The sequence below is a fragment of the Glycine soja genome, chromosome 5, assembly GCF_004193775.1.
Source record: "Glycine soja cultivar W05 chromosome 5, ASM419377v2, whole genome shotgun sequence".
In the NCBI taxonomy this organism is placed as follows: domain Eukaryota; kingdom Viridiplantae; phylum Streptophyta; class Magnoliopsida; order Fabales; family Fabaceae; genus Glycine; species Glycine soja.
Window position 1 is genome coordinate 44,094,835 of NC_041006.1, and position 70,968 is coordinate 44,165,802.

Here is a 70,968-nt window from a genome sequence, read left to right on the forward strand (position 1 = left end):
TGAAATCTCATATCGAATAGAAGTAAAGAAGTTGAACACCATATAAGTGAGGAGAAAATCCATAAATCAAATCCTTAAGATTTTGGATTAGAATGTGATCACAGACTTCCTTTCTTATGTGGTGACCAAAATGACTACTCATATAAGTGTGAGATCCACTAAATTTGTCTTTTTTAATAAATTTTAATTAATAAAAAGAAATGTGTTTAAAAAAATATGTTAGAGAGCCTCTTTTTAATCTTTCTCTTTCTCGTATTCATAATTAAAATGAATGGGTAGAAAAATATGGGTGGGGTGGGGTTCTTGAGTGGGGATGAGATCTTTTTCAAGGCATTATGTTTTTAAATTGTCTGTCTCAAAGAGGGGTCCTCCAACAGTTTTTTTTTTATTAATTATTATAACTCATGTTATGTTATTGTTTCTTCCTGGAAGAATGTCCTAATCTGAAGCCACATGCCTCCCATGTTGCTAGGTTTATGATATTCAATAGTTATCACTTCCATCCTCCCTCCTTTTTCTTGTTTCAATTTCCATGTTTGGAATACATGGACAGTATAAGATAGAATCCACTTAATGATCTAGGATTTTTCAATCAATTTACACATGCACGACAAATATTGTTCATTATTGTATCATGAATCCCATGACAAAGGAGGCGTGAGATGTTGGGTACATGGCCAGCCATTTAATTGGTTATCATCTACTATTTCGATCTCTTATATAAGAAGAAGAACAAATATTCACGCTAATTAAAAAAAAACTAATTGATTATATTTAATTGTATGGGTCTGTTTGTTAATTAAAAGAACCAAAATAATGCCAGAGATAAACCAAACATTTGTTTTCCCTTTCTTCTCTGACCATGCTATACACTATTTGTATGGGTCTAATTAACATATGGATTTCACTAGAATTTAATTGTGGCCTTGGGTGCCTTTGAAGCTAGAGAGAATTTCGAAATGTTTTCTTTCTAGCAGGAGCAGTTACAATTTGTATGCGCTGTAACTGTAACAACGTTTCGTGTTGAGTATCGCTTATACTTTGATAATAGGTCAGATTGTTGGTTGCCTGATATGGAAGGGTAGGAGGCAGCTGTGAGCGCATGATTCAGTTTTAATTTTATCTTGAAGCTAGAACCTAATTAGTTAATTAATTATAAATTATATGCACCTTAATGCCAGTGATCGAGGGCGCCACAACAAGTAATTGGAAGATAAGCTCAGGAAAGATTGTACGTGTGTCAATGATGAAATTTCAGCGAATTCCTTGAACATTCAAATGTAGCTGACTTCTATATGTGTGTCACTGTAACCACACGTACGTCTTGATAAGATAAATTAAAACACAAGCCGATCGATCGGGGCTTAATTCCTTTATAACGATCGAGCGCGAGTTGTTTTAATTACCTTTTTTGTTCATTTGGTTGTAATGTGAACTCTTTTATGATCGAGAAGAGAAGATGACCTTTTGATCGATTCCATCACCTTCAACCAGGATCGATCATCTCACATGAAAGACAAACAACCGAAAAGTATGGGCTTATGCTCACACACAGCACGAAACCAACATCACATCGCTGCTGACACGTAATGAGGGCACCTGGCTCGTGTTACATGGATCATGACACGACGGCAAATCAATGGAGCTTCTATGCTTTCTTGAATCTCTCTCAAAGCATTTTCAGAGAGTAAAACAAACAAAAAGTGTTATAAGTGGTAGCATGCATGCATGCATGTCACACACAACAGAAAGAATAAAGATAACCAAGTTGTATATTTACAACACAAAAGCTTTCATGAATTGACTTTCACATGTGCTTCGCAAGCTAGCTAGGAAGGATATCTAAATTAAGGTTCCGTGAATTTGTCGCGCTGTGTTTCAAAATTTTATGTTTAGTTTTAGGAATTTTGACACGGTAAAGTTATCTAATAATTCGTTGCAAGGAAAACTTTGGCCAACAAACCCTAATCATCAATTTGGGTGTTGCGTCACTCTCCAACTTTTGTGCATCTTTTTTTATCCACAACCCACTCGATCCCTCAGAATTTTCTCTAGTAAGTTGAATAGTTATAACTTATGGCTCAAGGAACAAACCATGCGAGTGGGCCGGGGAAGACCTATCTTTAAATTCAAAAAGAACAGTTTGGTTAAGCGAGTCCCAAAAGTCAAAGACCCAAAGCAACCAATCCAAAAGTTAAAAAAGTCTCTCTTTCTTAAAGAGACTTGTGCTCAAATTAGACATTGTTTACACCTTTCTTTGGGTATACAGTTTTAAAAAGGAAAACCCCTCAATTTTATCATGAAGTATTACTCTTTTTTTCTAAAGGGTCTTGAACATAATAGTAGTACGGTGACCCGTGGGACGTATGAATTTGTTATTATGTTTTAAAATTTTGAAACTATTATTTCAATTTATGTTTATTTCATATTATTTAAGAGTTACTATAAAGTATAAAATTTAGATTAATAATTACAAATAACTAATCTAATAAAAAACACTTAAAAAAATTAAAACATAACTTAAGTTGTTTAACATCTTTCTATTTATTTATTTTTCCATTTATTTTATATTTGAATATGAATTTAATATTTATTATGACCTATCTTTTTCATTATTCTTTAATTAAAATTCTTATATTATTGCAGTATAACACATAATCTGTCATACCTTTTCATATAATGTTAAAAATTAAATTCAAATACACAATAATAAATAGAAAGATGTGACAAGATATGTGACAAAATACATATTGTAGAAGATAAATGGGCTATTTTAGCCAAATTTATAGCAATTATAAAATTGGTAAGAAAAATATCCTTGTTGTCTAAATGATTTCATGCCAAATTATTTTTATTTTGAATGAAAATAAAAGTAAATCGAATAGAATAATTGGTGTGAAATAATTTGTACTCAATTTTCCCTCCAAGACTTCTTTATTTTTATTTTTATCTATATATATATATATATATATATATATATATATATATATATATATATATACATATATATTACATCAAACAGTCACTAAAAATATTGATTTTTTAAATTAGTTCCTGAACTTTAATTAATAAAATACTTATAAACCTTTTTTAATTATATAAACTAATTTCTACTGAGATTTTGTTTTATTTCCACCAATAATAACAATATATATATCATACTATTCATTTTTTTTTCTTCCAGCGAAGGAGCTTTTCTTCCCTTTCACTTTTCCTTCGCGTCCATTAAAATTAGCCCCCTTTTTCCCTCCTTTGAACCCAAGTACCTTCAAGAAACTCCCGAAATTTATATTTTTAGAAATAAATGCATTTCAAACATAATTTACAGTTTGTGTATTAAATTTTTTGGTAAGATTATATGTACGTTTAATTATGTTTGTATTTTTATATAAATGATTAATATTTAGTTGAATTACGAACAGAAATTATCAAACCGCTCATGTGCATCATTTTTTTTTCAGTCATTTAGAAGTACCAGAACAAGATGCCAACAGCAGTGCAGAGTTAAGAAGACGAAACAGTTTGGTTTCAAGTCTTGGAAACTTCATTTTTTTTTACACTTTATGCTTATATAAGCTGAGGTTCTGATTCAAGCAGAAATGGAAACTATAGCACCACATGCACAACAAAATCGATTAGTCCATCTTCAATTATCTACCAACAATCAATAGGTCCTCGAATGAAGAATGTAGCTCAGCAGTAAAAAAAAAGTTAGACTTAATTGTAAATTTCGTTTCTCTATTTTGTCTATTTCACTAAATCGGTCATCTTATTTTTTAATTTATTATCCGAGTACCCCCATATTTCAAAATTTATTATCTTAGTCCAATTAAGAGCTAATTTTAACCGTTGACTAACCATTGACGGTTAAATTTTAAAAGTTGACTAGAGTAGAAAGTTGACTAATATTTTCTTAAAAAATAAGAACTTAAAAAATTACTTGAGGAATGACTAGAACCATGATCCTGTGAGTGAATGACACATTCCTTTACCAGTCAACGGTTAAAATCAACATTTAAAATTTAATATTCAATGGTTAAAATTAGCTTTGAGGACTAAGATAATAAATTTGAAAATATAGGGCAACTCAGATAATGAATTAAAAAATAGGAAAACCGATTTGATAAAATAGACAAAACAGCGAGATAAATTTTGCAATTAAGCCAAAAAGTTATGCACAAATACTAATCCTAGATATTTACAATTTTTCAAACGTGTAGGTTGTCTTGCTCTAAAAGTGTTTACCTAAACATGACGTTCCTCCAAACGCTTCAACTTCAACGAGGCCCAAAATCCAACAGAATCCTTTACTACTAAATCCATGAAATGAAATTCCTGAACTATTCACCAGTGATGTCCGAAGGCAGCCGACATGTGCGGATGACTCGAATCTGAAGGAAAAAAACAAAGTTCCATCAGAAAACTAGCAAGTATGCTTCATGACAACAATAGTCTCACTTATATATTTCTACATGAAAATTGAAATTCAAAAGGTGCATATTTTCTCCAAAAAACTAAAACATGACAGAACATCCGTGGATGACAGGCACTGGTTCTATCAGAACATCCACATAAAATCACCCACGTTATTCTACACATGGGAACAGATAGTTATGCCAATATCGTCCTTTGCCCCCAAAACCAACAATAGCCTCATTTTTTAGTAAGTAATTTAAAAGAAAATGTAAATCGAAGACCCCGAGTCAAGAGGGTCTACCTTAGTTGGTTGAACAAGGTGCGTGAGTTATTGTAAATCTCCTGACACCATTTTTAATTCCTACGGATAAAAAAAAATTGAAGACCACAAGTGCTCTTAATAAATAAAATAACCAAATAAGCACAATATGAAGTATCATATCAAGCTGGGTAGGCAGGTAAACCCAGGATCTAGTAAGGTCGCAAGATTAACATGGAACAATAGAACATCTTGCCTGAGCCAAAGCATAAATTGTTCGCAAGATTCTAGCATAATCTGTTCCGAGCATTTGAATGACAAGATCAGCCAAAAACGTTCCCCAAAGCCTGTTCAACAAAGCAAATAAAATGTTCAGAAATACTCAATAAGTGTGCCACAGATAGTACCAAAATCTAAAAGTAAAGAGATAGTAGAAAAGCCACTGCCAAGTTAAACCCCGACAAATTTCTTCCATTGATTTAGACTTTACTGCACACTCCAAATGTTTGAGAAAATTCTCAAACTAAAATCTCTTTCCTTAATTCTTCTCTTAATTTCTTTCCTTAATTTCTTTTATTTCTTCCTTAATTTCTTTATCTTTATGCAAATTGTTATTTAGATTTAGTTAGTGCACTGAAGTTCAGATTTTTATCAATAAGTAAATATTTCTCTGTTTAGACAGAAGGTAAGGAAAAAGTGAATAAGGACAGAAAGAACAGTTGGAGTGGCTAGTTAGTTACAGGAGATGATTAGATTCATTGTGGGGTGCGGGGGTGGAAGGATTCATTCAGAGAATTAGAATTTAGGCTAAATGACAATTTTGATCCGCTTTAATCCATAATCTATGATTTTTGTCCCCTTATTTTTTTCATGATTTTAGTTTCTGCATTTAGAATGCAGAAAATCCGTAATTTTGGTCCAATCTCAAATTTGCATAGTTTATTTCTTTTATTTTTTATATTTTAATTAATTAAGTTATTTCTTGATAGTACCTTAAATGAATATGTTAGGTTTAAGGTTCAATTGGACCAAAATAAAAGAAATAAAATGCATTCAAAATCAAGGAATAGACCAAAATTGTAGATTTTCTAAAATGTAAAATTGCAGGAAAAAAAATTAGGGGGACCAAAATCACCGATCAAGAATTAAAGGGAGACCAAAACTTCAATTTAGCCTAGAATTTATTAAGTTTACAAGAAAGAGAAACCCTTGCAGGAGAACTCTTTTTTCTATTCTAATTCATTCAATAAAAAATTTCCTATGTTTCTATCAATTTCTTGTTTCTGTTTTGTTGGTTTGTAAAAATTGCTTGGACCTGCCAGTTCTCTTATTGGGAAAGAAATAACCAATGAATAAAGTGATCAGTTATTGGGGATCATAGCCTTCTTCATTGGATTCCGGCAGATGTTGCGTAAGTTGCTGAAGAAGCAGGGAACCAATCACGGGAGGAAATGGCAAAAGCACAAGAGTCATTCACTGCAATTGAACAGGCTGCAATAAAATGTGGATGGAAGGGGTTCATTGCTTGGCAATTATGAGTCTCATTCTTGTGCAAAGATATTGGAATTGCCTAGTTACAATGGAAGTGGCCAATTAGATTGGTAGCTAGAAGAACAAGAAAAAAAATATAAAACAAATTGGCCACTCGAAAAAAAAGAAACAAAACCCGAACAAGATAAAGTGATAGAAACATAGATGACCCAGTGGTGGAGGAAATAGAGGCAGAAGTTAAAATGGAGATGGAGCAATGGCTTACTGTTTCCAGAACTCACATTTGGTTAAGATGACAGTGGAAGAACTGCCAAAGAAGCTTGTTACAATGAAACAGAAATCAATGCAAGCATGGCCATGTCTTGGTGCCAACTTAAGGGTCAAGATGGATAAATATCAGTACACAATGTCAAGCAGCAGGCATCGGTGGAAGTACCCCTCTAGGTCATGTCTTGGTACCAACATAAGGGTACCCCTCAAAGGCAAGGAAACTTTGCATTTTGAACAGTCCAGTCAGCCTACCGCTGTATTAGATTTGAGTCATCACATAGAAGCCAATGGAACAAACAGCACCTTGAATGCTGCAATATTTGTAGGTCTGGATTACTCCCCATGTGTGCTTTGGAACAAGACACGGAACAGGACAACAGCACCAATCATGGGGATCATGGAACAAGGGCAATAATGGAAATTCAAAAAAGGGGCAATGCCTTTTTACCAAATGGATCATGCCCAACCTTGTCCCAATATTTGGGTTCATATGAGACATTGCAAATCTACCAACTGAGGTCGTTTAAACCAATAAGGCAAGCCAAAGTCTATGGCCAAACAAATAGCCATTTCCACGTGGTCTCTGTTTGACTATGAAGCAGATTGGTGCATTTGGTGTCCACATTCACCATTTTGTCACAATTCCCTGCTGAAGGCAGTGGAAAAAACTATATAGGAGAATGTATCTTTTACTCATTTCCAGCTTCCACAATTCAACCTTGAGAACAAGGTTGAATTTTAGGGGGGGGTGGTATTGTTAGGATAGAAAGGAAGGGAATTAGGGACAGTGAGCACAGTTAGTTAGTTAGAGGGGAATTGCTAGATTAAGATAAATGTTAGGAGCACAATATGTAACACACTCTTTACTATTACTATAATGTGAAATTCATGTAGGTCCCACTAAATGATGTGGGTATCACTCCCTATTTATTGGATCCCACATGAAAATCACCCAATAGTAAGTACTAAAGAGTGTATTGTTAGCATTGTTCGTTAGAAGGGACTTAGGGACAGTTAGAACAGTTAGTTAGAGGGGAATTGTTAGATTAAGAGAAATGCTAGGAACACAATATGTAGCACACTCTTTACTATTATGTGAAATCATGTAGAACCCACTAAATGATGTGGGCAATACTCCCTATTTATTGGGTCCCACATGAAAATCGCCAAAAAGTAAGTACTAAAGATTGTATTGTTAGCATTGTTCGTTAGAAGGGACTTAGGGACAGTTAGAACAGTTAGTTAGAGGGGAATTGTTAGATTAAGAGAAATGCTAGGAGCACAATATGTAGCACACTCTTTACTATTATGTGAAATCATGTAGAACCCACTAAATGATGTGGGCAATACTCCCTATTTATTGGGTCCCACATGAAAATCACCAAAAAGTAAGTACTAAAGATTGTATTGTTAGCATTGTTCATTAGATAGGGGAATAAGGACGGAGGCCAGAGGGATTTATAGACATAGAATTAGCAAATTTGTATGAAAAGGAAAACCCTATGTGAAGGCCCAAAGGGGAAACCCCAGAAGGAGAATGCTCCCTGTTACTCTCTCAGTTGTTCAATAAAATTATCTGTTTCCTTCGTTTGTTTCTGTCAATTTCTTATTTCTCTTTCCTAGTTTCATAACAATCTCTCATTTTTATATCAATGAGCACAGGACTTGTTTAAATATTATTTTGTAATTCATATAAACATTAAACAAAAGCAAAAGAAAAGCTAGTCTTATTAAAATACAAAGCAGATAGAAATAGAAATCATAAAACAAGACCAGGTGTATGACATACACAGGTCCAAGTAATGTGACAAAGCTTCTAAAGCCCAGATATCTTGATGCAGCACCAAGAAAACCCAAGAATAAATCAAACATCAGATGAGAAACATGCTATAAAATCAACATAAATTGAAATAATAGTTTGTTTTAGTAGAAAAAGAAAAACAATATAAAAGACAGAAAATAACTAATTCTGCTGATATATCTACCAAGAAATCATTAATGTTATCTTGATATCTACATTTTTGTTGAACTGGAACTAAATCATCACTATTAGTACTAGGCTTATGTTGATTCAGAAATGTCTACATAAACTGGTTGAATTGCATATGAAATTTAATTTTGATCCACTGTCCATGACTCCACATAAAGAAATTAACACTAAGAGTGAATCAGTGTTCCAACATATTAGAAAATAGAGTCAAACTGTTACTACAAAATGCTTTGGTTCCTCGAATGGTGTGACAGCATTTTATTAACTGATAGTGCATAAGGTTATACAATGATGAAGAATCAAAATTTAAACTCATTCATATTTAGTTATTTAACTGATGCATACGAAGTTGAGATTCCAAATTCTTGGTTATGACATAATACATTAAGGCTTCAAAAAGTCAACCTATCTATCAATATGAAAATCAACTTAAAAACTTTATACCAATAAAATACATTCCTACAAAAAAATTAATAACAATAGAAACATATCAAATTGTCTGTCAGGCACCTGTTTTGCTGCAAGCAAGGCTGCTGTGGATTCTAGATTAATCATAGCTAACTGTCCACCCTGTAAATCATAAAGCACAAAATGAATGCTGAAGTTGTTCTTAGGAAATACTAAGGCTACCAGAACTCTGACCAGCACCAATATATACCTTCTTCACTAACTCTTTCTTAAACCTGGCAATTGGCAGCTTCTACAAGAGCTTTCCCAGATAATTTCCTTGCTAACTACAAGTCAGCATAGAGTCATGAATAGGGGAAGATAGAGAAAAAATAAAACACAGATATCATTATCTTACCAATTGATATATCTTGGACAAAGTAAATACACCACCTCCCTTTAAAACAATTGATGGAATGTCTTGGGCCCCAACTTTTGACTGCACTTTCCATTGACTAAGTTCATGTTGTAGAGTGGCTTGACCTTGAGACGAAGTTCTTACAACGTCGAACAAGGCAGGGTAGTTGCCGGATTCTTGTTCCCTACAAGACTATTGAAGATTTAGATGATTAGAGAAAATAAGATAAAAGAGAAATAAATATTGTTTTGAGTTGAGTTAGTTGAGTTGAAGTGCAAAAGGTTGAGGAAAATTTCAAGTTCAAGGTCGTGAGTAAACAATTGGGTTGAGCAAGGAATATTTAATTTTGTCCTTATTTGAAGCAAGATATTTCTATAAGAAGGCCTCCAACCCCTTAAGGTAGAGCGGGCATCAGCAGCAAGGAAGAAAAATCGGGACTCGAGAGCTGCTATAAATTGCTGACGTAGTCGAAGGTCGACTCCAATCATGGAACGGTCGAGGCCACCATTTTCATTTGTGTTTCTGAATAATGCCAATGGAATGGATTTGAGCAAAGGACTCGAGTAGCTGAAATTAGGAACATTAGTATTAGTATTAGATTAGAAAAGGGAATGAATGCAAGTAAAGGTGAAAGTGTGACCTTGGCCCGAAAAGGATTGCTTCAATCTCGTACAACTCAGAATCAGTGGCAAGTTCAATCACAGATCGCAGATCTGGATCAAATTCATAATTTGCATTTGCAGCTTCAACGCAAAACGTTTTCTGACCAATACCAAAGAGCTTCTTCCTACTCCGATTGTGAATGCGCGTTCTAGTTGTAGAAAAAAGAAGCAATTCCTTTACTGGCACTGGGTAACAGTTAGAGAGTGTCCCCAACCCCAACGACACGGCCACTCCAGTTGCAATAATCTTCAATCAATCAATCCATTCATACTACTAGCCTAGCCCTAGGGTAACACAATGCGCTTGTTGCTCATCAACCACACATTGACACATACAAATACAATCCTTCCTCCTTTCTCAACACTTTTCCTTTTTGTTCCCCGCCATATATTATCTTTGCTTCTCATCGTATTTTCTTATTTGACTAAATTATTTTAAAATGTAAAACAAGTACTATAGTATATGAAAACTTTATTAATTATAATTATATGTTATTGTTAATTATATTTTTCAGTTTACTTATGTTGTTTTTATCATGTATTGGGTTGACAATAAATTCAATTGCCATTAATTCACTTGTGTTAATAATGAGTTCAAATTTATTCAATCCATCATGAGTGTTGGATAGATACTCCCTCCATTCCTTTTCATGTGTGGTTTTAATTTGTTACGTAAAAATAAATAATAATAATAATAATTTTTTATTCTAATAAAATAATTATGAGATTTTTTTTACTCATTTATTCTAATAAAATAAGTAAGGATATAATTGATAAAAAAAATAATTAATATAATCTTAAATTTTACAAACCACAGATAAATAAAAACAAAATTTTTCAAAAATCCAACATTTAAAAAGAAATGGAGTGGGTAGTTAATTAATTAATCATAATGAGTGTTTTAGTCTGCTGTAATAAATAGGATAAACACTGATTTCATTTATCTAAAACTTATAATATACAAATTGTATTATAATTAAAATTTGTAGTAAATATGTATTTATTTTAATTAAAATGAAACTTTGAGTTATACAATCATATATCACTCTTCATCTAAAAAGTGCTAATGTGTGTTTATATATATTTAACCCAACATATAACCGAGGGATCAATCAACTCAAATGCAATAATTTAAAAAAGATCAATTTGTATATAAAGAACTAAAAAAAGACAAAATTAAAAAATTGGAAACTAAAATCATCAGTCGCCGCCCTAACTACAAATTATTGCCATCTCATATATGTGTATTACGTATAAACTCAATTAAAATTGATGTTAGTATCTAAATAGTTTAGTCTTGGAATGATTTGTAGATGAATATGAAGTCTAAAATAAGGGTAAGAAAAGAAATGAAAGAAAGAGAATATATTAGCTGGCGAAGGAAGGAGTCGCCCAGAGCAACGGAACCCTTCCCCCTTGAGGTCAGCTAGTATTAGCAACCCTCTTATTCACTTTCACCACACAACAGCTCCCTTCCTCTATCTATCTATTATTTCAATTTCTTCCAGATCTTGATTCATTGCATTGGGATTGGGTGGGCTTTAAGTGCAGCGCTTCCACCCCCAACGATCGTGATTTGATTTCCGACCCTAGGTTAGGTTTCAAGAGGGAAAAACCACACTGGCGCCACTTGTTTGTGCTAGCTCCAGCTAACATAACCTCTTTTTTTTAATATACTCTCTTTCTCATCTCTGTTCTCGTTTCGGCTGAGGCTTTGCTTCACTATGGCGGACTCAGTTGATGTGATTTTGGACTTTCTTAGGAGGAATCGTTTCACCAGAGCTGAGGCTGCTTTGCTCACTGAGATCAATAATCTTCCCGACTTGAATGCCAATCCTCAAGGTCTAGAACTCATTGTCAAGGAAATAGAGTGTGGGAATGGTAATGCCCATTTGCAAGCAACTTCTGCTCCCTCTATTCTTTTCTCCAACACTTCCGAGGAGGATTTTTTATACTCGCGGAACTTCAACCCCTCCACTGTTCCTGTTAAGCCCTCTGTATCTCAAACTAATGAAGCTGTTGATGTAATTGCCGCCAATACCAATTCAAAGTCCTGGTCTGTGGAGGAAAATGCTGTATCCATGTGGCCTGCTAGTAGTAGTAAAACCTCTGTTGTGCAAAGCAAACAACCTATGGAACTTGATCGCCAACTTAAATTCAATACTCCATCTCTTAAAGTGAACTTTACAGATTATCCCTGGTCAAGAACGGATGACAATATGAATTCGTCTTCAGACTCCGCCAAAGATTGTTCTGTCAAGACTATCTTCCCCTTCTCTAAAGGGGATATGTCTTCAAGCTTTGGTGCTGTCACTTATTCTGACAAAAAAGAGGAGAAAAAAAAGGTAGAAATTAGTGATACTAGGACATCATCTATTAAAGAGCAGGTGGGTGAACTGGGGAGGCCTATTTACTTGGTCAAGACACCAGGCAGTTCTGAACAGAAGATCATAGGCAGCTTAAGTTTTCCTCTCCTCCCTGAAAATCAGAAGGAAGAGTTTCCTAGCCTTCCTCCGGTTAAACTCAAGTCAGATGACAAGCCCTTGGTTGTTAATTGGGAGGAGAAGTTTGAGCGAGATGGACCAACCTCAAAACTCCCTGGTGCTGATAGCACTTTGCTTATTGGTTCGTATCTGGATGTACCTATCGGACAGGAAATTAACCCTTCAGGTTAGCTTATATTTACAGGGATTAAATTTTTTCATATGATCACAATTGTTTAGTGGTTTCCCTTTTGGGCTTAATAGCAGCTGCATATGTTGTTTGGTCATGACAACAGCTTATTTTGTATGCTTAATGGGAACCTTTCCTCAATCTTTACATGTCAAATGTCAAATTAAGAGTTTCAGTAGTTGAATCTTAAATCTATGTTGTTTGAGGGTAACAGATATTTTAGGCCTTTGGCTAGTCATGAATCGACTGTTCTATAAGTTAATTAAGCTTAGAAAAATCCAATCCTGTAATTAGGGGTCCAAGTAATTACAGGTTGTTGAAAAGTCAGTCAAAAGTCATCAATTAAAGCCACTTAAGGGGTCATTTAGTGAGGTTTCTACAGAATTCAGAATAGTATTCCATGAAGTACATCTAGGAAATATATTTTTGTGCTTTGTAAGTTTGTTCTTTTTTCTATCCTAGTAAATATACTCTTCCCCCATGTACCCTTTTTTATCCCATATGCTTACCCACCCTATTCACATATTGGGTCTTGCTAACGATATCAAATTGCAATTCAAATTGTGAAATGTTAAAGCTATTTTTTGAATTGTGAATCATAAATCTTATCAAATTGTAAGATTAAGAAACCCATTGAAATATAGCCTGAAATATATCATATAAATCATATCAAATTGTAAGATCAAGAAATCCATTGAAATATACCCTGAAATATATCATATAAATGATAAATTATGTTTATTGCTGGATGTAATAATTTTAAATTTAAACTAGAAAATGACTGTAAGTCTCATGAAACAAAATCATAAGTCATAATTATGTGTGAAGTCTCTATTACAGAAGTCTAAAAATAGACCAATTGAATAACAAAATATAGTGGATAGAATGAGTAACAGTCAGAAGAATGAAAATAGAGCATTAGAGTATCTGAAATCTGAATAATAATAATCATCCATCTATTGCAATATTCAGTCATGTGATTTATGACCTGATATGAATCACCACTGACTAGCCAAATTGTATCAAATTGTGGTTTGGATTATGAATGATAAAATTCTAATAACTATGGGTCTTACTAATGAGTTACCAGTAGTACTGGTTAAGGAAGCATTTAACGTCTTCTATTAATTTTCAAAAATTACTTGAAAAGAAAGCAAGAAATATGTTTTTTAGTTCTGAAGTATTAAAACTTTTTACTTTCCATTTAATTCCTTCTACTGTTGTTTTCTTATTCAAATGCCCTAGTGGCACTTGTTTCCTTAATTAAATTTCTGGCCTGCATCTTTCTGGGGATTTAGTTTTAATTACTCTTTTTTTTTGTTCCATACCACTACATCAGATTTTCATGCGTTGATCCATGCATTTGGCTTCTCTTTTTCTTGGTTGTATATTTCTAGTTTTGACAATTTGACATTTTGAATTCATTCTAAATTTCCAGTTGAACCACCACAGAGAACTGATCTGTACACAGCTGATAGGATGTAGGAATTTAATTTTGGAATTTTGGATTTTTCTGTTTGGAACTTTGGAGCATATCTAATCTTTGTCATGGCTGTACTTCCCCCTTTTTTCCGTTGAAAAAAATATCTGTAGGAGATTGGAATTAATTGATAAATTTCTTTTAAGAAGGTTTGCTAAAAGTTCTAAAGTTAAAAAGAAATGTTTGAATATTTACATTGTGGTGATTCTAAAGAAAAATAAGGTATTAATTGAAATAAAGAAACAAATCTTTCTTCTGGACTTGATGCAGGATTTCACTTTCTTTTTGGTTTCTATAGATATCTTTTTATTTTCTTATAGCTTCTCAATAGCGATGCAGGAAACATGCAAAGATATTGGTTCTTTGTTCTTTTCCTCTGTCAATTTTCAACTCAGAGAAAAAAAGTTATACAAAAAGAATTGTGCATAATTTGAAAAAGTAAAGTTAGCCCTAGCTCTGACATGAAAAGAAAATAAATAGGGAAATGGTACCATAACCATTGTACTATGAGTTGAATACTCCATCTAGAATCTCAAATTGATCCTAAATCTGGTCTACTTTGTGGGTACATGTACACCTAACTACAATTTATTGATGATTTACTTGTCAGTAACTGATCTTATTGTTGCAATGTATTTATTTCTGATTTTGGAATCTGATTGCCCATACTTATTTTTTGCTGGAGACACTTGTTTGGATGTGCTGAAGACTGTATTTGACTTTTTCATATATGCTTCAGGTATGAGGAGGGCTACAGGGGGCAGTTGGTTATCTGTAAGTCAAGGGATAGCAGAGGATACATCTGATCTTGTATCAGGATTTGCTACAGTTGGTGATGGGTTGAGTGAATCTATTGATTATCCGAATGAATTTTGGGACTCCGATGAATATGATGATGATGAGGATGTTGGGTACATGAGACAACCTATTGAGGATGAGGCCTGGTTTTTGGCGCATGAAATTGATTACCCTAGTGACAATGAAAAGGGGACTGGACATGGAAGTGTTCCAGATCCTCAGGAAAGAGGTCCAGCCAAAGATGAGGATGATGATCAATCTTTTGCTGAGGAGGATTCTTACTTTTCCGGGGAACGATATCTTCAGGAAAATAATGTTGTACCTGTCACTACTACTGATGATCCTATTGGTGTAACACTTACTGAGTATGGAAGGACTAATGATAATGATTTAATGGCTCAATATGATGGACAATTGATGGATGAAGAAGAATTGAACTTGATGTGTGCAGAACCGGTCTGGCGGGGCTTTGTCCCTCAGACAAATGAACTCATCATGCTAGGAGATGGGAGGGTTTTGAATGATAATCTAAGATCACGGCTAGAGGACATCAATATGGATGATGATCAACATGGTTCAGTTAGGTCAATTGGGGTAGGGATCAACAGTGATGCTGCAGATATTGGTAGTGAAGTGCGTGAAAGTTTGGTTGGTGGTAGTAGTGAAGGAGATTTAGAATATTTCCATGATCGTGATGCAGGACTTGGTGGCTCCAGACACTCTCATCATGATTTGGATAAGAAATCTACTAACAAATCAAACAAAAATAAGAACAATGAAAAGAGTGAGTCAAATAAATATGTCATAGGATGTGACAAAGATGCACCATTGCAGATGAAAACTCATGGTGATGGAAACTTTTCATTTCCCCTATCTTTGAAGGATGGTCAGATGATTCAGGCTTCCACCAATAAGTCCCTGTGGTCAAATAACGGCAACGCAGATGATGCTGATGACTGTCTTAGTGCAATTGTGGAAACTGATGACATGCTTGCTTTGTGGAGGCGAAAGAGCAGCGATTCGTCACCTGTTAAAAGTTCTAGGGATGAGAATAATGCCAACTTTGTAAGATCCACAAACTCTTCTCCAACAACAGTCTCAAATTATGGGTATTCTGAAAGAGAGCATGTGAAAGTAGAAGAAGATGAAAAGACTGGAATTGCAAGGGAAGATGATCTAGGAGCATCGCTAGAGGATGAAGAGGTAGCTGCTGTGCAAGAGCAAGTAAGGCAGATAAAGGCACAGGAGGAGGAATTTGAAACCTTCAATCTAAAGATTGTTCACAGAAAAAACAGGCATGTTTTTAATGTGTTTGTGTGTGTATGCTGATCTAAGCTATATTCACTAGTCATGGTATTTATTGGTTAAGTATACTTCTCCAATAAACATGCTTACTATTTACCTCAATTTTCAAATGACTTTGAAATTATATTTTAGAATTTTTTTTGAAACTATGATATGAACTTTGTGCATCCTTGAATTTTGTTGAGTTTTTATATGGGGAACAATATCTTTTTGTTTAACTTCTTGTTCTCTTTACTTACAAATTTATAATATGTTAATTATAAATCTATTGTTTGCATATGATAAGTAATCCGTGTTTGGTATAACCATGAGTTTTATGTTGATTGCCGAGGGCATAGCACAACTCTCCTCCTTAACATGGGCTTGGGGCCAACTATGATGGGGTAACTACTAGTGTGAGAACTCCAAGAGGTGAGACTATGGACTTTGCTATAGGGATAGGGTTACATCAACATTCAGATTTAAGTCCATACTTGTTTAATCTTGTCTTGGATTTGCTTATCAGGGACATACAAAAGATTATCCCTATTTGCATGCTTTTTCTGATAATATAGTCTTGATTGTGGAATCAAAGGGAAGCAATCAACATCGGAGACAAACTTTGAAAACAAAGGATTTTCCCTTAAGTAGGAGAGTATGACAGAGTAGATGCATAGCAATTTTAGCAAGAGACAAGATGAATATATTGGAAGTAAAAGTGGGAGATGATCTCATACCACAACTTTCTAAGTTTAAATATATAGGATTTATAATACAAAATGATGGAGAAATGAGTGATGATGTTACATATAGGATACAAGTAGGATGAGTAAAATGGAGAAAGGTATCTGGGGTTATGTTTTTTTTTTTTTGGAAGGCTGAAAATATATATATTATTAATAAAACAACCAGTAACAGTGGTACCAGAAAATATAAATACAAAGCACCAAGGTGCTACCCTCCAAAAAAACCATCAACAAAAGCCAAAAAACAGCCAGATCCAACCCCAACTAGGCAACGGAATTGGGAATATTAGAGGACCAGTAGTGGAAGCTAGTACTAAACTTTTTATCCTTAGCCTTTAACCATGACCAAGCTAAGAAAATAGCATGATCCATGACTTTACAGGGATCAAAAGGTTTTCCTTGGAAAATCAAATGATTCCTATGCTACCATATAGAACTAGTTAAAGCAACCCACCACCCACATCTTGTACTGTGGTTCACATTTGCCCCAAACCCCTCACAAAACTGATAAAAATGGTGAACCGGGTTAATGGAAAGGGGACCTACTACCCGAAACCAGCGCATAGATTCCCACCACAAGCCATTTGTCAGCTTACAATTGAAAAACAAATGATAAACATCTTCCTGCACACAGCCACATAAGGAACAGGTGTCTTCCTGAGTAATAGCATTTCTTCTTAGAAGGTTGACCTTGGTAGGTAGTCTATTTTTAAGTAGTCTCCAACAGAAGATCACAGCCCTAGGGGGAATATTCAGCTTCCCAATAGTCTTAAAAATATTGCCATCAGAATATACTGAAGTGGTGTTCATGCATAAGCTATAAGCTGATCTAGTAGTATCTGGGGTTATGTGATTGCAAAGTACCACCAAACTCAGGCAAGTTTTATTACACAGCTAGGCTTTAAAAGGACAATATGAGTGAAATGTGGGGTAGTAGAAATGAGAATGTTAAGATGGATGTGTGACCGTACATGAATGGACAAAGTACAAAATGATTATTTACGAGAAAAATTGTTGTAGCACCGATTGAAAAAAAACATAATAAAAAATTAGTTAAGGTGGTTTGGACATATACAAAGAAGGCCACGAGAAACATGATGTAGCTCCATGTGGAGCTTGTAGGCCTTGGATCTTCTTCATCAATGGAGTCCTTTGTTTCTTGAAGATCAATGACAGCGGAATGGAGAAGGAAGAAAGATGATTGGAGACGTCACTTCAAGGAGAAGATGAGTCAAGAACAAGCTCACCACCATAGGAAGCCATGGATAAGAGCTTAAAGGTAGGAGAAGATGAGTGGAGGGAGAAGGAGAGAAGGAGCACGAAATTTTGTGCCTTAAATGAGGTCTGAACTTTGAAGTGTAATTCTCAAATGATCGAAGTTGAAAAAATGCACGCACAAGACCTTTATTTATAGCCTAAGTGTCACACAAAATTGGAGGGAAATTTGAATTTCTATTCAAATTTTACTTAAATTTGAATTTGAATTGGTGGAGCCAAAATTTCACTAATTATGATTAGTGAATTTTAGTTATGGTTCAGCCCCCTAATCCAAGATCAAGTCCAAGATTCTCCACTAAGTGTGTTTAGGTGTCATGAGGCATGTAAATTACGAAGGATATGCATAAAGTGTGAATATATGATGTGACAATGGGGTGTAGCAAGCAAATGCTCACCTCCCCCTTAAGATGGTCCAAAATTTAATTGGATTGAGCTTCTCTCAATTCAATTAAATTTATTTTCCAACATACACACATCAAATAGTGCACTTAATGCATGTAAAATTACAAAACTACCCCTAATACAAAAACTAGTCTAGGTGCCCTAAAATACAATGGCAAAAAAATCCTACATTACTAGGGTATCCTCCCTACACAATGGAATCCTAAATACAAAGCCCAAAAATAATGAAACATTAATCTAATATGTACAAAGATAAGTGGGCTCATACTTAGCCCATGGACCCAAAATCTATCCTAAGGCTCATGAGAACCCTAGGGCCTTTTCTTGCATCTTTGGCTCAATCTTCTTGGAGTCTTTTATCCAATGCCCTTGGGAGGTAGGATTGCATCAAAACACCAGTCAAAAGAGTAGATGACATGATTTTTAGTGTTATGAGAAAGAGGAGAGGGAAACCAAAAATACTTTGTAGGAAGTCGTCAAGGAAGATCTCATGCTAAATAATATACTTGAAGATTTGGTTTTTAATCATGCTGAACGATGTCGTGTAAACTATGTAGCCAACTTCACCTAATAGGATAATTATTGTTTTTGCTGTTGTAATGGAAAGTAGGATTAAACTTAGGATGGCAGCTGATCTACTGCACTCAGAACTGAGTAGTACATTTACAGTTCATAATGAATAAAATGCATTGTTTATCATAGCAATGTTGTAAACATAGTGTGTCTTCATTTAGTTGCCATGGAATTAGCAATGTCAATATGTTTATGGCTACCACAATCCTGATTTAGTCCTTTTTTATTTGATTTAAATTGATGATATTATGCTCAGTTGTGATATAGAGTAATCCTGTGCTGCAGACTAGTTGGTGATTGTTGTGAATTCCTAAAGCTGCTTTAATTCTTAATTTTATTCTTATATTTGAAGAAATAAGTACATGAGACAATATAACATGCATTTCCCTATAATGCAACCTCTTTCAAAGATACTGTTGAAACAGTGAGGTTCTTTTTCCTTCATGGTAAATGTATGTGCTAATGAATGCAGAACTTTTTAAGCATTTTATTTTTGCCTTGTGTAAAAGGATCTTAATGGGATTGTGGTGATTTTTTGTTATGTTGTAAAGTATGATTTCTTGTCTGTTTCTATGTTCTCCCTTTTTTAACCTTTATACTCTTTCTTAAACTTAGTTTTTGTTGCTCAGAACTGGCTTTGAGGAGGACAAGAATTTCCATGTTGTTTTAAATTCTGTAATAGCTGGAAGGTATCATGTTACTGAATATTTGGGATCTGCTGCATTTAGCAAAGCTATACAAGCTCATGACCTACATACAGGCATGGATGTTTGTGTTAAAATTATAAAAAACAACAAGGACTTTTTTGACCAAAGTCTTGACGAGATCAAGCTTCTCAAGTATGTCAATAAGCATGATCCTGCAGACAAGTATCACATTCTTCGATTATATGATTATTTCTATTATCGAGTAAGTGGATTGCCATTGATCCTCTTAATACTTTTATACAAGTTGCTTTCAAAACAATCAATTTTCATTTTGGGCACATATACATTTTTCCTATATCTTATATTATTTATTTTCCTCCTTTTTTTTATAATTTCTACATCATCCATTATTTGGACTTTTTATTTATACTGTTGTGACCTAGTCTATTTAGGTGATGATGAATACTGCTACTATTTGTTATTGTTTTTCACTTTTCCTATATATCTTCTAAAAATATCACTCAGTTGTGACTGTTTTGTTAATTTTTTAACTTAAAAACTGCTGCGTAATGGAAATTTACAATGTATTCCTGGATATGGTATAAACCTTCAACACTTAGGTACTACATTTTCTCAAATATTCTATGTCCTCATAGGACTATCTATTTGTATATTCAGAGTATGGGAGTTTTACCACCAAAAGGAAGAGGTGATGGGAATTTGGTAGAAATTTCTTTTAAACTGTGGTCATCTAATTTTGCTGTGTATCTAGTATGTTTACTTCTGTTAATTTTTGAATGGCCTTGTTTATTTATAGTTCTACACCAAATTTGTCATCTAACTTTATCACTCTTTCTTTTCCCATTGTATGGCAGGAACATTTGTTAATAGTATGTGAACTACTTAAAGCAAACTTGTATGAGTTTCATAAATTTAATAGAGAATCAGGTGGTGAAGTGTACTTTACAATGCCAAGATTGCAGGTTCGTCGTGTGCCATTTACTTCATGATGTTTAATTTTAATCTTTTCTATTCTCAGTGCAAACTCTTCTGAATTGATGTGTGCAGTCAATTACCATTCAGTGTTTGGAAGCTCTTCAGTTTTTGCATAGCCTTGGACTAATACACTGCGACTTGAAACCAGAGAATATTTTGGTTAAAAGCTATAGTAGGTGTGAGGTGAAGGTCATTGATCTTGGAAGTAGTTGTTTTGAAACAGATCACCTTTGCTCTTATGTTCAGTCAAGGTCCTATCGTGCTCCTGAGGTTATTTTGGGACTTCCATATGACAAGAAGATTGATATCTGGTCTCTTGGCTGCATCTTGGCAGAACTTTGTACTGGCAATGTAAGGACCAAAGATGATTAATGTAGTTCAAAATGACATAAAGTTTGATAAACAGTTGAGTTTTAGTACCAGAAATTTATCTCTTGAGCCATAAAATTTCTCATGTGTAAAAGGTATACAAATGTTTTTATTACCTCCGGTCCAAAGGTTTATTTTTTCTGGAGGTTCACCACTTATATTCATTTTAAGCAAGACTATTTATTTCTCCTTGATGATGGCATCTTTTAGATACTGAAATTTCTTGATTAAAGTAATGAACTGATTTGAAACTCCTTTGTTGGCTGAGGGTTGCATAGTTTTGTGGTATTTTTTGTTTTATTTGAGCAAATGGTCTTCTATGATACTGATTATTCACATATTTTATTCTGTTATAAAAGTTAGTTGTTGTGATGTGGTTCATATTGTTTATGTTAAAATGGGGATTTTTGTTTCTACACCATTTATGGACCCAATGATAGTACATCAGAATACATTATCAAATACACTGACTTTGCAATTGTGGGATTGCTATTAGTTTTTGGTTGAAAGCGGTTGTAGAATTTCTCTGTATTATGGAGAGTGCTTTCTTTTCTTTGTTAAATACATGATTAATTTTCTATTTCTTCTTCAGTGGCACTGAACTAAGCATTTTGTAGGTCCTCTTCCAAAATGATTCACCTGCAACATTACTTGCTCGGGTGATTGGGATCATTGATCCAATTGATCAAAGTATGCTTGCAAAAGGACGCGACACATATAAGTACTTCACCAAAAATCACATGCTTTATGAAAGGAATCAGGTAAGAATTTTATTTCTGACTTTGTGTACCAACTGGACTAGGCATGAATTTGGAATGTTGATGTTGATTAGCTAGTCCCTAGGAGCCAGGGCTTTTATTTTGCAATTTAAATTAGATGTTTGGTATCTGGCCTGGACTGGAAGTTTTATTATTATTAGAACATGCTTTTATTTTTTGAAGAGATTACTAGAACCTGCTTGAAACCTCAAGTTATTGCAGAATATTGTCATTCATCCATAGCTTAGAAGAGATTAACAAAATTGGTTTATTAATTATTACTCATACATGTTAGCTGCTTGACATTTTAGTTCTTACCGTGCTATATTAAAATTGTGTTTGCCTCTGCATTTTTTACTTGAATGATTGTCAGTAAATTTATTGTTTATTAATCTACAGGAAACCAACCGGTTAGAATACTTGGTACCAAAAAAGACATCCTTGAGGCATAGATTGCCAATGGGAGACCAAGGCTTCATTGACTTTGTTGCTCACTTGCTAGAAGTCAACCCTAAGAAGCGGCCCTCTGCATCTGAGGCCCTGAAGCATCCATGGTTGTCATACCCATATGAACCCATATCATCTTGAAATATATGGAGGGTTCTTTATGGTGATAATGTCACCTACCTAAGTTGGGTTATGTTCATGTTTCAACCCCACTGACACATCCTCGCTGCTTTTCATGATCTATTTTAAAGATAAAATGGAAAGAGTTGTGCTGTGCCCTTCCACATTTATGCATACTGCATTGGAAGGTGTTTTGGTTTTGTGGAAAATGTCTGTCTCCTTCCCCTAACCATACGATCAAATGATGTAATTTTGCACGGAAGGTGTAATGTTAGGTTTCTGCTTTCTTTGTTCTGCTGGACAGGGAAATCGTAGAATCTTCTTGTACATGGTGTGTGATAATTCTTTTAGGCTATCTGGTAATATTTTTGTGATACAGATACTAAAGCCAATTTTGCATGGCGTGTGACACCATACTTGGGAGGAACATGAAACTCAAATTGCCTGTACTTACTGTTTGGAGCAATCAAATTGTATCTTGATAGTGTTAAGTAAGGAACAGTGTTAGGTTTTATTTGGGATTTGACATTAAGCATTGACATATAAATATTGTTTTTGCAGAAATATTTTATAAGACATCTGGTTTGAGAAAATATTTCTGTTTTCATTTTTAACTATAAAAAATATTAGTTATTTTATTTTATTTTTAAAATTTTGGTGAGAAAATAATGGAAAAAATATTAGTACTATTTTGATACAATATTTAAAATCAAAATGCAATAAAATAAAATAGAATTTTTATAATTAAAAATGAAAGTATATTTTTTTTCATTCAAACGAAATGCTTGCATGTGCATCCTTTTCTTTTCCCATAACTTTTTGCAACTAGCGTTGTTCTTTATTGGTGTTATGGTTGATGTTAATACTTAATACAGTATTTTTAAGTTTTAAAGTTTTAAGAATAGAAACATAGTTGATTCAACGTCACTAAAAACAAGTCATGATTAAACAAGTGACAAGTGGGGAAACATCTGTTTTCTTTTGACAGTAAATCAAAGGCTTTCCTTTATTTTTTATTGTCAGCACTATAGGTTATAGAAGAAACGATTTAGATGAACACCTGTGATACTGGCTACCATGGTTGTTTTTAGTTACGGGTGAAAATTGTTTAAATCAGGTTAATTTTTTTCTTAAACAAGTCTGACTTGTTTTATAAATATAAGGTATAGATTTATAATTTTTTCATAAAATCTTAAATGAGTTATTTGATCTATCATCCCTATTTTCAATTAATAAACAATGCTTTGCGAGGGCATGAACTTTGTCTAAGGATACGTAATTCACTAAAAAATTGATGATCTCTAGTTATATATCGGACTACGGAAAATGCTAAAATTACACTCTCTAAAAGCTCTTTTGAATGCCTTTACAAAAAAAGAAAAAAAAACTCTTTGGAAAGCATTCTTTATCATTGATTGAAAATAACAAAAATTTGGTGGATCTTATGTTATATTTAATGATCCTTTATTCTAATTTTGTATTATTTTCAGTAAATTTCAATCAATAATATTTTTAAAAGTTTGTGTAAAGAATGTATTTCTAACACTTTTCATCTATTTATACAATAAAAGATGTATTGTATATTGATAGTTTCCAAAACATAAACAAAATTATATAATTAGTTTTAGATGGATATTATATTTATTTTATATAAGTGCCAGATAGACTTTTGTTAGAAAATAATTTTAAGGTAAAAAACAACTATATTCATCCAGAATAGTACGAGATGAAGTATGAAAAACAAAAGAATTGCCTTTTTATTTAGTAACATATTTACAAATGATATGCTCTATCAAAGTATGGTAAAAAAAATAAAATTAGAAATTAAAGGTAACTAAATAATTAAAAAATAACATAATATATCATAATAATATTGAAAATAAAAAAAATAATTATCATTTATCTATTTTAGTTTGCATAAACAAAAAATAAAGAATCGCAATAAAAAAATATTTCTAATAAAAAATACACTATATAGTCCTCACTAAATGACGATCTTATATATAAATCCCAATTTTTTTTATAAGACCAATTTAATAGAGATAAAAAAATTATCTTATAAATAATATATAATACATGACTTAATAATATTATATGTAGACTCATATATTAAAAATAAATTTAAATATGTTTAAATATTTTTTAGTCCTTGAAATATAGTTGTATTTTATTTTTGTTCTTAAAATAATATTTCTTGGTGTTTGATTCCTGTATTTATTTTAAGTTTTGATCCCTGTTATTTTGTTTTAGTACTTTAAATACATTTATTTTTTGTTTTAGTCCCTGTAATAACTAAAAAAATATTTTTTAGGGATAAAAATAAAATACAATTATATTTTAAAGACTAAAAATATATTTAACACTTAAAAATATACAAGGTTAGGGGAAAAAAACGTCTAAAAATAAAACGCCAACTAAAAAGTAAAATAGGTTGCACGTGAATGCAAACATTTGAAGTTAACTAGGCTAATCTTTACTTTATGTGTTTTAAAAAATATTTAATGAAGATGCCTAACTATTAAGCGTCAAGAAAGTCCAATATCACACCTCCCTTACCCGAGAAGATGGCGCCAGTGTTTAATATCATTCTGGCTTAAGTGATGTTGCTATTTCTTATTTCAATTCCTTATGTCAAGCTAACAAAAATTGTAATAATTTCATCCCAGTTTTCAATAATTTTGAAGCATGTATTTCCCCTTTCACTCCTTTTTTTTATTGATGAGTTTAAAAATGTTTTTTCCAAATGTATTTTGACAAATCTTCAGGCGGCTATGATAGATTAACCCAATTCTTTACAAGAAATTTTGGCATCTCTATTTTTTAAAAACTTTTCCATAATGGAGTAACTTAGCTTGAACCTGGCACATTCCCTCTTAGGTAAATAACACCACCATTGTCCTCATTCCCAAAAATAACAACCCCACCACCATGCGTGTTTTATTTCGCTTTGCAATATCTTTTACAAAATCGTGGCGGTGATAAAACACTATGAGGCGAACCAACCATGACACCCAAAGAGCTTCCACATGTTCCAGTAGAGCCAAAAGGGAACAACAACGACATCGTTTTTGAAAGTCGAAGCACTTCATTTTGTCAATCCTCTATGACCTTATCGTGAGTCGCGTTTTCGCTAAAGCAAGGTTTAGGAGCTACGACATAAAACTTGCCTTGCCCCAATCGCCTTTGCCTTCGGTTCAACACTGGTCACCTCTAGTTTTCCTCTACAACCTCGACTCGACCCAACCTAACGAAATATTCGTAGGATCCTGGAAGTTCTCGCGAGAAAAAAACAAGAGAAACCTTTTGCTTATGGGCATTTATGCAAAGAGTGCTCTAAAGGGTTTCATTGAGATGGTTCGGAACAGAAGGGGAGGTTCAGTTTTAGGTTTAGCATTAGGTTCGGAGTTGAGGGTGGTTCGTTTAGAGAGGGAGATTGGGGAGTTTGTCAAAAAGGGTAGGAGTGGGGAAGAGAAATTTGGTGTTAGATTGAAGAAATTGGAACAACAATGTGAGGGTTCTGGTTTGGGATCTCTGATGTCTTGTTCTTTTAAGTTGAAGTGGAACTTTTCTTAATATGTTTTGCATTCAACTCTAATTTACCTCGCTAAACTTCAAATGTCTGTTATGTTTATTTGTTTTTTTAAATTTTAGAATATACTACAATGTTCTCGATGTGATTTTTTTAATAGGAAAATAATGAGTTACATGCAATCTATTGCAATATGCAATCTATTGCAATGTGCTACTTGCTAGGTAAAAGTCAGGAACGATTCTATAATGAAAGATACTAAATTTGAGTTTTCATTACCGTGGTCTTATATCATGGCATGTATAAAACTTTGTTGGACAAGTGACCTCAATAACTTAAGAGGGGATGAATTAAGTTACAAAATTTTTTCACTAACAAGTTTCAATTCCCTCTTTAAATGATATATGAGATCTAAAATGCAGAAGAAGAAGCAACAATCAAATTAATCGATATTCTTTAAATGTGCAAGACAAAAATTAATTGCAATAATATAAATGGGATAAGAGAAAAGAGAATTGCAAACTCAATTTATATTAGTTTGGTTACTTCCCGTGCCTACGTCTAGTCCTCAAGCAACCCACTTGAGATTTTTTATTATCTCTGTAAATCATTTACAAACTTTGAACACACCTTGGGATCCCTCACCCTTGTGTTCAAGATTCTCACACTCCAAGAGACACACTGTCTCTTGATTACAACTGGGTTTTAAGATGAACAAAAAGATTTCTCGCCTTTAGAGTGAATGATACAAATTGAAGATCCTAGAGAAATTTCTTTCTTTTAGAGATGATAATACAAATTAAAGTTCCTAGAAGGATTCTCAATAGATTTGCAATTGTTGGGTCAAGAGTTGTTTAGAGAGCATTTGACAATTAAGTTCTCTTAGAATGTCTTTCTCTTTTTTTCGAAGTCAGACACACATATATATAAACCCATTATCAAAATGGTTTGAAGAGACATGTCTTTTCAAAAGGCTTTTTTGAAATTTTCAAATTTCAAATTCTAATTTTCAAATTTCAAACTTTCTGAAAAAGCTTTTTAAAATAATTTTGCTTCTAGTAATCAATTACAATGCTTGGTAATCGATTACTAGTGGAAAAATACATTTTTCAGAAAATGTTAAAAATATTTTAAAACCTTTTTATAATCAATTTAAAAACTAAGTTGTGAAGCCAAACCTTTGCAATCACTAAGAGACTCTTTTAACAAAGATAGATTAAGACTTAGCTTTCTTATTGATCTTTGTTTTCTTGGTCTTGATTTAATCTTGAAGTAATCTCTCTTAACCTTGCATGTTTCTTGAAGCAATCTTGTTTTATTATACTTTGGCATCATCAAAAACCTGTATTCATATATTCACAAACTTTATCATAAATTGAAGTTTTCATTACCATGATCTTATATCATGGTATCTATAAAACTTGATCCGATGTATCAGGCATCCCGGAGAAATTTACTTACAAAGTCCTGATTGTTCTTGTTCTGGTGACTGCTTGTGTTGGCTAGTATGGACGGTTGCTATGAGTAGTATTTTGATGAATGGTTTGATTCAATTTCTGCATTGCAGGGACTCTTTTCACTTAGGTTATGAATGTAATTTTGATTATGCATCTATTTTTTATACCTTTTCTTGTTATGAAGACCAAGTTCATTCTTTTTTTTTAGAAGAAGAAAATTTTCCTTTTTAAAATGTTTTTTAAATAGCATTTGGATGACATCATCAGATGACATGTACCACCCTCTAACGTGGCTTCATACATGTATCATTGACATGTCCAACTAATGAACACGTTATCACGTTTTGGACGGAGAATAACGGTAAGAATCTCCCATAAAACTTTTGAAGTTTCAGGAACCCAACGTGAAGAAATTTTTTTTCAGGAATCAATTGAGAAATTTGGGTATATTCATGGATTTCCATCACATTTAAGCCCCAAATCATTTCCAAAGTTCTAGCCAACAGACTCAAACTCATTCTCCCAAAATGTATCTCCTGGAGCAATCTGCTTTTGTTAAAGACTGCTCAATCCTAGATTATATAGATTATATACTTTTAGCCTCATAAGTTATTCACTACATAAGATGTAAAGTGAAGGGTAAGGTTGGTGAAATTGCTCTAAAAATTGACATTAGCAAAGCTTTTGATAGAATTGATTGGAGCTATTTGTTTAGTGTTTTGAGAAAAATAAAATTTCATGACAAATGGGTTTAATGGATGAGTTTTTGTCTTCAGGCAATTTAGTTTCCTGCTGTTATAAATGATGATCCTGTAAGACAAATTTCTCCAATGAAAGGGCTAAGGCAGGGGGAGCCAGTGTCTCCCTACCTATTCATTTTATATATGTACGGAGGGCCTTTATGATGTTCTTAAAAACAATGAGATGAGAGGTGATATCCATAGTGTCAAGGTGTGTAGAGAGACTCATATCCTTTCACACCTTTTATTTGTTGATGTTTATTTTTTATTTTGTAGTACAGACAATAAGGAGGTTTCTGTTTTCTAGAAAATTTTGGAAACTTATGGTCAGGCATCTAGTCAACTCATCAATTACCAAAAATTTGAAATTTTCTTCAGTTCCAACACTTTATCAACTCAAAGGTGTTTCATTTCATCATCTCTTGGAGTTACAAAGGCTATTGGCACATATAAATATGTTGGCCTCCCTTCCATTATAGTCAAGAATAAGAAAGCAATTTTTGGCTTCATATATTAAGGACATAATTTGGAACCGTTTTCATAATAGGACAAGTAAACACATCTCTATGTCGGGTATAGAAATTCTTCTTAAATCTATTGCTCAATCAATTCCCACTTATTGCATGAGTGTTTTTTTTTTTGCTTCCATCTACTCTTGAAGAAGAATTACAAAGAATGATTAACTCATTTTGGTGGGGTTCTAAAGATCAAACTATAAGAGGAATTAATTGGCTAAGTTGGGAGAAATTGACCATGAAGAAGGAGTTTGGAGAAATGATTTTTAGGCACTTGCATGCTTTTAACCTTGCCATGCTAGGGTAGTAAGGTTGAAAATTGTTGATTCAACCAAGATACTATTGTAACAAAGGTGTTTAAAGCAAAATATTATCCAACATGAAATTTCTTAGATGTTCATGTTGGACAATATTATTATAAGTCACATTCCAATGGCATATATATATATATATATATATATATTCTTAAATGAGAAATTGCATCTTCTTTTACTATAGGTTTGTAGAATTTGGCATGGTCTAATAGAGGATACCAGTATGGAGGAGATGGTACAGTTGGGCAAATCCAATTGGTTGGAGTTTGTATGGAGATAAAAGGAATATACACAGACCAGAAACATAAACTAACAAGTAAGAAGACAAATAAAAATTACAAAAATATATATATATTAAAAGAAGCGTTCAATGGTGTTCTATTATTATAAGCGAACAAATATATATGTTCCAATCAACCACACACAAACTAATAAGTAACTCAACAAACATAGGAAGACTGCGAAGGGGAAAGAGGGGAAAGAGGGAAAATGAATCACAAATGGTGAGGCAGAGGGAAGTGACCGCGAGGGCCCAGGTATGGAACGATGATGATGACACGAACGACCTTCGACGGTGGCACTGGACAGCTTCAACGGTGACTAACACGAAGAAAGAAAGGGTGTAAAGAGACTGAGAGACCAGGGTACGAGTGAGGGACTTGTTAGTCGTTATTTACGACTAACTTTTGTATTGAATAGTTACATAAAATTAACCTCTTTCCCCCAACTTATGGTTCTTTTTGTAGGAATTATACATATCCTCATGTTTAGTTTGATTTTATACAGTGAATACTCCCATTTTGTGAATTAATGTCAAAACCACTTCAATTTCAGGCTAAAAGAAAAGAAGGTTCAAGCAGCTGGTGTCTCGCCAAGCGAGGCATATGCACTTAGCGAGTGACATCCGTTAAACGAGGCATGCAGCTCGCTTAGCGTGCTGGGAAACCCTAGAAGAGGATTAGTCAGAGATGTGCTCGCTCAGGACGCCGCAAGCTCGCCCAGCGAGTCGTTTGTCTCTTCCCGCGCTCAGTGCGCCCAGCTCGCTAAGTCAAAATTCACTTACTCTCGCTTAGTGAGTCATTCTCGCTAAGCGAGCCTTTAGAATCTGAAACATCAAGGAGTCTTTAAAATACTGAAGTTGGCAAAAACTCAGGGAGGAGTCGAAAAACAGAGAAAAAGGAGAAGCTAGAGCAATAGAAATGAAGCCACCAAGAGAGTCTAGGTTAGAGGAGTAAGATTAGGGTTCTAGAGGTTGTATTGAAAGTTCATTACTTGTAATGAAAGGCTAAACCTCTTGGTTGGGAAGTTCTGTTGAACCTTTGATGTAATACTATTTCACTATCTATTTAATATTTTTTTTATGTGTTCATTGCTTCTATCTATGCTTATTTTTACATGCTTGTGGCTTGATCACCCATTTGTATGTATAGTTAAGATTTTTAGCATTGGAAAGTGCTTTAAAGCCTTAGAACTTGATAGAGAAAGCTAGAAAACTGTATGTCTAGGAATGGAGTGCAGCGATCTAGTCCATATTATGTTGTAGACTTAATGCAACTCTTTTAGGCTGAGTTTGTTGAGGGATCAAGGACGAAGTTTAAAGAGAGTTTGACCCATTCACTCGAGGGATCTTGGTTTGGGTAATTTCTCAACATAAGAACACTAGGATAACATTAGATATAGAAAAATATATAGCAACGTCAAGGTAGATTTAGTAGAACGACCCAACGCTTTTTCACTTGACTGTTTTTACTTCTCAAACTGTAGATATTTAGTTTATAGTTAACTAGATTTTCACACAAAAACTCAACTTGATATTTATTTTGTTTTTGGTTGTGTACAAATGTTTGCTCATTGAACATATATTTTCTGAGTGAAATAAATTCCTTGTGAATACGATACTCGGTTCTTACTGTTTTATATTACTTGCATGACTCGGTGCACTTGCCGAATAACATCGCAAAGAGAGTAGCTCTAACAAGACTCTAAAAGCTAAGGGCGCGAGACTATACAAACACACTACACTTTCAAAGACGATTTTCCAAAATCGTCTTTGAATTATCGATTTCAATGACGGTTCTCCTAAAAATCATTGTGGATTTGTGATTTCAACAATGTTTTTTTAAAAACCATCCTTGAAATAGTACTTTTATTTACAAAAATATCATCATCTCATTAACAATAATTTTCATAAAATCATCATTGAATCCCTGTTATAAAAGTTATGTTTTGCAATAGTGATGGTTGCTAACGGTCAGTGGTAGCCCAACCGTTTTCTTTAATTGAGAACGAAACCCCAATCTCTTGCTCCACCAATTAATATATGTATTAAGGACGTAAATCAAAGTCAACTTTACCTAGCTAAAGGAGTAGAATCTGATATGTAATTTTTCACAAGGATATTTGACAAATAATTAATCAATTAATTAGGGAGTTGTTAGTGTAATCAGTTAGTAGCATGTGTAATTTTTTCTTTTTTAAAGTTCATGCGTATTTATTGCATGTATTGGAGATTTACATTTTAATAATATGTTTAAATGACCACTTTGCATGATAGTGTCTCCTACGAATTTAAACATTTTATTTACTATCAATACTCAATTTTTAAAGTAATAAACAGTGATAATAAATAGGAAATATTTTATTATGATTTAGATATAGAGAAATGATAAACATTTTTAATATCTACAAAAATGAAAATACAAATTAATTAATCTAAATTTTAATATTAAAATTTACAAAAAAATAAGTATATGAATTAATAGTATATATTATGTTTATATCTTAATAGCAATATTGTAGCTATAGAGGATACAAAAATATAATTTTTTATATCATAAATTAATTTTAAACATAGAAAGATTTTTTTTTTTGGTAGAAGAGGACAACAATGAAACATAGAAAGATTCATCTCGCTTAGATAAAATAATATAAATATTTATATATTTTTGTAGGCAACCCGGACTGAATCAATATATATTGGATCTCTATATATGAAATTGGTTCAGGTCGGATCATGGGGTCATATATGCAATTAAAAAGGTTGAAGGTATTATTGAAGCAAAATTAAACATCTATCACCACTAGCATAGAAGCGATGATGCTGCAGCTCGCGAGAATAGAAGAAAGGGGTTCCACCATGCATTATGGTTGCAACTACTGCATCAAAAACCATCACCTCCTACAACTACATAAAAAATTGCACCATAAACTAGCATTCCTTGTGAGCCATGGATTCATCGTCTCGCATAGTTCTCCGCCGCATCTAAAAGTGGGTGTTGAATGGGTTACAAATTAATCAATTAGCTTCATCTTTTAGTGGTATATATGAAACTTGAACCCCGAGCTTTCAATGGTAATAACATTCTTATTGCCAGTGTTATGCTCAGGTTACTTGCATTGCCCTTCATCATATATAGCTAGGTCTGGGTTGAGTTCTTTGAGTTTGAAATATGAGAACTTAAAGATCAACTAAACATAAGCAATTTGTTGGATGAATAATACCCGTATTCTTTCGTAGAAAAACATACGAATAATATGTGCAAATATAGACATATAGATACCAATTGAATATGTGCAAGTTGACATCTGGACAATAGATACTCTAAGATCCCATTCAATGTCATGCCTCGCTGTTAACTCATTGATAAGTGTACCAATTTGTCTTAAGTAGTAAAGTTTACTCGGAAGTTCGAGTGTCGAATTCACAAGGACTTGTTTCTACTTGAGTTGATATATATCCAATTTGCAAGCAAGAGATAATGAATTGTAAATAAAAAGAAGAAAGAAGGAATTGGAAAATAAAATGCAAAAATAAACAAGATTAAATATAAATGATAACTTCAGAATTTAAATATGTTGGGACCTAACATGCCTGATTACCCTTGATGCAATATTAATGTGTTTCTTTATTTAATGCTATTCCAATTTTCACCCACATCTACTAAGATACTTAACCCTAATCTCTCACGATGAAGAACCTAATTTATTTATTCTCTCTTCCAAATTCCTTTACATACATAAAATAGTAAATTGCATGAAGTTTGGAGATGTATGCATAGGAAAAACATAATCACTCTATCCCTAACAATGAGTTGTCTATATGTCATTTCTCAGTTCTTTTATATATTATCATTTTCCAATATATAATCCCTAAACAAATGGATGAATGATCAATCCATACAATACAATGAAGAGCATAAACGAGACAATAGAAACAAAAATTACATTTAATAGATAGTAAAATAAGTTACATTACAAGGTTGTTGACTACTAGGCTCCAAACAGAGGAGGTTTACCTTCCCATTGTCATAAGAGACTTTACACTTTAGGAGTTAATGTAAATGAAAGAAGAAAATGAATGGATAAAGGAAGAGAGGAGAATGGCGAGAGAAAGGCATTTCACCTATGAGAGATGTTGAGGCTTTAGGTGTATTTAATAGAAAGTTCTGAGTTTCGGTGTGTTTTTCTCCTTTGCTTCCTACTCCTTTTATAGACCCAAGGTAGCTTAAAATCCATGTGACTTCGCGCTAAGCGCGCTCCTCTGGGCTTAGCGGGGCGATCACTCACTGAGCGCGATACTGTCTAGGCTTAGTAAGGTGTTCACGCGCTTAGCACGAGATTTCGCGTCAAGCGTGCCTTTGAGTTTCTTCATGGGCCTTTTTTTTCGTGCTAAGCTTGCACTGAGCGTTGAGCGAGACAACACGCTAGGCTTGTCTTGTGCGCTAAGTGAGTTGTCTCAATCTTTATCTTTTTCAAGTTTTTGTATCATTTATTCTTCAAAGCACTTATAATTTACTTCTTTTGAATCCTTCTGATAAAAAATTAACATGATATTAAATTCTTTATTATTTCATTAAAAACAATAATAAAGTAAAGGAATTTTAATTATTATTAGCCAAAATTAACTATCAAATAAACTCAATTTGTCCCTCCACAATTATGTCCAAAAAAGCGATTACAATTATATATGCTTGGGAGAATGCAATCAATTATTTAAAATCAAATTAGTTTCCAATTATCATAATGAGCTTAGATTCCTTAAGTAATATCTCAAATTTAAGTCTTATAAATGAAAAAAAATAGTTGATTGGATAAATTTCACTAAAGGTAACTAGTCAAGATCTCTGACAAATATTATTTATACGCAAAATAATTTGAATACTTTATACCAACGTTATAGTGACCTAAAAATTGGTTTCCAATTCAAGAGAATTTTATAATTTAAGTCGAGTGGAAAAAAATAACTACTTTTAACCGACAAATTAATGGCATTCTAATCTAAAACAAGCACCAACAATAAAAATAAATAAAACTTGATTTATTTGTCACTTAAGTTTTTGGAACTTTACTATCTTATGGTAACTTCAGGCAGGATTCAGTGTGAGCATATGGCTATTAAATATAAGTATAAAATTTATTTAGAGCAAGATAGTACAAAATATAGATGCTGGCAACGTCAGGTTTTTTCATTTTCCTTCTCTAGAACATCTTTCCAATACCATCCTGCCTAGGAACAGATTCATTGACATCCATTCGTTGCCAATTCCCAACAAAAGAAGCCAACTGATCGACCTTGTCATACAATCCTAGGAGGCCACCCGTATGTATGAAGAGGATCTTTCTCCTTTCCCACTTCTTTGGATTTTCAGACATATCTTTCAGCATTGCATAAGCAGCCTTACCACTGAGAGGGTATTAACAACCGAATATGAAGTTAAGTAAACTAAGTAATATTCAATGCATAACATCCAACTATTACATTTTCTATTAGTAATGCTTTTTTTTTCCATTTCAAGTTTGGAATATACAGAGGAGTACCCTTGATCTATACGCAAAGGAATTAAAATAAGAAGTATTATACGTAAGTAAAAAAAAATTCAATACCTGGAAATGCAAAAGAACATTTAATACTTTCTTATACAAGTAATTACAAGGAATTAATGAATGGTACCAGCTTCTTAACATGCAAGGCCCATAAGTTTTAGTATTATATAATTAAGTTTTTATAAATTCACAAACTTTTCCATAGGACTTATTTTCTGTCTCTTGAAGATTAATGATTAGCCATAAACTGAAGATGAACGTAAACTACATGAGTTTTATGATGCCAATAAAAAAATTACATCAATTTTTAGTATTATCTTTTTCAGAAGGTTCACCAAGTTCAAAGGATACCATCAACACAAACTTTTACAAGATACATATACAAATATGACATGGCGTTTTGGTTTCACTTACCAAGAAACTATTTTCCAGCTATAGAATAATAATTAATTAGTTAAGATAATGCTACTAAAATAAGATAGAGAAAGCTACTGAGTTTGTGAACATGAGATTCGTGTGATGTACAAAGAATGGTCCTCTGTTAGTGAAAAAATGAAGATAAAGTAATTTCGTTCTTAAAGAGCACTTAGACTGTATACAATGTATGGAACAAATAAATACCTGTATACTGGGTCAAGAACAACACCAGTAGTGGCAGCAACTTCTTTTACAAAATTAAGCTCCTCCGATGTATTCATTGCATAGCCAAGACCCTTGGCCTGTAAACAATTAAATTCTCATTATCAATTAAAAAGCATTGTTCACCCAGATGACGAAGCAAGTTTTCCAGATCACAAATGTATGTGTTTGTACAGACTTCATGTAATGATTTGACACACAAGCATGTTAGGTCTGCGAGAGTTTATCGCCTGTTTGCTCAATAATTACCAGTATGTACTCTTTTCCCCTTCAGTTAAGGAGTTATCCGATTTGAATATAGCATGAAAACCAAAAAGAGAAAGACAAAGAAAAATAGCATGTTTTACATACTTCAACAAAAGAACCTTTATAAATCTTACCAACCAGGAAAAAAAAAAAAAGACTGTTTAAACACTTCAACTCTACCAAGATACTCACGTTTTGAATGTGGACAATATCTCTTGAGCTAACGCCAGCCTTGAGTCCATCAAGCAAGCCTTGAGCAAAGTTGTGGAAGTAATCTGGGTCATCACAAACAGAGAATGCATGTACCTGCAGGGAGCCGTAAATGACATAAAAGGCTCAGAAAAACATGGATTATGTGAGTTGTCTTAATGGAAGATACCCTTGCTTTCAATGCACTCAATGACGATCCTAGTGACAGACCAGCAATTGTGCCACCACTGAAAATTAATAAATGTATGATGTTAAATAGATGAAAATGCAATTAACTATGATTTAAAAGATAATGTTCTTTTAAGGTGGTGTATCAACTAAAAAATGAACCATAACACTGATTAAGCTCACATTCAGTTAGAAGTTTGGTTGTAAATTATGAGTTGAAAGCATTGACACTAGTAATTTAATCACCGGATCTTGGTTTACTAATTACTATACTAAACTCGCACCTTTAGAGGGAGATCTTTATCAGCACTCGATTACAACATACATACTAGAAGATGCCAGAAAGTTGTTACAAAAACCAGCTTCTCAGACATAAAGAGAATCCAATCAAGGAGAAGGAGATGGTCACTGATGAAAAGATAAAAAAATCAAGTAGAGCAGAACCTGCCACAAGCAACAACAATATCATCAAACTTGACATTGCCTGTCCCCTTCTGAATCTGCTGCTCAATTTCCCGTACTGCTTCTATATAACCCCTGAAAGGAATAATTGAAACATACTAAGAATGTAAAGTAAATAAATAATAAAGTATCCATGATCGTGAGTTGGGAACAATGCAGTTCAAAAGTTTCATCTATGTAGGCCCTTGCCAATTTAGCTAAAAATATTAAATCAACAACCATGTTTGGGTAAAGAGTATTATTTAGACCATGGTAAAAGACCATCCTACCAAGTAGTAGTACCTACAAAGCTTAACTATAAGGGTGCATTTAATGCACATTGACGGAGAAGGATTGACCAAAAGCTCAAGCAAGGGAAAAAATAATTTCATATGAGATTTGAGACAAAAGGCAATTAATTAATGATATAGTCAGACTGACCATGTTCCCAAAGAGTTTGATCCGCCAACGGGTATAACATATGGCCTCCTCCCTTCCTTGATCAATTTTTCTTTTAGGACATTGGTGAGTGTCTAAGAAAAAGATGAATAGATAAATAATAAGAAGAAGAAGAAGAATAACTATAATAATAATAATAATAATAATATAGCTGACAGAAAAGAAGAAGTAATGAAGTAACACTAAACAGACCACGCTGCCAATTTTGGCATATTCTTGTTTGGAGATGAGGTGAACGTGAGCTCCAACCATACGTTCGACGAGAAGATTGCCAGTAAGTCCTGGATCTTGATCGACGAGGAGGTCAGAAGTGCGGAGGATGAGAAAACAGTCAAGGTTTAAATACTTGGCGGCAACGGCGGTGGCGCGACAGTGGTTGCTCTGAATGCCTCCGATTGTGATGATAGAGTCGGCGCCTTGCGCAATGGCATCGGCCATCAGGAACTCCAATTTCCTCACTTTGTTACCACTCAGCTGCATTCCGGAAAGGTCGTCTCGCTAAACGCAACAATTGATGAGTGAGTGAGTGCGAATGAATGAAATGAATAGAATAGGTACGTACGAACCTTGATCCACAGCTCGGTATTGGTGGGCAGATTGGGAAGGTTCCATCTGTGAATTGGAGTGGGAAGCTGTCACAGACAGATAGAATAAGAAAAGGAAGCAATTGGAGAAGAAGAAAGAGAATAATAAAAGAGAAATACAAAACAAACATGGGCAAGAGAGAAGAAGTGGGAAGGTAAAGGGTGGAGATGGGATGCCCAGGATGGAGGACTGTAAGGCTTCTTCGTCAGGAACTCAAAACCCAAGGATGATGCCATTGATTTTCTGACCAGCTCAGCTGTTCTTTCCTTTTAGAATTCACACCCTCATCGCCATCACTCACTAGCACCCAATATAAATATCTCCTCCCAATGCACCCAATATTTACTCCAACTCTTTACATAAACAATTTGTGGTTCGTCGTACGGACAATATTTTTCATTTTTTTTTATCCCTGTCTAGTATTTACTCCATTTTTTTAACGATTATTGTCAAATTTCTTTCTGCGTAACCATTTTCAAAATAAATTTTATCTCTTTTTCACATGCATTCCTCCTATGTTTGTTCTTCAAAAGTATAGAAATAATAGACAATAAATTAGTATAAAAGTCTAATAAAAATAAATAAGTAATATACATCACATAACTTAAGAATAATTTAATAATTGTATGTATCGATTTATTTAGTGTTTATCATGTCTATGTAATACTAATTTTATTACAATTTTGTTTAGTGTTTGTCATGTCTATGTAATACTAATTTTATTACAATTTGTAACGGTTAATTTCTTTAGAAAACATCATAGAATAACACCAATCAAAATTTTATTTAGAAAACAAAAAGTAAAAAACTTGAAAAAGCTCATTGACTAAATACATAATTAACCCTAAATAAATATACTTAAACAACACTATCAAGTTCGTCGGACTTTGTTAATACATTGTACCTAGCATCTGCCGCCCTTTTCTTCATGTCGCATAATTAAATCAGTAAAGAATAGTGTCATGAGCTAAGGAATTAAAAAATTCAATTTCAGGAATGATTACACATTTTGTAGCTTCTGCCGCTATGTTTTGGTTTGTGTGGGTCAATTCAAGAAAGAGAGAGGGAAGGAGTGAACAGGGAAAACAAAATAAGACATGCTTTGATTTGATTTTGTGAACCACACTAAACTGATTCGAAAAAACAGAATGAATTTCTAAATGAAAACTTGCAGTAATCAAATCCTTATCCTTATAAATTACACATGCATGAAAAATTAAACTTGGCTCGGTGTCCCCCTTCCTTACAGCAGCTAGCAGTGTTGTCACATGCAAAAATCTACGGTGATCTCATCCAGAAGAACACTAAGGATATGCTTTTCTGTATCCCTTATAACATCATATTTCTCGATAAACGCAACTGTCTCATCATTCCAACCTAAATCCCACATGCAGTTCATGTCTGGATCTCTATCATAAACATCATGTTCAAGCATTTTAGACTGGTAGTCCTCAACATCATCGGCTTGGCAACTTTTTTTCCTTCCATACAACTTAAGCTTCTCCATGTCTTCATTCAGCTGCCTAACTAAGTCATCTAAGGATATTATGTTCATGCTTCCCATTGATATCCTTGAATAACTATGAACTTTGAGTTCCTGCCGTATCCCCTTTCTTTTCATCACTTCATACCCACAATCTAATATGAGTTTGCTACCTTCGTCTTGATTCTCCCGACCACCACCTTGAAGAACGTTAAACGGGATGTTGAGTTTGAAAAGTGCTTCTGCAGTGTTGACGAATAGTTGACTCATGACCAGAATCCACTTGAGGCAGTTTTCACTTTCTGTTAGTGGCTGTTGGATGCTTTTTTCCGAAATATTCAGGTTTGAGTTGTTAACACACAATCTCTCTTCATCAAGTCCTGCGATATTAGACAAATGTAAGTAACATCTAATACTTAAATTGATTCTTTCCATCTATATTTTTTATTGAATTATTTATTTTCTAACTTTTTTCCAATGATCGATGAACCAGAAGAAAGATTATAACTATATGAAGGGCGAAGGAAGATAATGAACGAGAACTGGTAAAGGGAACTTTCCGAATGCATTACACAGCATAACATGAGAAGCTATTTTCTTTTTGGGAAACAAAACTTGAATCTAAAATTATAGTTATACATACTCACCATTTGTTTTATGTAATGCGACTTCACCAGTTACGGATCCTTCATCTGCTGCCACAGGAACAGCTTCATCTTGCAATGATTGCACATCTTGGCAATACTATAAATTCATTCAACAAGGATTATATTAGCTGCTTGTCACTGAATTTTGGCGTGTTTTTTTTCTTTCTTTTGGGAAGAAATCTTGTCACCATTTAATTTTTATTTTGTTCTCAATATGTGATAGTTTCAGATGCTGGTAAAAAAGAGCTTACCAAATCATTGGGAACTATTGCTACCAATTCTTGTTGGCTTTGAAGTTCTCCACCAACAGAACTGGATAATGTAGGAGGCAGTTCAGCTTCTTTACAAGGTTGGTGCCTCATATCCAATGGTTCAGTCACAGCCACAGATACTGGTTCATTGGAGTTAATGATGTGCGCATCTGTTTCTCTGAGCATGCTAACCCTTTCACGTTCTGCTTCATTCAAAACTTCGAACTTGTCAGGAGTGGGAATCTGTTGTTTTCCTTGTTTAGTGATGAGCTTGGCTCCATTTCTTCCAGTCAACACTTGATCAATCTTTCCAGGCATGCCAACTTTTTGTTTTCTAGTATTCTTTATTTTCTTGCTGGCCAGTTTATTGACGTGTTTTTCATCCATCAAAGTTTTGATGCCATTTCGCTTAGCTAGTTCAAATTCTTGATCTCTTGGAGAGGAAATTTGGCCTGACTTCCTATGGATACTTTCTTTTACATTCTCATTTGTGGCATTGGATGCTTCATCTCTGACTAGATCATGGTGATTAGTTAACAAGCCTTCCGATTTCATAGAAGCAACATTTTTTTCTCCAGAGCTTTTCTTAAACAGTGTGACCTGGTTCATGGATAGCTGCTTCTTCTGAGGATTGATCAATTGATGAGGGGATTTTGGTGAATTCTTGGAAGCCATTTCACTCCCTCCTTGTGGTCTCATCATCAACATATGTTCTTCCTTCAGCTGGAGTTTCTGTTCTCTGCGATGCTTTTCTTCATGAGGCCCATTTTTGGAGAGTACGTATGACTTTTGAACTCCAACATTGTTCCAAGGCTTCTTTTCATTGTTCATGACGTGCGTGTTTGTGTGTCTTTTTTCGCACTGAACAGTATTTCCATCGATTTCCTTGTCTTCCTGAGTTAAGGAATTAACTTGTGATCTTTCACACACTTGTTCCGGCTGATTGTTGGGAATTGGATCGTTGGCTCTGCCTTTTCTTGTGCCTTTCTGTTCCCTGTTATTGTTATTTGGGTGATTCTGTTTTCTTCCTATCTCCTGAACATCCTTTTGACTTTCTCTGGTAAGGTTCTTTTGAGGGGAACTTTTAGTAGGCTTGTCTGCTTTTATGCTGGGTTTGTCAAATCCTTTCAGTGCTATTATTCCATTCCGAACCGCCACCTCAGAGCTGGTCTTCTCGACAAGCAACTTTTTATTTGCTCCGAATATCATCTCTTTACCCTGAGTTGCAGGCACTTTGAAGGCTTCTATCACTTTTTGGTTTTTCATAGGCATCAAATTATCTGTTTCTTTGCTCTTCAGTTCAGTCTTCTTAGTGCTTCCTTTAGCAGCATGCTTGGGAGATGTTCCTTCTCTTTTCTGGAGCATTGCCCGTTTTGATTCCTTTTCCACTTTGTCAGGAAGGATGTCCAGCCCCATTAATTTGGCTATTACATTTGGAATCCTGCCCTTCTCTGGGTTGGAGGCCGTCTGGTTTTTCCCTTCTGAAATAGCATTGACATTCTTAATGTCAGAGCTACTTTTAGTTGATCGCTTCTGAGAAACTTGTCTCTTCACATTTTTGTTTTCATTATTTGAGTTTCTACCTTCCTTAGAGCTGGTAAGAGTAATTGGCCTCTGCATGAAAATAGCCTTTCCAAATTGTTGGATGTTCTCAGCAGTATGCTTGTTGAAAGAGAAAGTTGGCTGTGCCAGTTGCATTTCCATCCCTGTGTCATTGTCATCATCATTATCCTCCTCTAATAGTGTTATTCGATTTTTCTTCTGCGATGTAATCATAAACTGTGAATTATTTTGCAGGTCTACTAGCATCCTGAGGGACTCCTCCAAATCAATAGCTCCTTGTAATAGTTCCTTTGCAAATTGTATTGAATATGAGTCCATGTTAAGACCATTGGAACAGGCTCTCAATATCTGGTTTAGTTTCTGTGCACCTTTGGATATCTCGCTTATTTGCATAGGATAGTTGCTAGTTGAAGCTAACTGTCTTTCTGACATGCTGAATTCCAATGTTCCCCTTTTAATTTGGTGAAGGAAACCCATAATTGAATCATTCCTTCTTAGTTTCCCTCCATTCTCAAATGCAAAAGCCAGGGCAAGGGACATATCACCCATTTGCCTTGAGCTCTGACCTTTTCCATATGTAACCATCTGATTGGAAACTTGTCCGTTGTTTACTGATCTGTAGCTTCTGCTAGAACTATTCAGCATCTCCCCAGTTTTGGAACTGACCTGCAGAGAATCAAACAATTTAAACTACAAAAACATTCACTGTCTGCTTTAATTTATGTATAGAATACGAAATGATGACTTACAATTTCAGTAGCTTTTGTATGTCTGGATCCTCTGTATGTTTGTTTGGTGTAAGCATATGCATCTGTTTGAACATGTTTAGCAAAATTATATCATATAAACTTCTCTCAAAGAAAAAAAATTCTGTTTGACATGAACAGCTATTGTCATGCCACAAAATTCTCAAGTCTAAATCTATAAGTAATTTTGCTACACACGACGCAAGCACCCTGTTAATACCGTATGTGCTTCTAAGATTACAAACTATAATTGTCCCTTCCCATTTGTTGAATTTCTGTTTCTTTTAAGTAAATGGAACTAGAAAACGGAAGCTGAAGCACTTTTATTATTCAGTAAAATCTCATGTATATATCACTGAATAACTTGCGTTCAACTTCAGTTCCTACTAGTAGGCCCAACATGAGATTTCATATAATTATAAGAATGCATAAAGAGAATACCAAAAGAGTGTAATACGTAAGTAAAATACTGCCTCACCGATGAAATTAGATAGACAAAAGGACTACACTTTTCCCGGAAATTCTTTTCAATTTAAACCAACACATGTGCTTGAAATAAACACTGATAGAAACTCGTCAATGGTCTATTTGAAATATTATTGGGTAAGTGGGGAAGGTGGTTGGATGTTTGATTTGAACGATAGCTTTCAACAAGGGATTTGAAATTTCTTGCTCAGGGAACAAAAGCAATCTCTTGCCCTATATGCCATATTAGCGGGAAAAAATATGTAGTTAAAGACAACAATGACCCACAGATCTGATGTGACAATCTCAATAGCAAAGTACAGAACAAATACGGGAAAAAATTTAATCTTGATTCTTGAATATATCATAACTACTCCCTACTTCTAATGTTTGTAAAAATGTGCTCTATTAATTGCTCTTGTCTATTTTTGGCACAAGTCTCATTTAACGACAATGAACAAACTTGATAAGTATCCATCCGGGTCAAATATAATTTCTTGAACTTGGAACATGTATTGTATCATGCCGGCAAAGAAAGAGGGAGAAAAAAGAAATTGTGAAATGAAACATTCATATTTCATAGCATGTAACAAGGCATTATATGTTGTTATTAATCAATTGCAACACAAACAACACATAAGAAGTTTCCGAAGGCAACAGGACTAATTTATAGGCAGAGGCGCCATAGAAAGTTAAAATGAAAATAATGTTGCAGAGACATACCTATAGGCAAATGGTGGGATTGGTTTGACCTCTGAGTCTGAGAAGAAGCCATTCGTTCTTTCCTTAGCCGCAGATCATCAAGGAGCTTCTGGGCAAAATCTGATCTCTTGGCCATTTTTTCAATAAGATTCAGGTTGGAATAATGTGTTGGGCGTATTTCTTTGTTTCACGATACAAGAGAGGAGAAATGGTTGAGAGGGTACTATCAGAGTTGGGTGAGGGGTGTGGTCTGTTCTCTGTCATCAAGCAATACATTGTAATTGTTATGTGACTAGAGTAGACTAGTTGACACTGAGAAAGATTGACGTGAAAGTTATATCTCTCTATCACTCACTCGGTGCGTGTATGTTGGTGTAAGCATCTCGCTTTTATTCTATTCTAAGCAATTCCTAAGGTGAGATCTCATCTCAACATGGAGCTTCCTCCCAAAGCTTCTTTCACTGCCTTTACAATATACCATTCATCGTGGACATAATGCCAATGGGGCCAAACCTTATTAAAATATACCAACTCTGTAATTGTAAACAAAGAATACATGTGTCAGTGCCATGACGCTTTCTAGTCCTAGCTCGCTCTGTGTGCGAGTGAGAGCGTGACAGACAAATCAATCCATCTAAAACTTCTTTTATTATTGAATCAATGTTTAGTGTCTGAAAATATTGACACAAATGTTCTCTTTTTGTCGCATAATATTCTTTTGTTCTCTTTTCTTCTCAATGTTTTTTTGTCTCTTACAGCGGTGCTATTGAGAATTAAACCTAAGAATTCATACATACTACTCAAAACCTCTAACCACTAGGCCAACCCTAGTGGGTATTCTGTCTCCCCAAGGTTTACATAGTAATGTGTTTAAATCCATACACTAAAGGCTATAAACACGTTAAAGTCTCACAAACAATATCCAAAAAATAAAGACAAGAGGAGAAAACAAGAAATATAAGAAATTAAGAGAGAATGATTGTTAGTGTATCTCAAACTTCAAACTGACAATTCTTATACAATATTCCTAATTTAGCTTACCACATTAGCAAAAATTAATAAATATTATTTAATTCTCAAATCATTTATAATCAAATCAATGTAAAGAGAAAATTGCTGAAGTTTTGTAATTATAATTATTTATAGACTATAAATTAGTAATAACGTATATAAAAAGAGAACAATAATATTATTAAAATAAAAATAAAACATTTATCTAAAAAAAAGTCATATTTTCACAATAACAATTATAATTAAAAAGAGAACAATAATATTTTATATAAAAAAATAATAATACTTATCATAGGTTTAATGTGTTATACAGTTTTCGTGTAACACGAATTCTTACTGCATGTCATTTTCCAGTATGAAATATGTCAAAACGTCATGGCTATTTTATAAATAATTCAAGGCTACTATAAATAATTCAATGCTATCCAATATTGATGACTGCTACGTTCATGTTTAAATATTCTCCAGTTCTCACTTTCAAAGAATGGAAGTCAGGTATATAAATGTATATGTTGAATGAACAAAGCTTTTAAACTAATATTTATTTACATTAAATGATTATTTGTGATAAATGTATATTTACATGGCACATGGCACAATTTTGTAGTATATATTAAAAATTCTATAACAAAAAAAACAGTCAGAGGGACAAGCCCCTAAGTCATAAAATAATTAGCTCCTCCCTACGAGTTAAAATACTAGTTTGTAATTGTATAACACGTGAAGTCCCAGTAAAAAAACATGTGAAGTAAATAGGTTGAATTTGCAAGTTTTGAGTCAGTATACTGTATACGAACTCACAAATATATATTATATAAATATATATATATATATATATATATATATATATATATATAGAGAGAGAGAGAGAGAGAGAGAGAGAGAGAGAGAAATTAACCTGCAAACTCACAAGTTTATGACTTTAATTATGTAGGGTTATTCAAAATTGGATCAAATTAAACTGACAAATTGATTTTAAAAAAATAATAATCCAACAAAAAATTGCATTTTTATTGTAATTTAGTATAATTTTTTTATTTATATTATAAAAATTGAATCAAACTAAAATAAATATATGATACATTATATAATTATATTATTTTTCCTCTTCACTCAATAAAAACTTGTTATTTTAACATAAGTCATAACTTAGTTTTGATAATAAGTGATTTCATATATGCTGAGTATATATTATTAGTTATATTATAAGTTTATTCCAAAGGATGACCGATAAGATTTTATCTTTAAACAAAAATTTATTTTGGGGTTTATTTCATGTCATTGAATGATTAATAAATATAAATGACTTTTAATACTTATTGTAAGATGTTTGTAATATAATTATTAACATGTATTTTTTTATCTATTCATGGTTTACCGTTATGTAAATGTAATTTTCAAAAAAATATAATTATGATTCAATTAATTATTATATTTTTTATTGTGTTAGATGTATATTTTTTAGTACTGTATGATGTATCTGCAATTTCTACGAGAGAAAATTATTACTCTGGCATCCGATTGGTGATTGTCAAAATCTAACTTTGAACTCACAGAGTCACAGCCACCGTAATCATAATAGCGACACTACACTTCAACTAGAGCACACTATTTCACTACGTAGTATTTCTTTTTTCTCCTTTGTTTCTATAATAACAGATACTTACACATCTGACCCATCTCAAATCTTGCAAAAGTTGCTTCAACAATGAGCTAAACATGATGAAACTAAGAATTCCATTTTTTTAATACAAAAAAGGCATCTATATCTTTGGCATTCTTTAATTTTTCCTTAAATTTATATTTTTTAACTCATCCTTGTCTCAGTTGGATTTTATTGAATTTGGATAAATTTACATTTTATAATTTTAATTTATTTATATATTTTTAAAATATTAATTATATATTTATAATTTAATTTCATTTTTATATTTTGTCTCTTGAGGAAAATGATCTATTTTTATCATTATCATCTATTATCGATCAAATATCCGTTCATATTAAATCTTATGAATATTTTTGTTCTTTATTAATATACTGATGTTTAATATGAATTTTATTTAATGATTTGAGCTTTTGCTCGTGTTTTCTTAATCTGTTAAAAAGCAAAATACTTTGAGTATATTATCATAGGTTTATACTTTAAATATATTTTTAATTCTTGTAATTTAACATTTTTTTTTACTTTTCATCATTGTAAAATTATTTTTATTTTTATTCCTTACAAATTATATTTATTTTTTTTTTCTTAAAGCGTTTTAACTTTTTTTAACTATTCAAAGCATTATCTAAAACACTTTAAGGATAAAAAATAAACCATAATCTGTAAAGATTAAAACCAAAAAATACTAAATTATAAGAATTAAAAATGTATTTAAACCTAGATCTATTACCATGTGAATATGTCATGGTAAGATGAAATTTTACTCAATATGGATTTATAAAGGTTATCAGAAAAACGAATATGATAATACTTTTTAATCTAATGTTACATTTTAATTTTAAAAAAAAGACATGAAATAAAACAATAATTCCAATCTATTTACAAAACTAAAATAAAAATATATTACATAACCATATAATTATTATAAAAAAAATTAGGTCTTTTTTCGTTGTGGGCCATGTCTCGTTGCACCTCTAAACAAGGCTTAGGACCGATCCTAGAGGGAAGTGTAACTAAGGATAACGAAAATAAGGAAACAAATAGGAAAAAAGAGAAGAATGAGGAGGAAGAAAAAAAGAGAAAGGTGTTAATATAGACTAAAACAAAAAAATATTTGTATAGGAACTAAAATAAATAATTTTTAAGTATCGGTATTAAAATCTAAAGATTGTTAAAGTATTGGAACCAAAAATTAAATGAGTGTAGAATAAAAAACATAAAGCACAACATACATCAATAACACATCAGCTCCGTATATATCATTCACGGTTAATGACATTACATTTTTTTTTTACTCCAAGGACCAAAATGAAATTGAAAGTGATGATAGAGGAACTAAAACGAGAGTATTTTAAGTGCAGTGATGAAGTGTGTACAACAATAAATTTAATTGAGAAAATTTTTTTAGTGGAGACAAAATAATTTATAATATTTTTATAAAAGAAAAATATTATAAACTTTTACAAAATTCGTAATGTTATGATAAAATAAATCTAAAATATTTAAGTTTCCATAAATTTTTATCTCACGATGACAAATCTATTTTATTTATCTATTTTCCACATTCCTTTGAAAATATTCAACAAATAAAATACATGAAGTCTAAATTCTAGATGTTCGCATAAATGCATGGGCATAAAATTATCATTCTATCTCTAGTAATGATTTTCTTATAAAATCCTTTCTTTTTGTTCTATTAGAAGTTATCCTCTTTCGAGTGTTTAACCTCTAAAACTGATTCATGCATACTTTCTTTAGACCTTAATTAGAAGTTACCCTCTCCCGAGTGTATAACCCCTAAAAGAATGTAAAGATGAAAATGCAAGATAAAAATAGAAAAACTTGAAAAGGACTCCTATTGCATCATCATTGACTTTTTAGGCTTAGTGAAAGAAAGAAGGGAATAAAGATGATAAGAGAAAGGAGAAGAGTTCTCAGGCTTTAGGTAGTAGTGAGAGTGCGCTGAGACTTGATGTGTCGTTTTCCCTTGGTCAGACTCTCTATTTATAGTTGTTGAAGTGAGCTTTGAGCCTTTGTAGACTCGCTTAGTGCAACCTACCTCGCTCAGCGCCACTGGATCACGCGCTTAGCGGGCTCCTCTCGCTTAGCGCTCTATGTTCTGTTGGATCGCGTGCTTAACGCATGTTGTGCGCTTAACAGGTTCTGTTTTTGTTGCACGCGTTTAGCGCGTCTTACGCGCTGAGCGCGAGTTCTGACTCTTGTGCTTAACGCCTCACTTAGCGCCTATGTCTCCTGTCTTGCTTAGCGCGAGCTGTGCGCTAAGCGAGATGCTGGGCTGACCTTTTTTTATTTCTTCTTTTTTTTTTCGTTATTTCTCACTTTTTGCTTATAACACCTTCAATTTTTATATTTGCAATCAAAATTCAACGAAACATCAATTCTTTAACATTTAAGCTCAAATGGCTGTTAAATAATTATTTTAAAGATAATTTTGCTTCATTTTTTATTATCAAAGTACAATTATTTAGCAGTTATCAACTCTTACCAACTATTAGTCGTTGAATAATTTTATCTCAAATCCTATCTTTAGAATCAAATTTTATTTTATATAAATTATATACACAAATTTTTATTAATTCCAAATTATTTCATACCTCATTCTTATCGATAAAAATTTATGTATTATATATTTTTTAAAATAAATAAGAATCACTTTGATTATTTCTTATTATTGTTTAATTTTAATGAATTTAGATACAAACAATCAATGTATGTAAAATTATAATTTAACACACTTAGATCGATTAAGTTTATATTTTTATAATGTTATTTTTTCTCATTATGATATTAGTGTGAAATATTTATCAGATTTGTTGATAATTAATCTTTATTGAAAAACCTGGCTTAATTGGCCATCTTTAATGAAAATTTTCCTTCCTACCATGCTTTCTTCATTTACAAAACTCAAACTCAAGACCTTAATTAGTTAAAAAGATCGAACTTAGTACCATTCATACAAATAACTTGTTAGTTCTTAAAAAATTATCTACAAGATATAGTTGATAAGAGTTTAATTTAATCCCTTCACATATATAAAAGTAAAGTATATAAAATGAATGATGATATCTCTGTCTAAGTTAGGGAACCTTCCAAGAATTAAAAAAGTATTTATAAAGAAATTATTATCACATGTAAAGAGATTATGTGTGTATTATTGGGATCCCAATTCTGTATCATAATTGACTTACAATTAGACTATGTTGATTGAGTTCGATTCTGATAGAAAAGTACTAAAAAAAAAAGAGACAAGCTAATAATGATCATTTTCTAATTTCAACAAGAGTATAAGTGTTAATAAAGAAATAAATTATCAAAATTGTTGACACAAGTGATTCAACACTTGATCATGGGTCTCTTAACCAAGGTTTGGTGTTCGATTTCTGACTTGGACATGAAGTCACAACTGGAGGTATCACTTTACTCCTAAATGAGCCAACAGGATGGGAAGAGATTATTTGGATGCCAAATAGGAAGTCACATATATCATCAGGTTAAACAAAGAAGAAGAAACGAATTAGTTATTTGAATTCAGGAGTACTATAGATCATGCAAATCCACCTGACCACCTTATGATGAGGAAATATTGATTTAGTTCTATGAAATAAATTTATATGGTTTTATTTTCTTACTTAAAAGTTAAAAATATATGATGTCTGATTTTACACACAGAACATTTAATACAATGAACATTTATATAGCCATAGAGGATAAGTTAATACTGAATATAATATTCTTACCAAAAAATCTTACTCGGTTATTAATATGATGATTGGTAGATTTATTCTTACCATCTACTCGGCGTATTTCATAATGTAGTTTTGTTAAGTTAAGATTTCGTATTCAATATATAGCCGAGAGATTTCCAGAAACTTGAAGCTCATATTTGATATAGTTGATACCCAATCTTGCTTTTATAACTGAAACCCTACGTTGTACTTTTCCTATACTGGCTTGTAATTTATTAGATCGCCAAAAAATGAGGGCGGGGAGAGTCAGTCTTTAATTCTGAACATTAAAATAAAACGGAAGAAAAATGACGGATTTGTTTCCTATAATTGCATATTTTGGGGAATGATGAATTATTGGATATGATAGACGCATGCATATATATTTTTTTACTTGATAAGAATATGCACCATAGTCAATGAACACGAAATTTGGACAAATAATATTGTATAAGCTAAAGAATGAGGAATGCCCTCTTGCTGAAGAACAAGCAGTTTGCCAGACCACTAAGTGTGCTGGACTTTTAAAACAACCCACCCATTACATAGCATTTAAAGAGATCAATACCACACCCACCCCTTTACATACGTATAGTTCCCAAATTTAAAACCTCCCTTGCTGTTGCTGTTGCTGTTGCTTCCTTAACTTATGGCTCTACACGTACGTTGCAATAATAGTCCCGTGTTATGAATAGTTAGTCATACACACCCTTGCCTTCCAGTTCCTGCAGCCACCTCTCCCGAAAGTTGGGTAGTCACAGAAAATTAAAAATGGAGTACGGTGGGTCGCAGTCCCCAGGGGAGCAAGATGGTTCGGATTCCCAAGAGAGGAGGAAACGCTATCATCGTCATACTGCCAATCAGATTCAGAGGCTTGAGTCGTAAGCCTTGTTTCCACTCCCAGCTAGCTAGCTCCTTTTACTGCTTATTATTATTGCCACTTTACTCGACTCGACTCAATTCAATGTTTCAGAATGTTCAAAGAGTGCCCCCATCCAGATGAGAAACAAAGGTTGCAATTAAGCAGGGAGTTAGGCCTGGCCCCGAGGCAGATTAAGTTCTGGTTCCAAAATAGGAGGACCCAAATGAAGGTATATCATCATCATCATCATTCTGCGTTCATGCATGTCTATTGTCTAATGACTTGGTTGTTTATTTTGTTCCAAATCAGGCCCAACACGAAAGAGCTGACAATTGTGCTCTTCGAGCTGACAATGACAAGATACGTTGCGAGAACATAGCCATCAGGGAGGCCTTGAAGAACGTTATCTGCCCTTCTTGTGGTGGCCCACCTCTCAATGACGATTCTTATTTTAATGACCATAAGTTGCGATTAGAGAATGCCCACCTCAAAGAAGAGGTCAATTTCGTATCGTCAAAAACTTGTCTTTTTCTTTTTTACTCCTTTCTTATGGTTAACAATTTAATTTGCAGCTTGATAGAGTGTCTAGCATTGCTGCCAAGTACATTGGAAGACCAATTTCCCAACTCCCGCCGGTCCAGCCTATTCATATATCGTCTCTGGACTTATCAATGGCGAGTTTTGGAAACCAAGGGATGGTTGGTCCGGCTCCTGCTCCTTCCCTTAATCTTGATCTTCTTCCTGCTGGGACTTCCTCATCCATGCCAAATTTGCCTTATCAGCCTCCTTGCCTTTCGGACATGGACAAGTCTCTCATGTCAGACATTGCCTCCAATGCCATGGAAGAATTTCTCAGGCTCGTGCAGACAAATGAACCCTTGTGGCTTAAATCAAACGTCGACCGTAGAGATGTTCTTAGTTCTGATGCCTATGATAGAATGTTCTCCAAGCCCAATACTCGCTCCAAGAATCCTAATGTTCGAATTGAAGCATCCCGAGATTCTGGAGTCGTATTACTGAATAGTTTAGCTTTGGTTGATATGTTTATGGACCCAGTAAGTTGTTCTCATTCTTTTTGTGTAGAATGTGATTGAGTTTTCTAAATTCATAATTGATTTTGCAGAACAAATGGATCCAACTTTTTCCCACAATTGTCTCAGTGGCAAGGACTATTCAAGTCATATCTTCTGGGGTCATGGGCAGTTGCAGTGGTTCTTTACAATTGGTGAGTTGTTTAAATTATTTTATGACTCATTTCCCTCAATGCATGAAACTTAAGTTTTTTCTTTCTATTTTCAGATGTATCAAGAGTTGCAAGTGCTTTCTCCACTTGTTTCAACTCGGGAGTTTTACTTCCTGCGTTACTGTCAGCAAATTGAGCAGGGCACATGGGCAGTAATGGACGTTTCTTATGATTTTCCCCAAGATAGCCACTTTGCTCCTCAGTTTCGGTCTCATCGTTGTCCTTCTGGTTGCTTGATCCAGGACATGCCTGATGGGCATTCCAAGGTAAATGTTAACCAATCTCTGATGTGACATTTATAGCTACTCTTCTAATTTCTAGGTTGTCATGTAGATTACTTGGATTGAACACGTAGAGATTGAAGATAAAACTCTTCCTCATCGGCTTTATAGAAATCTTATTTATAGTGGGATGGCATTTGGAGCTGAAAGATGGCTTACTACCCTCCAGAGGATGTGTGAAAGATTTACTTATCTGATGGCTACAAGCAATCCTACCCGGGATAATCTTGGAGGAGGTATATAAATATCATTCACCCGTCTTTGTAATGCAATGTAATGTTTAATTTTCTTGCGATAACACGGGATTTTAATTTCAGTAATTTCATCTCCTGAGGGCAAGAGGAGCATGATGAAACTTGCTCAAAGGATGGTCACCGATTTTTGTGCCAGCATTAGCACATCAAGTGGCCATCGATGGACCACGCTCTCTGGGTTGAATGAAATCGTAGTAAGAGTCACTGTCCACAAAAGCTCAGATCCTGGACAACCTAATGGTGTGGTGCTAAGTGCAGCCACTACCATTTGGCTCCCCACCCCTCCACACACTGTCTTTAATTTCTTCAAGGATGAAAACAAAAGACCTCAGGTTGACATAGTCAATTTAATCGACTTATTTGATATTGTGACCTAGGAGAGGTTTTCTAAAGTTATTCATTTGTTTTTTTATTTTTATTGTCCGTTTAGTGGGATGTTCTTTCCAACGGTAATGCCGTTCAAGAGGTTGCCAACATAGCAAATGGTTTGCACCCTGGTAACTGTATATCAGTTCTTCGAGTAAGACGGTCTTCCTCTCCTTCCTAATTAACTCGATTGCATTTTATTTTTTTAGAATTCTCGGTTTTACAAATAATTTCTACCTTGTCCATTTGCATATATAGGCTTTCAACAACAGTCAGAACATGTTAATACTACAAGAAAGCTGCATAGATTCCTATGGTTCACTTGTGGTTTATTGCCCAGTTGATCTGCCATCCATCAACACAGCAGTAAGTGGTGAAGACCCTTCATACATTCCCCTACTACCAAATGGATTTACCATTTTGCCTGATGGTCAGCCTGACCAGGAAGGAGATGGAGCATCAACTAGCTCAAACACAAACAGGAATATAGCAAGGTCTGGTGGTTCACTAGTTACAATTGCATTCCAAATTCTAGTGAGCAGCTTGCCATCTGCTAAGGTCAATATGGAGTCGGTGACAACTGTTAACAATCTTATTGGCTCCACTGTCCAGCAAATAAAGTCTTCCCTAAGTTGTCCTACCTAGTTCCTGATGAATTTGCTCATGCCATCCTTAAATATGTCTATTTCTGCTGGTGGGAGAAATATTTTTTGGGTTAGTTGGGACTTCGAACGCTTTCTCATCTGAAGAAAAAGCCTCATTATTTACTATTGCTAGTTGTTGGTGTGGTGGTGGTGGTAGAGCTAGCTATTTTTTCGCTTTTTCAAGGTTGAAGTTGTGTTACATTTCACATCAACTACCATTGTTTTGGCATTATAGGTAAGGTCTATTTTTGGGGTGCATGAGTGGGTAAGGCCTTTATTTGTTTCCTAGTTTGCTTATTAGCTTTGAAAGTAGTAGAAATCTTAGGAGTCAAGAACGCACCATATATGGCCTTTATCTTCTCCACATTCCCAGATTAACCAACAGTTGAAGAAAAATGTGTATGGTTCGGGTATTGACTTCTTGTTCATAATTTATTGTTCCCCTTTTGTTGTAATAACTCATTTTTTTCTCCCAATATAAATTGAAGGAAAAAAGAAAGTGTGAATGAAATCATGAATATAACGAGGTGGTGGAGGCAGATAGATATTGACAGTTCGGATGCCTTTTTCGGCTTGACATCATTAGTGCTCACCATGTTGAATGTTTTTGTACCTTGATTGAAACTAATCCGCATGGCCAAAATGTGAAGATAATTATCATACGGATTCTTGAAGATGCTGATAGTGCTCGCCATGTATTTTCAAGATAGAATTGAATTTAAATAAAAGTTTGGTTTAATTGTAATTTTTTTCTTATTACTTTAATGATTTTGTAAATATCCCTTTGAATTTTTTAATATGTTACGACTATTTAGACAAAACTTTATTTGTTTTTTGGAAGGCAAATAGAATAGATATCATTAATAGGAAAAGTGAAACTATACAAAAGACAGTACAAGTTGTACAGATTGTCCCTATACCATAACCTCCAAAAAATAAATAAGAACTATACTATCATCGTAAGTTAGAGCTAATCTGTGAGCTCACAAAAAAAATCCTCTAAATCAATCTAAAATGTAGTTTAGAGGGCAACAACACCATGAAGAGAAGAATAAGCTAAACTTAATCCCATTTTTATACAATAACCATTTCCATGAGATTGTTTTGATCTGAGCTATGCACGCCAAAAATTCCACAGAGCCATTTCTGAAGATGATACGGTTTCTCAAATTCCATAAACAGCAAATAGTGACATGCCAGAAAATAAATCTGAGCCTTTTAACTCGGCGCCCCTTTACAAATTCCCCTATGTAAAAGGGGATTTGACATCATTTGGGATAATAGAAGAGACTCCTAGTCATCCCGGCATAGCGTACCGGATTTTTGAGCTAAAACTGCAATTAACAAAAAGGGGGTTATGTCCTCGAGTTGGTCATTACATAAGACACATGAATGAGGTAGATTATCAAATTGCAGGCCTCTCTTGTGCAACTGATCACGAGTAGGTAGTTAATAATTGCCTCGTGAATCTTATTTAAATGACAACTTTGGGGCTATTATCTTGGTCTCCTTAGCTTACTCAACCATCCAATGCTCCTGGCTCCAAAGAGATGTGTGGTATATCGGCTAACAGTTTGTGGACCAACTCCTCCTCCCAGGTAAAGAGTGCTCAATGCTAACTCTGCCACTGATGCTTCCTTCACTTCTTAGAGAGCAGATACAGTCTTGGATACAGATCTTTAAACGATCTTTCTCCAACCCAAACCTTATTATTGTGCTTTCAACTAGTGTTTGATACTGATACATACTTTAGATTCCGTGAAACATGGAATCTAAAAACTATTTTTTCCTTAATACAGTTTTCTTTGTTGACAAAAAAGTAAGCTTAGATATTTTATTTTTTTTCCTCGGTAAATTTGTATTTTTAAAATTTTAATTCGTTAAAATTTAAAAAAATTCAAAAAGTAAAAAATGAGCAAAATAAATTTTCCAGAATCAAAATTGTAAAATTGAAAAAAAAAAACTAACTTTTTTTACTGACAAATTTATTAAAGGCCAAGAATTGTGACCCATAAGATGAAAATATTACATCAAGTAGAGCCCAAAGCAATGAACCTCGGAGACAAACCAAAGGATGATTACACCAATTAGCAAAAGAAAGACCGGCAGAAAAAGAACATTTATACTTAAACCAAGTCCATGAAATGGTCTAAATGTGCCATACAACTAACTGTACATCTGCTTGTTCCTCCTGAAAGATGATGCGATTCCTATGGAGCCAAAGGCACCAACAAGTAGCATGCCAGATAAAATGACAAACCTTGCTAAGTCGTTTTCCCCTGCACACAAGACCATGCTGAACATAATGATATTTCACCTGGTTATGTTGGATCATAACGAACCCCAACCAACTATAAATAGCTATCCAAACATTATATGCAAAGTTACACCCAGGGAATAAATGATCCACGTCCTCCCAGTCATGCTCACAAAAGACACAACCCACGTCATCCAATACTACTACTCTACGTAAAAGAGCAGAACGCATTGGACGCCGACCCTGCAGAAGCTTCCAAGAAAAAGTCAGAACCTTAGTTGGAGCTGCACAAGCCCAGAGGGGTCACCACTGGACTCACATCTAGAGAGAAGCAACTCGTATACAGCACGAACAGAGAAATCACCACCAACCCAACTCCAAGCGTCAGGCGTGTCTCTACATAAAATAGCCCCACCTGTAGTATCACAAAGGTAAGTAACGAGCTCTTCCTCCTACCCAAACAGTGGACGCCGCCACCTCCGTATCCAAGACCAACCCGAGGAAGCCCACTGCCCCATGCCCTCCACCGAAACAGACATATCCAAATTAATTTACTGGCATTAAAAGCATATTTAAGACAAAAAAAAATATGAATATTAAATATAGGTAAAGAAAAATCTGTATTGAAGCTATTTTGAAGCATGGCTGAGACTTTTTATTTTAAAAACTTTAAAAGTTAAAATTTTGAAATTATAAAATATAAAAAAGTAAAAAAAAAATGGGTCAAACAGATTACTTTTATGTAGCCGTGTTAGTCATTCAGAGTCGTATACCTTATCAAAATCGTGTCCAACATTTTAAAAAATAAAAAAATAAAAAATGTACACTTTTTTTTGGATATGTATCAGAGTAATATTATTATTTGACATGGATACGACACCATATTTTTCATTTATGAAGAATCCGGACTTCATAAGTTGAAACTCAATAATTAGCGGTTTGATCACATCCAAAAAGTTCCTTTATCGCAGTGTTGACATTAAACACAACAACAACACGCTTCATTGTCGGAGGAAGAGCTTCCACCCGAGCATGCTACTTTTCATGTTGCGATACTCATTGATCAATTCCCACACTATCACTGCAACTCTAGAGGAATGATCTGACATCCTTGTGCCAAGTCCCTAAAATAGCATAAATCGTGTAATAAGCATCAGAGTATTTTTTTAGGTTTTCTTATTTAATTTAATTAAAATAATGTTTTTATACGACAGAATAGAGATTTAATTGATTGTCAATGTAAAACAAGTTTGCCCTTTCAATTAATGAAGTTAACTACAAGTTTACACGGGGACTAGCGTCCGAGTCATTGAGGTAACTAGAAAAAATAAGTTCTCCACAACATACACTACAAGAATTTTCATAATTTCTAGATGGTTAATTTCAAGCGTTGCTGTACAGCTTTTACTTTTTCTATTCTAGCAAAGATGTAATGTGTAAGAGTACCACAGGTCATAAGTTGAAACTAAAGCATGTTTGAAACAACTTAACAACTTATAATTTCAACTCATTTAAGTTTTTCTGCCTAAAAAGACTTTTTTTTTTTAGTTGTTTCCAAAATAAACGTAATGTTTGGGATCTAGCTTAAATTTATAATTTTTTTCTTCCTTTCAGCTGTTTTAATATGTAAAAGCTTTTTTTTTTTTCATCCAAACAAAATTAATTATTTTTAAACCACTTATTCACAAACTTACCCAAATAAAAATTTATTCTAATTATAATCAATTATAAAAAATAACCAGTTATACATATAATCATTTATCCAAATGATCTAATTTTCACAGTTGTCCCAAACACACCCAACCAGGCAAGAATGCATTGCATTGCATTTCAAACTTGATCAATTCAAGAGTACTTCAACTCCTGTGTATAATATGTAAAGGCAAATGTTAACCAATGCCTTTAAGGCACTGATTAAGAAAATAAAAGGGATAACAAAATAGAAGAGATAAGTTTTTTATTAGGATGTGCAAAAATGTGCTCATATAATTTCAAATAAAAAAATTTCCTTCTTAATTTCTTAACCAATGTTGTTAACATGATCCATATGTAAATAGCTAAATGCATGGAAATTCATTGACAGTTTGTACAGATCATATAGATATCAATGCACAGCTGGAAAACAACAAAAATGGAGAGGAACTAGCTTTTTCCATTGGTTGACAAGGGCATTCAAGCTGAAATTTTCATTTTCCCTTGAAAATCCATATCCCGATAGTAGTGCCATTTTTTGTATCTCTGCATTCCATTTAAAACAGGTCTAAGCCGAGGAGCAGTAGTGCACGTCAAACAACAACAACCTCTTAGATCCTCTGCACATTGTCCGCAGCATCTGCATGACAAAGGCTAACGTGTTTGACATATGAAAATCACAAAATGCAAAAAATAAGTCTGTTGAAAAGAAGACAAATGCAACAGAGAAAGGAACCTTACAGAAAAAGCAAATTACAATCAAGATTTGCACAGTTCCTATGTCTCAATTCACTGACTTCCAAACTACATACGTAGCATTTTGCAAAATTATCATCTCCAGAAACTGGAGTTGACTCTGCTTCAGTTGTGGCCCCGGTATAGTAAATAGAAGGAGGGAGAGATAGACGGGAGTCAAATACAAATAAATTTCCTACCCATTCGGCAGGGCCTTCATTCTTTAGATAGTGAGAAACACCTCCCTTCAGAGTATACAAATTCTGAAATCCCTGCTGCCTGTCACATGACATCAAAGCAATGCACCAAAATTAACATATGAAAAGGGGGAGAAAGCGAATGTGACTTCAGTTCCGTGAATAAACCATTTTTCCTAGTCAATAGAAAAGACAATAGGGAGGTTGGTGTACAAGTATAAGGAGGCAGAGGTTATAGTGCTTAGGTAGAGAAAAGCAATACTCAAAATAAGACTCTATTAATATGGTGTGTAATTGTTAAGATTACATATTACTCTGTTATTTATGATGATTAGATAGTAATTAGTGATTTAGTCCTTATTACTCATTATTAGATTGATCCTATGTAATCAATACTGATCCTATTTGCTCATCATAAATAAAGGCTTAGTGTGATCATCCTTGACACAACATTACAGTAAAACACAGTTATAGTAATAATGTGATATAATCATACAAAATATTAACCCAGCGATCCTAGTTATACTAATACTTAGGCCAAGTACTAGTATTACTACTATAGAATATTGTCATGAAATTCTGAGGTACTCTATTCTAACAAACTTGACAAGGGTAGCATTGCTTTGGCCATTGAAAGGGATGTGTAGCTTTGCTAAACAAAACCAGTGATGGTGTTTACCATGTTTTTACCATAAATCATTTAAAAGTTTAATAATTTTAGAAGCTGATGGTTGAACTTGGATGGTTATATATACATTGCAGAGTGAAATGCTTTCTTGCATAAAAGAATTGCAGAGTGCATCATATTCCATTGTTTGAGATTTTAACAGATATGTGACCATGTCTTGAAAGTAAAAAGATCTACAGAAGTTCAAACTAGAAAGATTACGAGTTTTCTGAAAATAAAAACATAATGCCAAAAGAAGCAAAAGAAAAATATATAACTATGGAATAATAACTGGTATTACTGACTAGTGCCCTTAAAACATTAGTTAAGAAACATTTAATACACTAATAAATGTTTTTTAATTACTAAGAAAGAAAATATTAAATTATATTTTGTGTATCAATATAATACACAATGTTTTTAAAATCAGACCAATCATTAAACCGATTAAGATATTGGTTCAAGATTCAATGGTTCAACAGTGGTCAAACCATAGCCGAGCTGAAGTTAATAAATAATAATTACAATTAAATAATACATGAAATAGTATAAAAGAAATATAATATCACAACTTTACAACACTAAAGACTAAAATTAAACTACTATTTTATAGATTCTTTAACATTCAAAGTATACACATAAGTCCAAATCAAATATATCATAATACTTAGGTTTAAGATTCATTAGTACAAATCAATGTCCATTTGCAATAACAAGTTTGCATCTAGAATCAAAATGAAAATGACAAAATATCTTAGATTGATTTTTATTTTTTAAGAAAAAAAGTCAAAATTACCTCCTATTAAACATTTTTCACTGCCCCATTGTTAACCAGTTTTTGATATGTTTTTTTAGTTTTGTGACTAGTTCTTCTCAAGGTTGGTTCTATGGTTTATTTGGACTAGACACTGGGCCAGTTCACCGGTTTTCCAGTCAAACAGGTTTGCCCAATCCTGTTTTTAAGAACATAAATAATAAATGCTTTTGTTTGTATTCAATACTTTCTACTTTTGTTTCCTAATCAAAGTATCAAGGCCACTCATTAGCATTCTCTAATAATGCCTACCCAAAAGAAAAGCATTCTCTAATAATAATTTACCTTAGTATTGAAGAATATACATCACAGCGAATCCCTCCAGTGCAATACATCAATATGTTTGCTTTTTCTTTATCTACATTTGATAAAGGATCTGAAGCAGTGATCTAAATAGGGCATATCAAAGAGGAGTGCATTAAATACCCATAATGGGGAGATAAAACTTTGAATTATTGATTCACAAATCCCAACCTATGATCTACGCAAAGCTCATAGCTAAATGAGAAAAAATCTCTATGAAATCAGAATTGAGTCACAGCAAGAATGCCACATCCATCATAACAATTTAATAAATGAAAAGAATGTTCTTTTTTCAGTGAACAACAAAAATTAGAGATAAAACCAAGATTTTCTGACATTGATAAAAAAAAAAGTCATACAACTTGATGGCATGTTTCAGCTTATCAAAAGAGCATATCAATCCTGAATCAGTTCACATTAGGTCCCTGACACATCAGATAATGACCCAACCTCTTCCCGAGACAGACCAAATGAAGTGTTCCTAAAGCAGTCCACACTAGGTCGCTGAGCCCCACGAAAATGTCCAATATCCCACTCATAACCTGAATAACAGCAATGAGACTGTATTCATCCTTAGAATTTATAACTAGGAAAACTAAAAATATTTTAAAACAAAAATATAGAGATATTTAAAAACATGAATTGAAGATATCAACTAAGAGCAGAAGAAACAGATGCTAGGTCAGCCAAGTCTATTCCAACATTTTTCACACGTGTATTCCCACAAGGGATACTCCATGTATGTTAGTCATTGACAGGCCCTTCCATGAGTGTTATTTATAATATAAGTATGTCCAGATTAGAAATTTAGAACTAAGGCTAGAACCACACCTGCACCCCTTTTAGGTAACATGAGGAGACAAGCCATGTTTACCAGTTAAGGAGCGAAATCAGGTTCCCTTTCAGATAGACAATTACAATGAATGTCGCTCAGGTTGCCCTTGATTATATGACTAATGTCCTTACATGCTAAAGGTCTGCTAAATCATTCTGCTCAATCCATGGCTTTTAGTGTCACTTTTCTTGTGAAATTTTGCTAATTACATAGCCTGATCACTTGTTTGTACTTGCCATTGCTGCTTTTCCCAAATTTGCCACTATTTCAAAGTTCCATTGCATCTGGTGGCTTGATTGTAGATAAGGTGGAAGATGGTCACTGGAAAACCATTCACATGCTGCCACTCTCACAGCTGATGCTTGGGCACTTATCTAGTCAACCTTTTTTTTTTTTTTTTGCTCAGCAAAAATAAGTAGCATATATATAAATGAGTACCAGAGGTACTGTAGATACATAATGGGAGTGGATTAACACCTGGTTCTGAATGCCAAGATACATATGATAAGAACCAAGCTGAACCCGAGGAAATAGAATACATTTACCCTGCACTAATTATTTATATTACTTATATTACTGCAGCTACCATCCTTTCCTAATTACAAAAGGCTGCAGTGAGATGAGAGGACCAGTGATTGAAATGCAGGGTGAAACCCTTCTCCATAAGTTTAAGCCATGTCCATAGTAGAAAAATCGCATCTTCCATCACTTTACTTCCTTCAAAGGTTTGGTTAGCAAAGATCACCCCATTTCGATGCTTCCAAATGGTCCATGTTAGCGCTACCCACCAGCACTTCCATCTTATTGCTTTAGTTCCAACAGCAGACCCACTTACATGTTGCAGAAAATGGTCCTTAGGATTTTGTGGGAATACACCCCTTGTGTTTACCCATTGCAAAGACTCCCACCATAAAGGGAGGGTTTTGTTGCAGTTGAAAAATAGATGTGCTGCATTCTCCTCCGAGGTGTTGCATAGAGGGCACCTTGGGTCATTTAACTCCACTTGTCTACTTCTCAGGTTGGTTCCAGTTGGTAATCAATCTCTAATGAGCCTCCGAGCGAACACCGCTGCCTTGGATGGAATCTTAAGCTTCCAAAGATCCATGAAGATCCGATCTTCATTTTCCCCCATTTTTTCTGCCAGCAGTAGCTGATACGCTGTTTTTGCTAGAAAATTCCTGCTCGGGTCAGCCTTCCATATCCATGAATATGCAGTATTTTGGTGAATTGTTAGCTGTGCTGTCTCCTCTAGAAAATCAGCCGCCATAGCAATCTCATTTTCGAAAAGGGGTCTCCTCCAGCTAAAGTTCCATTTCTACCCTACAGCATTATGCCCTCCCATACAGTTGATGGTTTGTTGTTGTTGATTTGAAACCTGGTACAGTCTAGGGTATTTTGCCATTAGTGTTTTGTCATTGCCTGCCCATGAATCTTCCCAAAATCTGAACTTGTCTCCACATCCCACCCTCCAATCTATCTGATTCCTAAGGACAATTGAGTCCCGCTGTTGGTTGATGGACATAAGGTCCTTCCACCATGGTGAATGATAGCTGCTTCTTCTTTTTTCATCAAGGGATCTCCATCCGCCATACTTAGAAATCAGTATTCTAGACCACATCTCCCCTTGGTTCTGAAATAATTCCCACCTCCACTTTCCAAGCAGCGTTGTATTAAACGTCCGTAGGTCTCTTATACCGAGTCCTCCTTTGTCTTTTGGGAGATACACTGTTTCCCAATTGACCCACACAATCTTCCTTTGTTTCCTTCCTCCACCCCACAAGAATCTACGTTGAATATTTACCAGCTTGTCCACAACTTTGTTGGGTACCCTGAAAAAAGAAAAGAAATAGATTGGAAGTGAAGTTAGGACTGCATTAATGAGATACCAATTGAGATACCAAGGATATATGTTTGTGTTTCCATGTAGCTAACTTTGCCTCACACTTCCTAATGATAGGATTCCAGACCACACTACTTCTTGGATTTGCCCCAATTGAGATACCAAGATAGGGAAATGACAAGGACAGCATGCTGCAATTTAGGAACTCGGCGGCCTCCCTCCTCCATTCTTAAGATTTGCCAATTGCCCCAAATCGACTCTTCGCAAAATTAATTTTGAGCCCTGATGATAATTCAAAGCATCTGAGAATAGTTTTTATAACCTTCACGTTCTGCATTGTAGCCTCCCCAATGAAAATGATATCATCAGCATATTGTAATATACTAATTGGCTCCTTATTCTTGCCCACTAGAAAGCTGTTAAAGCATTTTTTATCCACCGCTTCTCTCATCAAACCTGTTAGACCTTCTGCAGCAATATTAAACAGTAAAGGGGCTACGGGATCCCCTTGGCTAAGGCCTCTTTGTGGAGCAAATTCATTGGTAGGGCTACCATTAACCAGAATGGAGATCGTTGCTGAATGGAGACAGCCCATGACCCACTGAATCCATTTATTGCAAAACCCCAAACACTTCATCATATGTGCTAGGAACTTCCATGAAACGGAATCATATGCTTTTTCATAATCTACTTTAAACACTAAGCATGATTTTTTACTCCTTTTTGCCTCCTCTACTACTTGATTAGCTATCAATACACTATGCAGTAAGTGTCTTCCCCTTATAAATGCGGATTGTTTCTCATCAATGATGTCTGACAGCACCTTCTTCAATCTGTTTGCTAGCATCTTGGCCACTATTTTATAGACACAACCTATTAATGAGATAGGTTTGTAATCGTTGAGCGTTTGAGGATCTTTCAGCTTGGGGATCAGAGCTATAAAAGAGGCATTACCACCCTTCGGGAAGATACCGTTGACATAGAATTCATCCAAGAAGCAAATGATGTCAGGTTTTAGTGTCTCCCAAAAGTGCTTGATAAACTTGAAATTTAGGCCATCGGGTCCTGGGCTTCTCTCACTGCCACAATCCCATACTGCCAACTTTATTTCCTCCTCATGGAATCGTCCCACTAGTAAATCATTTTGCTATGATCCAATCCTCCGAAATCTGGTGCCACTAATTTCTGGTCTGTCCAGATCAGGTTCACTAAATCTAGACATGAAGAAATTACAGATTTCTTCTTTCACTCTAATTGGATCTTCAACCCAAGCTCCCTCAATGAGCATTCCATTGACTGCACTACTCCGGCGGTTAGAATTCATGAGCATGTGGAAGTAACGTGAATTGCAATCCCCTTCTCTGATCCATTTTGACTATGCCTTTTGTCTCATCAGGGATTCATGCGACTGTGCCGCTGTCCAAAGATCCTCCTGCAACTTTTCACGTATTGCCAGTTCTTGTGTAGACAGCTGTCTACCGTTGCTGCCTGCTTCCAACTTGTTGAGATCATACTCGATCTGTTGTACCTTATTAAATGTGTCTACGAACTGCTGTTTGTTCCACTGCTTCATCCTTTCCTTGAGTTTCTTAATTTTTTCTTTCAATGAGTATCCCCCCACCCCCTTATTTGTAAGTTTGTCCAGCTCCCTTTGACTAGGTTTTCGAAAGTTTTGTCATTCAGCCAACAATCGAGAACCTTGAAGGGTTGGGGACCCCAATCAACAATTCTGGATCTAAGCAAGACGGGGCAGTGATCCGAGAAGTTTCTATTCAGGATGAAGGATGTACTTCCAGGCCATTTAGATATCCATGCATCGGAGACAAAGAATCTATCCAATTTGTTCTTTGCTGCCCCATTGGGTCTATACCATGTGAATTTTCTCCCCACACACTGTACTTCTTCTACTTCTAAGTCCGCAACCCAGTCATTGAACTCACTAATGGTATTGTCGTCCACCACCCTCTAAGACACACTTAGTCTCTCAACTGGATCTCTAATGCTGATAAAGTCTCCCAAGATACACCATAGTCCACTAGGGTCAGAGTTTTTGAGTAGCTTGACATCTTCCCAAAAGGCACGCTTGCTGGAAGCATCACATGGTGCATAAACATTCACTATATATAACTTTTGCATGGCCTGAGTCCACACACCCTCCAAAAAAATAAAACCCCTTCCAGTGACTCTCCTTTCTACTTTATAGACTTGGTCATTCCATATACAAAGCAATCCGCCTGCTGTGTTTATCGTAGGTTGTGATTCCCAGCTCAAATCGGTGTTTCCCCACAAAGCTTGACACATGGTTTTGTCAACATGTTCTTCTTAGTCTCCTGTATGCACAGCAAATCAAGATGGTGTTTCTTTACCAATTTCCTGATTGCTGACCACTTCACCCCTCTACTTAGCCCTCGAACATTATAGGATACAATATTCATTGGTGATCAGACCTATTTCCCAATGACTCTGCTTCCTTTTTGTCTTTGATCTCCATTGCTGATATTTGTTCAATGATTGTTTTTTGGGCTGTCCCGCAAGTCATCCCCAACTCCTTTGTCAGTTCCCATTGAGCTGTGGCCTCTTCTAACAGGTTAGCGGTGCCTTCGTCCCTGGTTGGTGGTGTTAGCTGTTGTTGGCCGTCTGAAGATGTAATTTCTTCAGATAAGGCAGTTTTCCCACTATCATGGGCCTCCTTTTTACACCACCTTTTCCTTGAATAAACCTGCAGTGCACTAGCTGCCTCCGCTTGCTGCTCATTATAATTATCATATTCGCAATCATGGTCTTGAGGGGTTGTATGGCTAGTAAGGCCCACATTTGATTCGGGCCCAATGCACTTCACGTTGAGATCACGTGAGTGTTTAACTTCAAGCTTGTGTGGCCCGTTGTGGCCATAAATGTTGTCCACCTTCTGACCGTAGGTAGGGTCAGCCGTGACATCTTCAAGGCAATTTTCCGATGCTACCCATTGATGAGCTGGTAGCTACTTTCCTATTTCCCGCAACCTTAGCTACTGGCCCTGCAGTACCTCCTTCCTCTTCTCCGCAACCTTCAGGTAGCCTTCCACAGGCTCAGTTTCTTTCACCTTCGCACCTCCTGTTCTGCGCGAGACATGGCTTGGGCAGTGTGCCCTGCTAACGCAGTCCTTACCCATTGGGTCATCGTCAACACTGCAACCACTGGGTAACGATACGGACTGCCGGATAATGCAGTCACCATCATGTTTGCCAGCGACTGGTCTCGGCGAGATGTCGCTCATCCACGACCGAGGGGTGCCCGTGTCACCATTGTCAGAGATGATTTCTTCGGATGACCCCCAGCTGCTCCAGGGATGTCGAACGCACGACATCTCTGCACTCCAGTTCTCTTCCACAATGTGAACTCGATGGATATCGCCGTCAATGCGTACTGCTACTGAGTGTTGAATTGACGGTGGCCATGGTAACCTATTAGTAAGAGCTCAAGTGTGCAAACCATATGCACAATTTCTCAATTAACTTCTCTTTCAACAGTCAGGTCGACTAAAAGTTAGTATAAACAGTCCACTCGTGTAAATTATTGGAAATATTCTCCTCCAAAAGGTTGTGAATTAGCAATTTTTCCAACAAATCAGGCAAGCCATTTACAATATGTCAATGATCATAAGGCTACCAAATCTAAGATTAACTCACAATGATAACTCTTTAAAATTGGTGTTCAGGACCTCTTCTTTTAAGGAGAAGTAATTATAAAAAGACATTTTATTAAAGCACCAAACAGTCTGAAACCCAATTAGAATAAAATATAGGATAATAGGAAACAGAACAAGGGGGAAGTTTAGATGAAATTAAGGAAATAAAGGTAGATTCATTCTGGAACTATAGAACCTATACCATTTCTCACATCCAATAGAATGTAATTTCTGTTTGAGTTATCTTTTGCTGTAAGATCAGTTTTATTGATTGATTCCAATCTATCTCTCCATTCTGAAGGTGATAAAGGTATTGCCCGCATTGAAGGATCAAGCAATGAAAGATGTGACATACCACCTTCAAACTGTAGACAAATGAAAGTCATAAGTTGATAATATTGTCTTAAAGCTACAACTATACATTCTAAACATAAAGATATGAAGATAAAAAAATGTATAAATTTATTCATTTGTTATAAAGCTACAGCACAGGGAAATCCTAGTCAGCCGACGAGATTTGGTCGCCCCCCCCAAAAAAAAGGATCATAACTTCAAAACCGAAAGAAAATAACAATACAGCTACGCCAATCCTATCAAACTTAATTTGTAAAAGAATATTTTATGGTATAGTAATATAGTTTACCTGTACTAATGAAGGCTTATAACGCAACTTCAATGTTGGAAAGGTATGTCCCTTTTCTGATGGAGATATCTGAACCAAGATGTCAGAAAACCTGTTATCCTTTCTTAACCAGTTGACATACGTCATAGCATCTTTTGATGGCCCGCTATACTGCAGTAATATATCACATCAGAATTACATATTTGGACCGCAAAATACTGTAAGTAAGTCTCGTAGCTACGTTTATAAACATTGTTGTACGCTAAGTAAATATTTATAGTTATTATTATCATACATCTATGATACACAGATCCGATACATATCTGATATGGCGATACAATTATTTAAAAAATATATAGGATACAATAAGTGTAAGATACATACATATTTAAAAATTTATAAAAATTCATAAAAATCACCCATAAAAAGAACAATTTTCATTTTTGGTTCATTAAGAAATGGTGTTTCTATATTATACATACTTATGTGTTTCATATAGTTGTATTGGATTTTCATAAAATGGTTTAAAAGCTTGGATACTTCACCAATACGTATTAGAGCAGTATCTAAAGAGTATCAGTATACGTGAAGCAAATGGAGTTATCGGTGTTCCATAGGTTTGGTTACTTTATCAATACATATCGGTGAAGTATCCAAGAGTATCGGTATTGGATACGTATCGGACACAGATACATGAAGCAGAATGAAGTATCGGTGCTTCATAGTTGTACATTCACTTTCTCTTCTACCTTATTTTCACCCTATTTTTCTTCTATCTCTTCGATTTTCATCAAAACTATCATTTTCTCCCTCTTTCTTTATTTTCGATTTTTTTTTCTTTCTTTCTACTTCTCTTATCCATACACCCATACACCTAAAAAATGGGGTGTAAGTTCACCATTTTTCATAATTATAATGCAAGCGAACTCTCCCATGTAATGGACATCACGCTTGGCATTTCCAATCAGGTTAAACAAGAAAATATATCTTTCTATGGAGATGCTCATGACAGAATTGCTAACCAGTACATGGGCAAAACTGACCTGCGCATTAATACCTTGTTCATTCAAATATAATCTTCCATTGATGTCAAGACCCTGTTTAAAGACAAAAGTTATACTGGGAGAAAAAGTGGGATTCAAAATTAACTTCGAGTCAAAGAATGAAGTTGTCTTTATCAGCTAATGACTTCAAATTACGGTAAGGGTGAATGCATTCATAAAGAAAATGATTTTAGTAACAGCTATATTTCCTACTATGTTCAGAATAACAGAATTAATGTATAAATTTTCTCAAGCACTAGGTGATTGGAAAATTAAAATTAAAGCTACAAACACAATGTAAAATAGAAAGAGGTAATAATAAAAAGAAAATGAAAGCGAACCTCCAATTGCAAGAAAGAACGGTGTTTGTCGACTTCAGCTTGTGGGTCTTGGATGAATACAAAGTGGTAGAAATTGACGACCACGAAATCAAAATCCTCCCTTGAACTTGAGGGCTGCGTTAGTGGCAGTGCAGAGGGTAACAGCTTACGATGGGTAAGAGCGAGAGAAGAGGAGTTGCTGAATTTGAAGAGAGGCTTTTGGAATTGCAACACAAGACTTGTGTTGGAAAAAGAAGCAGTAACTATAGGAGCGAGAGCGAGTGCATGTGCATGTGCACCGGACCCAGACACAGAGAAGACCTGGCTGCACCACCTCATCCTTTCTTGCCCCTCTATCCGATGCCACCGTGACCGAGTCTGTGAATCAGTTGTTAACAAAATCTTGGATAACAGCTAAGGCCCAAGCCCAACTCATGTTTTCTTTGCTCTTTACCTGCCTTTGATTTTCACACACCTCTCTTTCGTCTTCCCCATCCTCAACTTTTTTGTCGTTTATTATTTACCAAACAAAATCAAGTTTCCGTTATATATATTACACAATGAGAAAAAAATCATTTTGTAGTGTGTTGAAGAGGTGTCAATTCATGTTATTTCACACTGTATAACAAAAACATATTTTTGTTGTGTATTGATAAACTCAATTTTGGTCTATATTTTTATGAGGTTTCACGCACTGTTTTACATACTTTTGGCACCATAATGAATGACTTCTATATATGTATTGAATTGGAGCAAAGTTGTAAAATCTCAAAAGAGCATAAAAAAAACTCAAAGAGCTGATTTTCCACTTCAGACAACAAGCATACACATGCCTGTCAAGAAGCACGCTCGTGCATGTCAAGAAGCACAACCTGTGCTTAGACCCCCACTTTTGAGAGGACTCCGCTTCGGAAAGAAGCATGGTCGCACATGTTAATATGCACAACCGTGGATATTTGGACGTCTGCCAAGTCCAATAAACTTATAAATAGTCATGTTTTTAGGTTTAAACATCATTTTACACTTTTTGAACTTTATTTTTTCTCTGGAGCATTTTGGAAACTGTTGAGGGGACTACAGAACAGGAGGAGCAAGAGAATACAACGGGAAATTTATAATATTAAAATAACCTGATGTAACCAAAATATAATTAAATATAAAATTAGAATATTTAATGTTCATTCAATAAGAATTTTTAGTTATTAGACCAGATGGAGAGAAGACAAACAATTCAAGGCAGAGGAAGACTATAAGAGAGGTTATCAAAAAGGATCTCGAAATTAATGGTTTGGATAGAAGTATGGTACTTGATAGAACATTATGGCGGAAGTTGATCCATGTAGCCGACTTCACCTAATGGAATAAGGGGTTGTTATTGTTGTATTCAATAAGAATTTTTTTAAAAAATAATGATCGACATCAGTCCAAAATTTAATGGACTGTTAATTTAAAATGGTATATCAATTTAAGTCATACGATCATTCACGAAAATACTTTATTATGTTATATATTTTCTAAAAATAATTTATTTTAAGATGAAAAATTGAAAATAATCATAGTGGAATTAAATATGTAATGTTAATTTATTTATTAAAAGAATTGAAATCGTTGATTGGAATCAGTCTAAACTTTGAATGACTATTAATTAAAAATAAACTATTAATAAATAAAAAGACGAATATGTACACAAATATTTTAATATGGCATTTATATAATAGAAAGTATTTAATATAAAATTTGCCTTTTGAAATTAATTAAATGTGAAATATATTTTAAAAATTATTTCAATTTAAAATAGAAATAATCAAAATGCAGCTAAATATAGAATGAAATATATAATGTTCATTTAATTGTTGAAAAAGATTGAATCATTGACTGACATAATTCTAAAATTATAATATATTTATAATTTAAAATGGTCAATCAATTTTTTTATTGACATTTATGGATTAGCATTTGTCCAAAATTTAGTGGACTATTAATTTAAAATCATCAATTAATTTATTTTCATAAATAATCGAATATGGAAAATAATCATATTGCAATTAAATATAATATAGAATGTTTATTTATTTTAGTGCTTGAACTCCTCTTGAAGACTTGCAACCTTGTAAAACCTTAGCGAAAAATAATAACCGACACAATGTAGTGTGTAACCTTGAAATATTTAATGAGGGCACTTTTAGATAAGATATGATAACGTGGTTGATCCATTCCACGTGGTAGTGCTAGGGAAGAAGCAGTAAGCACTGAGCTTGAAGTAATAGATGGACAGCAGTCGCAATTTCTTGCTTAGTTCTCATGTGGCGCCATCCCCACCCGTCAAAGTCAAAGCACAGGAAATTCGGGTATGCACCAACCGCACCTGCCGCAGACAGGGCTCATTTCAAACCCTAGAAACTCTATCTGGCCTCGCTCCTCCAAACGTCGCCGTGAAGTCCTGCGGGTGCTTGGGGCGG

The 70,968-nt window shown here is 34.2% G+C and overlaps 6 protein-coding genes, 1 long non-coding RNA gene and 1 pseudogene across 14 annotated transcripts in view; 4 read left to right on the forward strand and 4 right to left on the reverse strand.

Moving 5' to 3' along the window:
• Positions 1-3,567: 3,567 nt before the first annotated feature.
• On the reverse strand, positions 3,568-10,301 carry LOC114411423 (annotated as a pseudogene). The gene is made up of 8 exons (XR_003666432.1): positions 10,230-10,301; positions 9,872-10,140; positions 9,711-9,798; positions 9,232-9,423; positions 9,085-9,160; positions 8,937-8,996; positions 4,718-5,022; positions 3,568-4,391 (listed from the first exon to the last, which is right to left on the reverse strand). The product of XR_003666432.1 is annotated as an uncharacterized LOC114411423 (transcript).
• Positions 10,302-11,225: 924 nt separating this feature from the next.
• Positions 11,226-22,978, forward strand: LOC114413755. Its single transcript, XM_028378300.1, has 7 exons — positions 11,226-12,563; positions 14,786-16,139; positions 19,757-20,036; positions 20,650-20,757; positions 20,843-21,121; positions 21,757-21,900; positions 22,297-22,978. Exons 1-7 carry the CDS (start codon positions 11,618-11,620, stop codon positions 22,483-22,485), a joined length of 3,300 nt encoding a protein of 1,099 aa, XP_028234101.1. The 5' UTR covers positions 11,226-11,617; the 3' UTR covers positions 22,486-22,978.
• Positions 22,979-34,315: 11,337 nt separating this feature from the next.
• Positions 34,316-37,928, reverse strand: LOC114413756 (putative D-cysteine desulfhydrase 1, mitochondrial). 4 transcript variants are annotated; one of them, XM_028378301.1, is made up of 9 exons: positions 37,710-37,928; positions 37,572-37,637; positions 37,198-37,503; positions 36,988-37,079; positions 36,550-36,642; positions 36,107-36,164; positions 35,920-36,033; positions 35,464-35,561; positions 34,316-34,702 (listed from the first exon to the last, which is right to left on the reverse strand). In XM_028378301.1, the coding sequence occupies exons 1-9, from the start codon at positions 37,824-37,826 to the stop codon at positions 34,498-34,500; spliced, it is 1,149 nt and encodes a 382-aa protein (XP_028234102.1). In that variant the 5' UTR covers positions 37,827-37,928; the 3' UTR covers positions 34,316-34,497. The 4 variants fall into 4 exon arrangements, with proteins under 4 accessions (XP_028234102.1, XP_028234103.1, XP_028234105.1 ...); XM_028378302.1 differs by having other exon boundaries at positions 37,719-37,927; XM_028378304.1 differs by having other exon boundaries at positions 37,572-37,617; positions 37,719-37,866.
• Positions 37,929-38,558: 630 nt separating this feature from the next.
• LOC114413757 lies at positions 38,559-43,908 on the reverse strand. The gene is made up of 5 exons (XM_028378305.1): positions 43,469-43,908; positions 42,284-42,345; positions 39,972-42,200; positions 39,721-39,817; positions 38,559-39,453 (listed from the first exon to the last, which is right to left on the reverse strand). The coding sequence occupies exons 1-5, from the start codon at positions 43,581-43,583 to the stop codon at positions 38,855-38,857; spliced, it is 3,102 nt and encodes a 1,033-aa protein (XP_028234106.1). The 5' UTR covers positions 43,584-43,908; the 3' UTR covers positions 38,559-38,854.
• On the forward strand, positions 39,356-41,895 carry LOC114413758. Its single transcript, XR_003666983.1, has 3 exons — positions 39,356-39,471; positions 39,567-40,069; positions 41,769-41,895. It is a non-coding gene; the product is annotated as an uncharacterized LOC114413758 (long non-coding RNA).
• A 6,390-nt stretch (positions 43,909-50,298) lies between the features above and the next one.
• Positions 50,299-54,219, forward strand: LOC114413759 (homeobox-leucine zipper protein HDG11-like). The gene is made up of 10 exons (XM_028378306.1): positions 50,299-50,748; positions 50,841-50,958; positions 51,039-51,227; positions 51,302-51,784; positions 51,853-51,954; positions 52,029-52,238; positions 52,306-52,489; positions 52,571-52,839; positions 52,938-53,027; positions 53,132-54,219. Exons 1-10 carry the CDS (start codon positions 50,639-50,641, stop codon positions 53,516-53,518), a joined length of 2,142 nt encoding a protein of 713 aa, XP_028234107.1. The 5' UTR covers positions 50,299-50,638; the 3' UTR covers positions 53,519-54,219.
• Positions 54,220-57,740: 3,521 nt separating this feature from the next.
• Positions 57,741-68,963, reverse strand: LOC114413760 (rhodanese-like domain-containing protein 8, chloroplastic). Of its 4 annotated transcripts, none has more exons than XM_028378309.1 (8): positions 68,531-68,963; positions 68,190-68,243; positions 67,168-67,317; positions 66,727-66,889; positions 60,633-60,724; positions 60,165-60,268; positions 58,208-58,480; positions 57,741-58,120 (listed from the first exon to the last, which is right to left on the reverse strand). In XM_028378309.1, the coding sequence occupies exons 1-8, from the start codon at positions 68,846-68,848 to the stop codon at positions 58,078-58,080; spliced, it is 1,197 nt and encodes a 398-aa protein (XP_028234110.1). In that variant the 5' UTR covers positions 68,849-68,963; the 3' UTR covers positions 57,741-58,077. The 4 variants fall into 4 exon arrangements, with proteins under 4 accessions (XP_028234110.1, XP_028234108.1, XP_028234109.1 ...); XM_028378307.1 differs by having other exon boundaries at positions 57,741-58,106; positions 68,531-68,952; XM_028378308.1 differs by lacking the exon at positions 68,190-68,243 and having other exon boundaries at positions 57,741-58,106; positions 68,531-68,958.
• Positions 68,964-70,693: 1,730 nt separating this feature from the next.
• LOC114413761 (small glutamine-rich tetratricopeptide repeat-containing protein alpha) overlaps positions 70,694-70,968 on the forward strand; it is a 2,865-nt gene continuing 2,590 nt past the window's right edge. The window contains exon 1 of the mRNA XM_028378311.1: positions 70,694-70,968. This exon is cut by the window's right edge and continues 216 nt beyond it. Coding sequence (XP_028234112.1) covers positions 70,777-70,968 — 192 coding nt within the window. The 5' untranslated portion in view covers positions 70,694-70,776.

What these genes read in the sequence shown, in the direction of transcription:
- LOC114413760 (XM_028378307.1), bottom strand. Translation starts at nt 68,848, where the DNA reads ATGAGGTGGTGCAGCCAGGTCTTCTCTGTGTCTGGGTCCGGTGCACAT. An exon ending in GTATATTCTTCAATACTAAG is followed by an intron (nt 58,481 to 60,164) that starts GTAAATTATTAT and finishes GTCATGTGACAG; the next exon opens with GCAGCAGGGATTTCAGAATT. An exon ending in GATTGTAATTTGCTTTTTCT is followed by an intron (nt 58,107 to 58,207) that starts GTAAGGTTCCTT and finishes TTTGTCATGCAG; the next exon opens with ATGCTGCGGACAATGTGCAG.
- LOC114413756 (XM_028378301.1), bottom strand. Translation starts at nt 37,826, where the DNA reads ATGGCATCATCCTTGGGTTTTGAGTTCCTGACGAAGAAGCCTTACAGT. An exon ending in ATTGTTGTTGCTTGTGGCAG is followed by an intron (nt 36,165 to 36,549) that starts GTTCTGCTCTAC and finishes ATTAATTTTCAG; the next exon opens with TGGTGGCACAATTGCTGGTC. An exon ending in ATATTGTCCACATTCAAAAC is followed by an intron (nt 35,562 to 35,919) that starts GTGAGTATCTTG and finishes AATTGTTTACAG; the next exon opens with GCCAAGGGTCTTGGCTATGC.
- LOC114413757 (XM_028378305.1), bottom strand. Translation starts at nt 43,583, where the DNA reads ATGGCCAAGAGATCAGATTTTGCCCAGAAGCTCCTTGATGATCTGCGG. An exon ending in CAATAGTTCCCAATGATTTG is followed by an intron (nt 39,818 to 39,971) that starts GTAAGCTCTTTT and finishes ATGAATTTATAG; the next exon opens with TATTGCCAAGATGTGCAATC. An exon ending in CGCATTACATAAAACAAATG is followed by an intron (nt 39,454 to 39,720) that starts GTGAGTATGTAT and finishes CTAATATCGCAG; the next exon opens with GACTTGATGAAGAGAGATTG.
- LOC114413759 (XM_028378306.1), top strand. Translation starts at nt 50,639, where the DNA reads ATGGAGTACGGTGGGTCGCAGTCCCCAGGGGAGCAAGATGGTTCGGAT. An exon ending in ATGCCCACCTCAAAGAAGAG is followed by an intron (nt 51,228 to 51,301) that starts GTCAATTTCGTA and finishes TTTAATTTGCAG; the next exon opens with CTTGATAGAGTGTCTAGCAT. An exon ending in ACTGTATATCAGTTCTTCGA is followed by an intron (nt 53,028 to 53,131) that starts GTAAGACGGTCT and finishes TTGCATATATAG; the next exon opens with GCTTTCAACAACAGTCAGAA.
- LOC114413755 (XM_028378300.1), top strand. Translation starts at nt 11,618, where the DNA reads ATGGCGGACTCAGTTGATGTGATTTTGGACTTTCTTAGGAGGAATCGT. An exon ending in CAGAACTTTGTACTGGCAAT is followed by an intron (nt 21,122 to 21,756) that starts GTAAGGACCAAA and finishes AGCATTTTGTAG; the next exon opens with GTCCTCTTCCAAAATGATTC. An exon ending in TGCTTTATGAAAGGAATCAG is followed by an intron (nt 21,901 to 22,296) that starts GTAAGAATTTTA and finishes ATTAATCTACAG; the next exon opens with GAAACCAACCGGTTAGAATA.